Here is a 72,089-nt window from a genome sequence, read left to right on the forward strand (position 1 = left end):
ATAACAGTAGTAGCTTGACTAGCATGACACCAGGCTTGCATATATAAGAAAGAAATGTAACCACTTTTGCACAAACTAAGGCGATTACTACATCCGTTCTTGCCATGGTTTGCCATTATGGGGGCCCAGCAAATGCTTTTTGGCTTTAGCACAGCTCTGCAAGCTTTGCTGTGCCCCAGCCAGGTTGATTTGCAATGTGCATGCGTGTTAATTAACAGTCGGCTGCTGGCAGCGGTAGGCTGTATGTGGTATTGCAGTAGACACCGCTGGGCAGATATTACTGAATACTGGTGGCATGAGTAACAATGTGATATTAAACAAAATATACCACAGGTATTTGGTATAGTGTTAAACGGAGCCTTTAGTGAGCTGCTTGCAAACTCCAGTTACACCTATGTATACCAGTGTTGGCTTCTGTGAATGCAGTATTTACTTATAGGCTCCTATGGTATGTACAGCCAGTGAAGATTTTTAGGAGGTGAACCTGGTATTCATTGAAAAATCCCAGCAAGTAGTAGTTGCCGTAGAAGATCAGCCCTCCTACCACGCTGTTATTTTTATGTAGCCCACATGCTGCAATACAAACCTGGCAGAGCGCCTTCAAATGAGGATTCTACTCCTCTCATCCCCACATGTACCAATGGACTAGAACTCTGCTCCTCCTCGGGCATCACAGACGTGAAAACAGAAATGAAAACCATTATGACTGCATGGCAGGACCCCATCTGGGCGCCAGGGCTGCCTTGTGCCTTCCCAGTTCAAACACAAAAACGTAGGGCATAAAAATAGATTTTATTACATGCTCTGTTAGAGGGATTACATATTTTAATAATTAAAATTCATTCAGTCAGTCTGGTAGAACCTTAAATACAGCAATGTGCTGAAAGTCCATCCAACAGCTGCTCAACGTACAATGAAGAATAAACCTAATACTTTTCGCAGACCCTCATTCAAGGTCAGATGCCGACTGCACATCCTGACACCAGAGAAAGACACCCAGGAATGTACGTTTCTCCACCTGCATAAGCATAGCAACATTTCAAATCAGAATGGCTGAAACGGCATGGCTACTGCCATGCCGTACAATGGGCCATTTTTCTATGTATTGCCCCCTGAGGTCCGCTCAGAATTTTGTAACAGTCCTGCAGAATCCTGTAGATCGCAAACTTCATAAGAGGCAGGAAAAGACAGGCCAGGAGACGAGAGCTACAGGAAATGGAATTACCAGAGTAAAAAAACCAGCTCCCTAGCTATAGGTGTGACATTTCAGAGCTCTGGATTTTAATAGGTGTATTTTTAGCAGCCAAAAAGGCACTGCATGGTTTTCCTGTATTACCTGCTCAATGACCCAGTACTGGCATAAATAGGCTAAAACCAGCGTTCCAGCTGGCTAGCTGTGTTTACCACTGGACTTATGGAAGACAAACTAGAATGTTTGTATTCCCCTTGCTATAATAAGGCACAGCCTTTGTAGTGTATGTCATTAACAGGTATAATCTAGCTAATGCCATCTTAAAAAATACTATATTCAAACTGTCAATAGTGACCCAGAGTAAAGCTTTCATAGGAGCCAGTTAAATATTTTTTTTTTCCTCATCAACAATTAAAAAATAAAAATAACCGTGGAGTGGCTGAAGAACATTAAAAATTACTATAAATCCCTTTGGCTTTAATATTTTTGGATAAAAAGTTAATGGGGAGAAGTTTTGCTGCTAAAGGCACTGAGGCATTGAGTATATGGAGGTAACCAGTGATAGTAGTTCTATTATTCCCCATTGCCTATGATCAATAAAATGTTTAATATTTAATATGCATGTCCTAGTAATAACAGTAACCTATATATATCATTGGCTTTGACATTTGAAGTTGGTGTTTGCTGTCCTACTTACGACTCCCTGAACCATTTCTAAGCCTGACCGTGCTTCCATCTTGGATGATTCCAGTGTTATCAATCGTGCTACAATTAAAATATGGAATTGTACTGGCCGTAATAGGAACATGACTGTCACACGTATACATCTCTGTACAAGTGTGCTGGAATAATCTCAGGTCACGCAAATGGGATGACATAATAAAAACAAATCATGGCAAGGAAGCCTTTGCCCATAATAAAAGCTGGTCAGGAAAGGCACTAAACGCCAGTGTGTGCCACCACAAACATGAACAAGTCAAGTGCATTCAGCGAGGAATATGCATAGAACAGACAGCGTCATGTAGGGATTATCGGGATCAGAGGAAGTCAGATGAGAATGTGCACAGGTATCAGAGCGGTCCTGCTCTCTTTGTAATGATGTCTCCCCGCAATGTTTTCCCCCACATAAACCTCTGAGTAAGGTGCCTAATCCCACATGTGTATTAACATATTAAGCTAAAGTACCTGTATCTTTTCATTTATCAGTATCATGACCATACACCCTCCTGTACATGTTACAGCTTGACAAATGATTCAATGATATGCAGACTAAATAGCAGTGGAGAACTAGAAAAGACAGGTACATGGTACCATTATTGAAAAAGGACACTTTCTCCTACTAGTGCACCAACATTATGGCATATATAGATCCCTGCATTCGCCGCCAACACGCCACCAGGCGTGCAAGCCATAAGGAGTGTGAGCTGTAGCCAGTCTGCTTGGTAAAGGGCAGGTGAATTCCCCAAGAAATCCTCAATCTGCCCAATCGTGAATTTCCATTTTGTTCCTCTTCCTCTGAGGCCAAAGGCACTGCGAGTGTGAGAAATTTTTTAAGAGAAAAATAAAAAGAATATTTAAGATATAAAAAGTCCCCTGAAAAAAAATCAAGGCGTGAAAAGGAGCCTCAAGGTGCCCTCAGCTGCCCAAGACTTGTATAAATGTCCTCAGAGCAACTGAGCTCCTCGAAGATTGGGATGAGACTCAAAAGTTCTGTGTCTCCCATGTCATCAAACCACGACTGCACGGGTACCTGAAAGCAGAAGAAGCCTCGTCAAACCATTTAGTATTTAATCAGAACGGTTACAATGCCACAAGCAAGAAAGTATTACTTAAGACAAGCAGAAGTCAGGTCAACAGGTTGCGGACATTTCCGAAACAGGATTAATGCATGAAGCAGTGAAAGGAATGGTACAGTGGACCAGTTGAGAAGTAATCTGACCAATCAGCTTGATCAAGTACAGTATATAAAATGATAGGTGGAAATAGATTGGTCGTTAAGGCCGACTTCTCTACTGGTTCATTTCTTCACCACTTCATGCATGAACCCTCATTTAGTGGACAATAAGAACTTGCATGGACCACAATTTCCCTACCTGTCCCTTCCTCAGTGTCAATAATTGTGATTAATTTGTTTGTAGCTTGTTAGTAAAAACATAAAATTTGTGTAGCAGAAATAACTTTTCATCAATGTTCTGAGGCAGCTCCAGACATCTGGTATTGTTAACGGTTACCTAGCAACTGGCTCTTATTGCTTCTCAATACAATCTGTCAGTAATATTATTGTGCGCAATAATTAAAAAGGGAGCTGGGAAAATAGCAGAGAAAGATTTTGCTCTTATTAATGACCTGTGCTTTCACTGGAATAAAAAGCCTTTGCCTTTGCAATGATGCTGGCAGACAATGATGTTATACAGCATATGTTCAAGGTTTAAGAGGGTGGAAAAGACAGAAGACTTGATGTGCCAACAGCAATTTAGCAACAGGCATAATCTCCGCTCCCCCACCCCCCCTCTTGCAGGAACAAGCCTCAAGCACAACTACTCAAATTGTCTGGTGGTCACAGAGCTTAAAGATCAATGAAAGTTTATCCTGCAAAGGACAGGGATAGTCCTGCAATAATTAGGGTAACAGAGACCTAAAGACAGGCACAACAAGAACCACTTTTCCCTTGGAGTTCTAAAGGATTGTGTCATCAACTAAAAAGTACCCTCTTTACTGAGCATTGGTATGTTCTTTGGGTGATGGAAGTCAAAGTATTCTGTTGATATAGATGGGGGCCTATACACTGTAGCAGGAGCGCTATGTGGTTTGTTTATTACAGTGCGAATACTGGAGCACTCGCAACAAGATCTATGATCCCTTTGACTGTTCCATTCTCAAGTTTATGCCATCAGCTTAATCAACCTATACCACATACTTACCACACTGACATGTATACAAGGCCTAAAACTCTCATTTTGAAAATGCAAGTTTACAGTGATGACAAATATGTAGATAGGCATTGAAAGCAAATGATACCAATACAATTCAGTGGTTAAATGCAGGCAGCTAGAGGGGTATACTATAGCCACCATGATTTGAAGAATGGACAGCTACATGCATGTGTGTCATTTGAGACTGAGGAAGAAATGGCACCAGTATGATTATGGGAAGAACGGCAATCTAGAAGAGATTCTGCTGGGAAACCTTGGGTCCTGGCAGTCATGTGGATGTTACTTTGACATGTACCACCTAGCAAGGGTATTCCCTGGTGGCAGTGGCCTCTTTTAGCAGGGTATTGAGGACTGTCACACTGTGTATAAATTGTTACGCAATGGTTTGAGTAACATAAGAGTTCAAGGTGCTGACTTGGCCCCTAAATTTCCCAGATCTCATTCCGATTGAGCATCTGTGGGATGCGCTGGAAGAAGGCCTGTTGGCACGGCTGCAATTTTTACAGATAGACAAAACTATGATCACTGCAGATGGGGCAGATGTAACACGTGCAGAGAGAGAGAGAGTTAGATTTGGGTGGGGTGTGTTGAAACTGAAATCTAAATTGCAGTGTAAGAATAAAGAAGCCAGTATTTATTGCACAGAAACCAAATAACAGAAATCGAGCTCTCTCTGCACGTTACATCTGCCCCACCTGTAGCGCAACATGGTTTTGTCCATCTGCAAAAACTGCTGCCTTACAGGCCTGAATCAGGCCCAAAATCTGAGCCATGGAGGGACAACCTTCCAACTTTTAGTACTTAAAGGATCTGCTGCTACCATCGTGGTGCCAGATTCTATAGGACACCTTCAGAAGTCTTGTGGATTCCATGGTCAAAGCTATGTAGTTGGCACACGGGTGTCCTACACAACATTAGGCAGGTGTTTTTAATGGTAGTGCTGATTGGGTGTATTGCCTACTCTATTATATTACGATGGCAATACAAGCAAACATACTTACTGCATTTTCTGGATGGAAGATGTAGGATGCAGGAGAGTTATCTAAAATAATCGTTTTCTTCAGGTCTCTCCCTAAACGGCTCAAGTCTTTGACATAACAGCCTTGGTGGAAGACACAAGCTTCCCTGAAGAGGCGGGAGCGGAAGATCCCCTCCTTGTCTAGGAGATCTGTGACTGGATCAGCATACTGCAAAAAAACAAAAACTTATATTATAGCTTACACTTGAAGACATAACATTCTATGGTCACTAGAACTACTGACAAAAGAAACCTAGGGTGAGATTTAATAGGATGAGATTTTCAGAAAGTGAGAGATTTGGTGAGAAATCTCCAGTTTTTTTAAAGCGGCAATCATTTACACTTCAAAATCAAACTGGTTTTGCAGTGTGAATGATTGCCGCTTTAAAAAAAACTGGAGATTTCTTACTAAATCTCTCACTTTCTGAATCTCTCATCCTATTAAATCTCACCCCTAGTGTTTTTTTAAAGGGCAAAGGACAGCGACACCCCAGGCAGGGAAGAGGAACTGCATGGGTTTTCAAAGATGGCGGGTGCTAGAAGGAACACTACCTATATGTAGATGCATTTAATGCCAAGGTATGATGATAGTTCTTTTTTCCTTTTGGAATGTACTGCAATTGTACCATACAGAAAATGGTTTCCTGGTGGACCCTGCTGGATCTTCCACTATCCATCTCTCAGTCTGCAGCTTCTCTCTGATCTATCTTCCCCTTACAAATCCCAAGTACAGACATTTATGTAAACAGGTCACTTATTGGCTCCCACAAGTTCCACATACTCATCACCAGAAATATTTTATACTGCTCAGAGCATTCGGATTATCCAACTAGCTACAGGTTGTTGCCAAAATATGGTTAATGGAATGGTCCTCTAAGAATCTCTTCACCGGACGTGTCCATATTCATTACCTGGTCTCATTCAGAGTAACACGATGTGCTTCAGGCCGCATCCACTCTGTGGAATGCATTTCCCATACAACAAGACTTTCCTCTAGTCTCCAAACATTCCTCTTCAGGTAAGCTTGTCAAATTGCAGAACCTAATCCATCTAAGTGACCCCTTTCTAATTACATTCCCTCTATACTTTTCCAACAAAATTGATGTGTTCTATCTAACCCGCTGATTCCAAAGGGTTTCTAAAGGATCTTCAAATTAGTGGTGGTGTTGCCCGTAGCAACCAGAGTCTAGCTATCAGTTCTCTATTGCATTCTAGAAAATGACAGAAAAAAAAAAAATCAAAATGGTTGCTTTGGCCATCACTATCACTTGTCTATTTTAGAAGGTTTAGTAAATCTCCCCCCCCCCCCCCCCCCAGGACTCAATGCTGCCAACATTGCTGTATGACCAGATCATACAGACCCCTAAGAACAGCCAGCCTTTTAACACTGTAGACCTTTTATACCTGTTGACCGTAGAAACTGTCAACCTTTTGACCCGGTTGACCATCGACCTACTATTTTCTGTAGATCTATTGTAACACAACCGTTTTACCATGGTGGCTATTAAATAACACCAAGCAGCGTTTTACAACTTTGTTCCCAATGTAATGTGCAATTGAATATACTAATACTGTACAGAAATGTTAATAATAACAACGTGATATTGGAGCTTGCAGATCATAAATAGGATTTCTCCTTACCTTGGCAAGACTAGCGGTAAACAGTACACATTCGTAGAGCTCCCCCATTCTCTCCAGAAACTCATCCACATAAGGCCTCTTTAGAACGTATACCTGTGGAGGGTTCAAAAAGGTATAATAGAGAGGGCCTTCTTGGATATTTGTATATGGTGACAGCCGTCGGTATGTGTTCTTATCATCCAGATACCAAGCCTATGGTAATCACCTGCCACTCAGGCTGAGGTACATTTATTAATGGCTGTTGTGATGTGCATTACAAATTTACATTCATACATTATAATCCTTTAGTATAATAAAACATAATAAAAAAAGTCTACAAGCCAACAGGCCATTGGATAAGATGTCTTATTAAAAAGTTTGTGGGCATGGCCATAAAAATATGGAAGCTTAAAAACATAATCTGACTTCAAAGGACTCTTACAGTTGATCTTCAGGATATCTTCATCTCATACGACGGACACCTATATAATTTCAGTATTTCAATAAGCACATGATACCGGCCTTTGCTGCAAAGTAAACTGCTTCCTGAAACAAGTAATCAAGAGTAGGCCGCGCTGTGAGGAAACAGCCTATCCTGGATTACTTGAACCAGGCCGCAGTCCATGTTTTTCCCATCGTTGTAGATCAGCCAGATAAAAAGGATCAATAAGTAGTAACACATAAAAATATAAAACATTGTGCGCTCTCACCTGATGTGTAGTCCCCTCAATCTCCACCGGTACTATAAAATCCGCATTGCTGATTGGCTATGGAAATAAACAAGAATGAAAAGCATTAAGAACCATGAAACCATACAGGTTTAATTTTATGGCATACACTACATCCAGAATTATATACGGCAATTACTAACCAATCAGAAAATACTTATCATATGCTATTCAATGTGATTACTCTTGGTGAAATTTCATTACACAATTATAGGTTTCAAAGCTTGGAGAGAGATAAAGTGGCAAGAGATAAAGGGGCACATGTTCAACGTTTAGAGAACGATAAAGTGAAGAGAAATAAAGTATCAGCAAATCAGCTGGTGTCATGTTACAGGCTGAGAGGTAGATGTATAAAGCCTGGAGAAATGATAAAGTGGACAGGCGATAATGCACCAGCCAATCAGCTCCTACCTGTAAAGTTCCAAGCTTTGTTTGAAAAATGACAGCTAGGAGCTGATTGGCTTCTGCATTATCCCTGTCGATTTATGTATTCACCAGGCTTGATAGATTTACCCACGTGTTAGAAAAATGACTGTTGGGGGTCTTAGTACATATGTCCGAAAGTCAGCTCCTAACTGTCACGGTACAGGATGGGTTTGAAAAATGACAGCCAAGAGCTTATGTATTGGTATGTTATCTCTCTCCAAGATGTGATACATATCCTCTTCGACCCATTAGTCAGTGGACACAATTGTTTGACGTTCTCCCATTAATCACATATTTATCTTATCTTAAAAAATACATATTATGAAGTACTGATTTTGTCCCACGCAGATTTGGCTGAGCTGAATAATAATAATAATAATAATAATAATAATGTCTAATAATTGTCCTTTCTTTTTGTTGCACCACAAGGGATGTAAATATAGAATCTTTCTATAATAGGACTGTCAACCGGCACCAAGTGTGTGCTCCATGTACAGAGTGTGTGTGTGTGTGGTCAGCATAAGAATTAACCTCAAGAGCCATCATTTGACCTGATGTGGTCTGTAGCCTTTCATTTTGAGCCATCTCAGAGCTATACAGTTACTCAGCCTTACCTTAAAAGAGCTATGGACCAATGTTTCGTCCAAGTCTATCACCATGCATATCTTCCCATTATCTTTTGGTGTTACCTCAGGGAGCAAAGAGGTGCCTGGAATCTGAAAACACACAATAGATTACTTTTCCCATTGCATTTACAAATATTTCATGATGAAATGCACTCAAATATATGACAGAACTCAGGACAATCTAAAACCAATCAGTCTAAAATTAACAACTAAAAGGGAAGGGAAATACTAGGACCATCGATATTGAATGGGCCTTGAAAATAGCTATCCCCCTTGCACGAAACATGCAACAAAACAGGCTTGGAAACAGCGCCAGTATGTTTTTATGTGAACACAACATCATTTAGAGGGGTAACTATGGTGACAATCGGATCACGGCTTGTTTTTGAACTCTGTCAGCCAAAAATGAAATAATGAGTACTTGAAAAACCTTGTTTGGTAGCTAAACATGGTACGGAGGCAAAGCAAGACTACCAGCCTTATGTATAATAATAAAGATGCATGAACACAATACTCTAAGGGGGGTAATTCAATAGTAGTTTTATGAGCACGGTGGAGATATTCAGTTGTTTTGCTGACAGGCAGGAGTCTCGCAGATCCCATTTCTTCTTGTACTTAAATGCACCAAGTTTAGTCTCAAAGGGGGAAACTTTACTAAGATGGGAGTTATATTTCATATGGGATGTTGCTATGGGCAACGATTCAGAATCCACTTCTTATCTGGCACGTTCTTGAAGATAATAGATCATGGGCCAGATTCTCTAAGCTTCAAAAGTGATAAAAAGGGAGAGTGATAAACAGCCAGCCAATCAGCTCCTAACTGCCATGTCCCAGACTGTGTTTGAAAAATGTCATGCAGGAGCTGATTGGCTGACTGTTTATCACTCTCCATTTTATCACTTTTGAAGCTTAGAGAATCTGGCCCCGTATCTGATTGGTTGCTCACAGCAACATCATATGTGAAAGAACTCCCATTTTAGTAAATGTCCCCGAAAAAGCAGCAAAGCCCTTCTAACCTACTGGGTTCGGTGCCAAAGGTGCCCAAAAACATTTCTGCTTGCCACCTCAGGAGCATACGACCATATATAAAAGGACGATGTGGTTACCGATCTACAAAATGATAGAACAGCTGCGTCAGGTGCCCAAAAATTATTAAATTCCCACCCCAAAAGGCAATTATTGGCAGTCAACAGCTTTGCCTTTGATTTGGGTCACAAATGATTTTCCCATGCTCCCTATTTTTGTGCATGTTTCTTGAAAGAGGTAAACTCTACTAAATACACTAGCAGGGCTTTAGAAACTGTAAGGGTTAACAAATAGGAAGTGGCTCCTATAAAAAGAGCGTGCTCACTGTAACTTCCTGCCGCACAGTCCTATTCCATCCTTAGGGGATAAAAAAAAAAAAGGTTTTACAAATACAGGAGACAGCACTTCAATGATCATTGCTCTTCATGTTATCTACCTGGAAAGGATGAAAGAGTGAGCAGAGCTAGCCGGGGTTAGATCCTGCGACCTGCAGGTCACACAGATGCTTCCAGGCAGGAGTCTCAGCTGGCTGAGCCACCTCTTCGGTCCCACTGGCTGAAGCATTAAAAGTGCAGGTGGAAGAAGCTTATTGGTGAAGGTGCATTTCACAAATTAGTTTCTTGAGATTTATGAACTATGCACAGAACATGAAAACGAGAAGAAAGATCTCGGGACAGGATTGGAGGGTTACAGTAAATGGAATAGATCAAATAGAAGAAGCCTATAACACTTTGCGATCTTTAGCAATACCGTGTCATCATGCAATGCATACAGTAACAGACAGAGAAGTGTTTTGGGGTAATGTAACTGACAAGTTTATAATGGGACAACTTTCATTACCCTTGGAGATGTGTGAACATCCACTGTCCCAGTTGCTATAGAGCCTCTTTAAAATCACGTCCTGTTCTCAGTAATCGGTTTATAATCAGAAGTCTTAAGCTGGGTACACATTAGACCATAATATGAAAAACGGTCAGAGCGTGTCGTCAGGGACATCCTCCATCATCTGTACATGCAAGATGATGGAGGACATCACAAGTGAGGGACATGCAGCATGGTCCAGGACCCCAATCTTGTGTTCCTCCTGGTGTGATTTGTCTCTGGGTACTCACAACATGTATTGTGTACCCCATTCTATTGTGTAGACCAGACATGTCCAAATTGTGGTCCTCCAGCTGTTGTGAAACTACACATCCCAGCATGCCTTGCCATAGTTGTAGCATTCCTTAATAGCAAAACTGTGGCAAGGCATGATGGGAATTGTAGTTTCACAACTGCTGCAGCAGTGGCAAGGGGCAGGATTTTTTTTTTTTTTAAACCTGTCTAAAGACTGGCAGCACTCCCAGCCAAATCAGCAGCCTCCCAATACTGTGCAGCACTAGGATATGGGCGTTCCCATGGGTAGGCGGACGGGTCAATACCTGTCTGGGGTGAGGCGCCTGACATCACATGATCTCAGCCGCCTGCCCTGCCTTTGTCCCAGTGCCTGCAAATATAAAAGTCCGTTGAGACGGACTTATATTTGTGAAGGCAGGAGAAATCATTCGATAGTCAGCGACCATCGAATGATTTCTCTTGCGGCGGCGGCATGCGAGGGGATGTTTCTTTGTTACACATCCCCTCACACGGTTGCGAGGGGAAACGGTGGGGCAGCGTCACAAATGCTCGGTAAGCAGCGAGCTTCGCAGCTTATCGAGCAAATCAGAATCACAACCTATGTGAGAAGTGCGATTAGTTCAACGGAGATAATTATGAAGACCCAGGTTCCATGACTTAATTAAATTAAGTGTAGCTTCATTTACAGGTTGTAAGCCTATGTCTAACGCCTACATGATGAAACCCAATCTAACATCAACCAATCCTCAACCCTTAGACACATAAAGGAAATGCCATTTTTAAAGAGGCCGGTAGTACAAGACTCTTTCATGTCAGTAACTTTACCCCATGGTCATTAAATGATGTATGAAAAAGGAAACTATGACACAAACACAGGATAAATACCTGGTAAAACTGATACTGGAGACACTGGAGCAGATCCGACTGAAAGAAAGGGGGCGACATTTCACAAATCAACTTCTACGTCTGCACATAGTAGTAGCATAGAATGTGACCGCAAAGAAGAACCATTTGGCCCATCTAGTCTGCCCCTTGTTGTCTACCATGGAATAGATATGGGCTTCGAGATACTGAACAAATAGCTCAACTAAAATATTAGTAGAGGGATGGCGTGAGTCGCGTGACTGACCACACAATCACAGCAGAGGAATACAAAATTTGTGCGTTGTAGAGAGATGATTAAGTCACTAATTCTATTTATGCAGCCAAAATGAAATCTGGAAATCGGGAGGAAAATAGAAAGAATGACGCTGCTAGACAAACAATACATTGCTTCTATTTCATTATATATTTATGAATTACCTTTACACTTGTCATCTACAGTCTCAGTAGAGCACCATATAAACCTATCATTTTAAAATGAATGACATTTCCCACTAAGCTCGGTTAACCTGGGCCTGTCACATGTTCACTCTTACCCGACGGTTGGGGCAATTTCCCTTAGACTCGCACCATGCCAGATTGCCGAAACACGCTGCCAATGACTGAATGACATCATCTCATTCTAAAGCATTTTATTAGACCTCCCATATAGGACTATTATGTTTTGCCCACCTAAGATTTTGATGGAGAGCCTTGTTGTCACCATACCTTTGGAGTGGATTGTGCCTCCTCTTTTTGGGTGGGAGGCTCACCGGAGCCCCCTTGTCTGCTAACATTCTGTGCACTGAGGCAACAGAAGAGCGCCTTGAAGATGCTCCGACTCCTAGGCTTCTTTGGCGAGGGCCTGGACACCAGTCCTGAAAGAGAAGAACAGGCAGATTAATACTATGCCACATTTTACAAGGTGTGCCATTTTGCTACAGAAGCCCATTTACAACACACAAACAATATAAACCTTCCCTTCTTAGGCTGAGCTACGTTTCAAGAGATTCTTAACCAACGATTTTCATAACCTGGAAAGCAGATTGTGGTTTATTCCTGATTAATATTACTTCACTCCTCATAATGTCTTCCCACTTGGCCGATCAAGGCTCAACACCGTAATAGTTCACCTTGTTGTATATAAACTAACCCAAAACAATAGGGTGCATACAAAGCATTGATGGGAAGGTCACACTATTCACATAACTTGTCTTGTGGGTAATGAACGATTACTCGTAGGAAAACATGCATTTAAGTATATAGGAAATAACATGGAGGCTGCCATTTTGTAGCATGTGCTGATATTCTGCAACTAATACATTTGTAGTGTGCGGCTAAAAAGGATTTTTACACAGGTACAGTAAGTGGCAAGCATCACGGAATACAAGAGTAAACATGCCTGAAAAGAGCAGGTCTCACAAAAGTCATTTTCTAAAATATAATCATATTTCCACTAGGGGGAGCCTGAGCATAGATGTTATGTTCCTCCATTTTACAACCCAAAATCATAACAAGTACAGGACTAGCCTCACGTTGAATAAGAATATAAAAATGTTATAGCAGATCAGGAACTCAAATCTGTACGGAAAAGCATTACATTTATTTACTTTGCATATAGAGAAGGAATAACTATTATACTTAAAGATTAGGGGGGAACTGAAGATGTGTGAAAAGTACAATTGTAAGCGGCTAAGGGCTGCTCAGGAATAGATGCGTCTTATTTATCATTTACTTTTAATGAAACCTGAAGTGCACATGGAACCGTAGGAATGCAGTACCGTTGTGTGTGATTTTATACTTAAGCTAAGATTATTCAGTTTATCTGAGCACTTGTGAAATTATTATTATAATTTTATTTATAAGGCGCCACAAGTGTTTCGCAGCGCCGTACAAAGGAACAATACAGGGAGACAAAAACTTGGCATAACATTGAATAAATAACAAAAGTAGAGTACAAATAAAGAGCGCCACAGTTCAAAACACATTAAAGCTTAACTATAAGTAGTGAGGACTCAATCAACATACAACTAGAGGCTTGAGGCCAATGATGGAGAGGAGTATGCGGACGAAGATGGTCACAGAGTGTTTGAGTATAGGAGAGCTGTGAGTGAAATGTGAAGAGAAGTGGGCTTTGACAACAGGAGGGAAGAGGGCCCTGCTCGGAGGAGTTTACAATCTAGTAGGAAGGGGAGACAGACAGATTACAAGAGGTGCAAGCAAGTGAAATGTACAAAGCAACAAATCAAAGAGTCTACCCTTTTTTGGGCAATACATACCTATTATCTATATATAGGTCTAATGTCTGATTGTGTGTCTCTGAAACACTGCCATCTGTCAGCAGCAAGTGAAACTACATCTCTTTCTTTCTCACACATGCACAAATACAAGGTAGCAGACTAGATTTCGAAGCATTTGCTTTGAGCGTGCTTACTAGTAGGTAGATACTCTTACTAATACACCACAGTTTGATAGGCAGACCCCTTCCCACCCTCTGTACTTTAGCAGACACAGATTCCCAGTGGTAATAACACTATTTGCCAAGATAAGCGGTTTTAAACAAACCATGAAAATTGGGCGCACTTTCAAGTTAATAGCAGTTATACTGTATAAATGAAAATGGTCAGAGGACCAGTCACCATTTAACATTGTAGTCCGCATAGACCATCAGCTAAGGAAACCGATGTGCTGTACTGACCGCTTCCTGCTGTCCAGGAAGAAATGGAGGCAAATATTAGAAAAGCAGATCACACAAAATATAAACCATATCCGCTTTCAGTATATGCCTGAAGGTGATGGCAAAACCATCAGTGTGAAAATGGATCAAAGGATTCCATGCAACACATATCCATGATAGGACAGAAATGAAAAGCAACTAGTGGAATAGTCACTATTGTTAATTATCCTGGTTGCTGCTCCCAAATCTTTAAGGCATTTACACAAACACACAAAAAATGAGATTAATATATCTACACCTCCCAGCATGCCATTTTGACATTAGGGTAAGCTGAAAGTGTCGCAGAGTATGCTGGAATGTGTAGTTACACATTAGCAGGAGTGCCACAGATAGCCTAAACCTGTACTTGATGCCTGATCCTGGTTCACTTGCAAACCCATGTGCACTGCAGGTGGGGCAGATGTAACATGTGCAGAGAGAGTTAGATTTGGGTGGGGTTGGTACTTCAAACTGATATCTATACTGCAGTGTAAAAATAAAGCAGGCAGGATTTACTCTGCACAGAAACAAAAATAACTCACACGAATCGAACTCCCTCTGCACAGGTTACATCTGCCCCACCTGCAGTGCACATGGTTTTGTTCATTAGAGAGAGAGAATTTGCTATTGCGAGTAAACCAGAATCAGGCCCTAGATGCCGTGGTGTAGAGGCCTCACTGCAGCAATGATTTGGAAAGGCCAGCTCTAGCTTTGTAATATTATCCAACTCTGCAAATCTCCAATACCAAACTCATCCCTCTAACCAGGGGAATCCACGCACAAGCTAATGCCGTCTTTGCAGGGACTGTTATTAGATAGTGTCCAGTATGGTTAATGCAAATCCCATCAAGTATCAAACTATCAAAATAAGTTATGAAAGGTTAATAGACGTGATTAAAAACAAATTGATCAAGTTTTCTGCCACATATTCAAAGTAAAGAACATTCATGACAGTAAAAGCATAATTTTTTATAGCAAATAGGGGTCTTAGAGAATTGTGGCTTTTTTTGGGGGTGCTGCAAATAATGGGTTCACCACAGAGCTATTCAATTGTTGCTTTGATCAGGTGCACCTGCCATAGGCACTTATTGTACTTGTCGCTAGGGATGGCCATCGTTGCCACTGCCATCGATGGCAATTCTGCAACAGGCCATCGATAGTGCTAAAATATGCAATGGATGACCATCGATATTTTTACTTATCGATGGTCATCCATTGTGTTTGATTGATTGGCCTGTGGGCCAATCAAAACACGGGGGCGGGGCTATGCTCCGTGTCCCGGCACTTTGAAAAAAAAAAAAAAGCAAAACATTGTTTTGCTGTTCCATCGATGGAGGGAAACCATCTGGTTCTCCCCCATCGATGGCAAAAGTATTCAACATCGGCCATGAACCATCGATGATTTAGAATAGGAGACAATGCTATAACAAACTGGGTATTTATAGACAGTCAAAGGTATGAGGGCCCTGCTCACAAGCTTACAACTCAGGAGGGTTACAGCAGAAATAATGGGTGGCCATGGCACTCGTACCCTATCAAACCAAGGAATGAATAGCTTTGTTGGGTACCCATTACTTAGAGCGGCCACCCAAAAAACAATTAAAACTTCTCTCACTATGTTTCAATTGATATTTGAGTCTTTACACACATACACACACACAGCCCAAAAGTATGAGCACAGGCCATGCAGAACGTTTTCTGGAATAGCATCAAGCCAAGGTTTAAGGTGGCTCATTTACTAAACAGGACTTTCCAAAAATCAGTATATTCTGCAGTTTGGACCACTCAATTTAAAGGGGCAATAGTATTAGTGTGTCCTCCTATATCCACCACACCGCCCCCTGCTTGAGGCATTTAAAAAAAAAACACCACCCCCTGACGGAGGCATTTACAACCCTCCCCACTAAGGCATCCTCTGGCTCCCCCCCCCCCCCCCCCCACTTGGGCAGCGTAGGGAAGGGGTCGCACTGGCGGCATATGTCAGAGCAGCGGCGGGGTACTACTAGTTCAGCTAGTTCCCATCTCACATACGCCGCAGGGACCCCCTGACTGCCAGTGCGATCCCTCCCCTGTGCTACCCTGGTGGTGGGGGGGAGGGATGCCTCCATGGGGGGTGGGGGGAGAGGGAGGATGCCTTAGTGGGAGGGTTTGTAAATAACTCCGTCAGATGGTGGGGATGGGGTTTTGGAAATGCCTCCATCAGGGGGTGGGTTTTTTTTGGAAATGCCTCCATCAGGGGGTTGGAAATGCCTCCACCAGGGGGTGGGGTTTGGAAATGCCTCTGTCCGGTTGGGGGGGGGGGGGGGGGGCAGACCTCCGTGCATATCTAATGAGTGGGACCCAGTGCAGTGCATATTTAATCAGCGGGTCCCCGCCAGCTCATTAAATATTCACTGCACTGGGTCCTGCTCATTAGATATGCACAGAGCGGGACCAGCTTGTGCTCCCTATTGGCTGGGTCCTAAATACCATTTCAGAACCGTTCAGACTGCAAAAAAAAAAAAAAAACGGGTCTGAAATGGGTAGGACACTGCTTTTTTACTGTTTCCAAATACCGTTTTTTTGGAAATGGTAAAATCACTGTAGACCTTTCAGACCGCACATATTACCATTTTGAAACAGCAATATACCGGGTAATATGTGCGTTCTTAAAGGGGCATTACAGAGCAGGTGCAGGATCACAAAATGTTCTGATACAAATATCTAGGCCCTGAAATTAGATACAGCTCATTGTCAGAAATATTGATCAAAAAGGAGAAGGAAATCCCTTCAATAAAAGTTGTAACTTCCTTCAAATCAAAAAAGCTGCGGCAAAAAAAGTGATTTATAGGCAGCTGGTGGATATGTCCGAAAAACAGGAAGATTCCCTCCACTGGCTAGCAGACCTGGATTAGAAATAGCTGTATAAAATAGGAGGGCTGAAAACCTGTATATTCTTTATGTTGAGGATATGTAGAGGTAGGAAGTCCCTCTAAGCCTCTTTTGCAGGGTGCCGCACCCTGCTCGTTTTTAAAACCTCCAAATGCACCCTGCCCTTTTTGTGTGTGGCACTATGTGCCGCCCTTACGCTGAACCCCACCACTGACATGCCATAATGGGTATTACGGTGTATGCCAGCATGTGTAGGGGCAGCACGGATGGTGTAATAGTTAGCATTACTGCCTCACAGTGCTGAGGTCATGGGTTCGATTCCCACCATGGCTCTGTGTGGAGTTTCTATATTCTCCCCGTGCTTGCATGGGTTTACTCTGGTTTCCTCATACAATCCAAAAATATACTGGTTGGTTAATTGGCTTCCAGCTAAAAAAATAACCCTAGAATGTGTGTGTGTGTGTGTGTGTGTATGTGGTAGGGAACATAGATTGTAAGCTCCACTGGGGCAGGGACTGATGTGAATGTTCAAATATACTCTTAAATCGCTGCGTAATATGTATGCGCTATATAAGAAACTGTGGTACTTATGTATTATCTGGGCTCCCATGTTAAATGCACCCCATTTTTTCATACCCCTACTATCCAACTACGCATGGAGATGATTTTATATAGTGTGGCGAGTGCAGCTAACCACCGTGCCTGAAGCGTGGCGAGCGCAGCGAGCCATGCGAGGGGACGCGGTCTCATAAGAAAAATGGGAGCCCAGATATTACATAAGTACCGAAACTGTTATTAAATAAATGTGTAATGGGCATTATGGTGTGTGGTATAATGTGTAAGAGGCATTACAGTGTGTGCCATAATGTGTAAGTATCATTACGACAGACTATGTAATACCCCATTCACACCAGAAATGCAGGGTCAAACCTGGGAATTCAGTTCCCGGGACAAGCAGGGACATTCCCGGGTTTGGACCCATTCACACCAGAAATGTCCCTGCATTTTCTGGTGTGAGAAGGGGGCGGGAAGGAGGCCGGCAGGAGGTGGGGAGGAGGTGGGCAGTCGGCGGAGGTGGGGAGAATACTCACCCCGGTTGCTGGTCCTCCGTGCAGGCCAGGGATCCACACAGGCGGCGGCGCAAATGACGGGACAGGCTGCGGATGAAGATGACGCAGCTCTCCGGCGTCCTCACTGCCGCCGGAGAACTGCGTCATCATCATCCACCGGCTGTCCCGTCATTTGCGCCCGCCGCCTGCATTAATTCCCGTCGGACAGGACACGGCAACCCAGGTAAGTATACCCTGTACCTTTCACACCAGCCAGGTCCTCGGGTTGAACCCGGGAACAACCCTGGTACCTAGCTGGGTTGAAATGTGCCCGGGATTTTGTCCCGGGAACCTTTCACACCAGCGCTAGTACCGGGTTGTTCCCGGACTCAACCCGGGAATTTAGGCTGGTGTGAATGGGGTATGGGCAAAGCAGAGTAGGACAATGTTTACTGGGCGTAATCCTAGGACAATGTACAATTTTTTATATAGGTTTTGTTGTTTCTAATGTAAATTTCTGATATAAAATATGCCCTCCCGATGGGAAAAAAGTGCCCTGCCCGATGGTCAGGACCCTGCACTAAAGAAATACCAGAGTGAACACTATTCAACCGATGGCAAACTCATCTACTTTTCATTAAATATGGTCATGGTCTTCTTGTCTCCCAAAACCCGTGGGCCGGAACATACTGGCTTATATAGTGAAAAATCCGGTACACCGCTGCATGTCCGCATAGGCGCTATACAATTACATGTGCACCTAGTGCAACACTTCAAGAATCCTCTGTGATCAATGCCAGCACTCCCGTGTAAGAATAAATTAACCTTCCGCCACCTTTCTCAGCCCTCCTAACAATGGGCGCCTTTATTTTCTTTTTGGCTTAATTAACCAGAACACCCATAAAGCTCAATAGCCTTAGGGCTTCTAAACACAGACATTAATGTTATGCATTCACCAAGCATTGTTGAAGTGCAGTAAATATGCTTTAATGTAGACAGTCCCAAGAAGTGTGTTAGCGACTAGGCCTGTCACACATGCAGACACACACTGTGACCAGTGTGTTAGCGACTAGGCCGGTCACACATGCAGACACACACTGTGACCAGTGTGTTAGCGACTAGGCCGGTCACACATGCAGACACACACTGTGACCAGTGTGTTAGCGACTAGGCCGGTCACACATGCAGACACACACTGTGACCAGTGTAACCCTCACCACATCGGAAAGCATTAATGCTGGGTACAATATACTATGTTGTGAGATACTCAGAGAACAAGATCTGGCCTATGCTTTATAAAGGCTGTTTTTAGCATAAATGGGGAAGATTTACTAAAGCTTTTTAAAAGTGTGAAGTGGTGGTCAGTGGTCAGATTCTGGCTATTACTTCTCTATAGCGTCATAGAAAAGCATTGGCAACCCTGACTACTTTTCATTTTAAGAAGTGAGAGTAAAATCTGCCCAGTATATGATCATTAGTTTGACATGCATTGGGTTGACGCGTGAAATAGGTTGACATGGCTAAGGTCGACGCAAGCATTAGGACAACAGTCAACATGAGTTTTTCACATTTTCTGAGCCGACATGTGCCAACAGGGAGTGGAGGGAGAATAGAATAGTGGGTCGAGCTCTCCATGCGAGGGGGCGTGGTACACTTTGACGGTGACCATGTCAACTTTGTCGACATTCGTGGAAAATAAAAAAATTTGAAAAACCTCATGCGACCTTGCCATTGTTCACCTAATGCTTGTGTCGAGCACCCAACCCTGTCGACATTAGCCATGTCAACCTATTTCATGTGTTTCCTTCACACTGCAATACCTGCGGGATTACTGTAGTACTGCAGACGCACTGAACGCCCTGTATACAATAGGACTTTATTTCTACATACCTTATTCCTTACAGTTACAGTCTAAAATAATAGCGAGTTAGGAGAGTTGATGGTAAGCTGGACACAGCATAGACCTAAATGCGTATATCTTTGTTCTTGCCGTAATAGGCTGCATGTATTCACTATTAAATGACTAACAAAGACACAAGCGTATTGGGAGTATCAGCTTCAACCCTAATTACCTGCTGTACTATATATACCTCCATTGTAGTAAGCTCCTAATTATAGTACTGTAGCTTCCGTTCCTGGGAGTTCCTACACTATATTCTTCTGAACAATGTTTCTTTTTTTGACTAATAAATACTTCCTGCAATGCTTCATTTTCTTATAATATCTAGCATGCTGGATGAAGCAGAAAAAAAAAATCATTTTACTATATTGGATCGCTATGGTTAATTTCCTTAGAGGAGTATCTGCTGCTGACCAGTTTATAGTAAAACTGGTAATATTGGTATCTTCTGCACTAATACAGGTCAGGGGAAAAAAAATATACATCCCTGGGTAGCACTAGCGTCCGCAACCCTGGGTAGCCCTACCGACCGCATCCCCGTTATCGCTAGTCACAAGGTGATAAAGCACCAGCCAATCAACTCCTACCTGTCACTTTACAAACATAGCTGATTGGCTGGTGCCTTATCACCTTCTACTTTATCTCCACTCTCCCTCTTCACCAGGCTGAATACATCTGCCCCAGCGTCAGATGTCTATGATTTCAAGAGGCCCAGAATACTCGTGTGTGGTTTTGTTTTCTTCATCTTGTTATTCGTGTACTAGCATATTAAATTACTAGCTTCTAATAAAAGCATAACGTACCTTCACAAGGCAAAGTAAAGCTGAAATGTTCTTTAACTCGGGAAGAATCTGTGACTGCTAAGGACAACATGACAGCGCTCACATGATAACAAACATCCGTAGCAATTATTATAGAAAGCGAATGAACTCTGAGCCATTACCCTGAAGGGGGACAAGACTCTTCAGGTAGGTATGGAATGTTCTCTACACAAAATCATTATTGGCAGTACAACCAGGCACAGAGAGCAGCTGAAAAACGATCCATCATAGTAATTATTCCTCTACAGATGTGTATGGTCAGTCACACTGTGCCCATCTGCTAACACCTTGGCAGACAGGGCTGAACAGGAGCAGAATCTCTCCACATGGAGCTGAAACTCATCTGTCAGTTGCACTGAAAATAAAAGACAACATTTTTATATATTATATGACAAAATATATATTTTTTTAATATTCCGACCATTGGAACGTTCCGACAGTTGGAGTCCCGGGTCCTTTCTGGTTAGTCCGACAATAACTCGATAGGCGGAATTCAATGTTCTGTGGACTTGCAGGCACTCGACAGCCTGATCGACAAAATCTGCTGCGGACTGTTGAAAAACGGCCGTGAATTCGACAATCTGCGGTCGTTTCCGACAAATCAGATCAAACATTACTTAAAGTCGGATCTGTTTTGTCGGTAACGGCAGCATTGAATAGGCGAGTGACGCTATTTCTGCCGGTGGAAATAGGGGGAGAGATTGAATACTCCCATAAATATACCCCAGTGGCAAACCAGGGCCCTCAGATAGGGACTCATCATATCCCAAAAGTGTAACCTAGTACAATGTAAAACACCTATCAAATAACAACTGATAGCTAAACAAATAAGGCTTTGGACAATCTGATGGGGCCTGTGTACTAAACCTTGAACAACAGACAGACAACTGTCATCTGTCAGTCCTTGGTATGTTCACATATAGGGGCAATTTAATTAGATGCGAGTGGCCAGATCTCACCCCGGTTTTGTAGATTTTAGTATGCAGTCTGGAAGTTCCATAAGTGCAGCATATAGCCACAATAACTCGAAGGCAATGGAATTGACCTCACAATAACCCAGTATTGAGTATAGCTTGTTTGTTTTAGAGTTTTAGAATACGGATGGATCTTCCACCACATCTAAAACAGTAAGTACTGGAGTAGTGGGAGGTTTTGTTTTGGGGAGGGGTCATAACAGGGGGGGCTTCTATGTCATGTACACATCAGACACCATTGATCGGTATATGGGGCCCTTCCAGAATGCTATGGGGCCCACAGATGTCCAGTTGTAACTCCAGATCCTAGATGTCTTAACTCTGAGAAGTTGACGTCAAAAATCATATAGACAACTGAAATCAATGGTTTCTTTCTAACACCTGTTTCTTTCCAAAATGAAATCTCTAAAATCGGGGGTGGGCAATAAGCAGCCCTCCAGCTGTTGATGAACTACATATCCCAATATGCCTTGCATCAGTTTCAGCATGGCCACATAGCAAAACTAAGGCAAGGCATACTGGGATGTGTAGTTCATCAACAGCTGGAGGGTTGCTACTTGTCCAACCCTGTGCAAACAGATGGAAAACCCAAGTGAGCTTATGTGTCCAAGGTCTCACAGTTCATCTGAAATGCTGGAGTGCCACAAGTATCTAACTGTGGAAAGCAATGTAAAACCCCTCAATAATCCCAATACTGTAGCCGAAAACTGAAAAATAAAATTGAAAAAAAAAACAGCACAAAGCGACTTATTTTTTTTATTGGTCTAAATAAATTTTCCTGAAATGCAAAGTGAGAGAACAATGTGATCGGAATACAGTAAGAACGAGCAAGTACCAGTGTACCTGGACAAACCATGTTGCAATGCAAGGGTTACATACAATAGCTGCTTTTGTATGTAGCCCACCAATACGGGCCAGCGTTAGTTTTACATTTGAGTATGGACAGAGCCCAGTCACACCTAGCGCTCGCTGCACATTACTACTTCTCCTACTTGCAGTGCAGCATGGTATGATCAACTTGCTCTTATTTCAACTCAAAACCAGACCCAATGTCCCACTGACCATGTAGTAGATGTATGAAGAGACACTATGTGGAGTATCTGCCTTAGATGCAGCTTCTCTGTTATGGCTACAGTCTGTAATAAATGCCAAGGGAGCTATCTGCCCATCTTTATCAATGCTGCCACCTACAAGATAGCACTCCGATGCGCCTGTAAACGCATGAGCGGTCAGTTGCACTGACCACCCAACAATCGATTTCAACAGTTGCAGGCTAGATTTGAAAAAAATGACAGTTAGGGAATGGTTGGTTGGTAGTCCACTCTCCACTTTATCACTTTTCAAGACCCCTATGAAAGACACTTTGACTTTGACTGGTAGGCTAGCCAGGGACATTCAATTATTATTATTAAGATATAAAAACATTAATTTGCTATATAAATTTAGCAGCCTGTTGTCATGTCAGGGGTGCGGCTCTGCTGAAAGTTTTAGGTTTTGTTAGTTGAAAGAAAATATTCCAATCAGGTCCTGTATGTATAGTGTAAAAATACACCTGTGAGAACACACCAGAACATATAGCTCCCCGGGCACAGGTAAATGGTGCAGAGGTTAGTGTGACGTGGAAGAGAAGCATACGAGGAAAGTACTACTGTGTGTAATACTATACGGGTGAGCAGCTCGGAGTGTACAGATAAGGACGCTCACCTGCTGGAATGTTCAGTCTGTAATTTCCCCTGAGGTAAGCTGCCTTTTTACCGCCAACTCCATCCACAGGTGCAGAAAGGAGTACCGTACTTATTTTATGCTCTATGCGTTATTATGGGGTATTTCCAGAAGACTTACATCACCTACCTTTTATTTCTACCAATTTTATTTAGAAGTTACTCTATGTTCATGTAACCATTCTGTGGATGTCAATGTGAATATTTTGAAAATTAATCTTTTTATAAAATGTTATAACCAGATTTAATTTCATTATGTAAAGGCGCAAAAATAAATAACACTAAAAAACATGTATGTCTTCCCTTTATCTAGCAGCATTACACAGGGACTAAGGGGACACTAAATAGAACATTAATGCTCAATATTTGTGAGAAGAGATAAGGTAATATAAATAGTAATACTAATATAATATTTTACTAAAGTGGTGTACACACGGGGAGATATTAAGCAGAGCGACCATACTGCCATTGATATGTATGTGCTGTGGGTGATAAATCGCCGGGTTCGTGCTACCGTGTTCAGCCCCTAATGGTCACAGGAGCATGCTCCTGTGACCAGCTATTTCCCCCTGATGCTCCCCTGGCAGAGTCTCCTTTTCATCAGCGACCATCTCTGGTCACTGATGAAAAGGGGACACTGGGCAATATATTGCCGATTAATATATTGCACCGTGTACACACAGCTTAAGGTTTCCCACTTCCGTAGGGGCAACAAGGCGTGATTTAATCTCCAGTTTCTGTAATATATGCGCATGGACCACAATTGATGTGTACGAGGCCCAGCAAGCAGCTTCTGCAAATATTTTGATTTACAAGCCGAATGCATGGATATTAACAGGAAGTGGGCATGTGGGGGTGGATCCCAGCCGTTACATGGGAGTGCAAACAAAAGCGGTGGGCGCAGCGCACAAAACGCTGGGAGTGTCAGGGAAAACGCAGGCATGTTTTAGCCTGCTAGGGGAGGAAGTATGCCATCAGCAGTAGGCCGAATTTGCAGGTTATCAAGGCAGCCACGAGTAAGTCCTGCGAACAGCATGGACCAGAGAAAGAAAAAAAATTATTTTATGGTAAGCGAAATGCGAATTGTTTTTGCCACAACCGCTAGGGTGCTACTGGAACTGATAGAAACCATTCGCAAGGCAGGATCTTGCAGGTATGGGGCGGAGCCAAACAATCACACGGTGGCCAAATTTGGACCTGTGTGAACAGGTCTGAATTTGTTCCAATGTGGCAGTAAGCCAGTGAGATTCAGAATAGACAGCTACGGTTACATGATCGCAGTACAAATTTGTTCTCAAAATGGGCAAAACCATGTACACTGCAGGTGGGGCAGATGTAACATATAGAGAGTTAGATTTGTGTGGGTTATTTTGTTTCTGTGCAGGGTAAATACTGGCTGCATTATTTGTACACTGCAATTTAGATTTCAGTTTCAACACACCCCACCCAAATCTACCTCTCTCTATACATGTTACATCTGCCCCACCTGCAGTGCCCATGGTTTTGCCCATTTTGAGAACAAATTTGTACTGCGATCAGATCTAAATAAGGGCCGATGTTTCAGTAAGACAATGCTGTACAGGGCAGGATGCTAGACTTACACATTAAGAGCGGTATTTAATACCCTGACAGCGAGCTATCAGCACATAGCAGTGCCGTTCTCTCACCGTCAGGGTATTCAATGAATCTACTTCACTCTGGGTGAGTCTTGCACTGTGTATTAACATCCGTGATTCCTGGCATACAGCAACTTCCATCTGCAATGTTCACCGGAGACGGACGGCTCGCCCCCTGTGTAACATCACACCAGCGGGTCGTCAACAGGCGGCGACCGCTGACAGGGGAGCTGGAGCTGTCTGTTAATCATGCAGAGCACAGCATACTATCAGCAACTTCCCCATCGGCTACTAAAAATTCAAAGGAATTGAGGTCTGTTTGATCACTCTGAGTGAACTAAATATCTTATTTCCTGAGTGGATATGAGGAGAAATTATATGAACTTAATAATTAAAGGACAATTAGCTGTTCAATACAGCTTCTAAAAATCTCTAATAGGAGTGTGTGCGATTATATGGTTTTTTGCATTGTTTTTTTACATTTTTATGAGTCTATACTAATTGTACAATTTTATTGTGTGATATATATATTTTAAGAATAAATTTATATTGATTACATCCAATTGTGTGGCGCTCTCTAGATATACGCGAGTTATCGCATATATATTATTTCTCTAGATTTTGTCCTCTTACAAATTAACCTATTTGTATTTGGGAGCAGCCAACTCTATATATATTTTTATATTTACTATTATAACATAAGAAAAAAATTTCTTGTGTGTAATTTTCATTTGCATAACACTACCCCTCTTCCCCCCCTTTTTGTATAAAAGGGTGAGGTCACTAATTGCGCCCGATTGGTTTGTTCTTTCTAAACCATAGTTGTTAGCTCTAAAGGTGGCCATACACATGCAGATTTATCTTCAGATCTGGCTGGTTGGAACAAAAACCTGGTTATGGATGAGAGCAAATGACAGTTGACCATTTGCCTGGAAATACTGGAAAACTGACAAACTGTCCCTCATCCATAACCATGTTTTTGTTCCAACCAGCCAGATCTGAAGATAAATCTTACTAGTGTATGGGCACCTTAAATCTACTTCACTCGCCTGTTCCCCGAGGCAAGGTGGAAACAGCGAGTGCAGCCATTACAAGGGAGAGACTAGCCACAAAATGCGGTGGCCTCACTGCATTTGCGGCGATCCTCAACATTTATGGGGTTCCTCGCTGTCCTCTCACGCTGAAGCTTCGGCCCTTACATTGAATATGGCAAGGGGTTTGATAGCGAGGATAGCTTATTATCAGTATGGAAAAGCCATCCTCGCTATCCAAAGCCCTTGCCGGCGGCATTGAATACCTCTCCATGTATAATATTTACATTAGACCAATAAAAAAAAGGGAAAACTGGAAAATAAAATTGGGTTATAGTACCTTTAAGAAAAAAAAAAATATTAAGCCTTGTCAATGCTTGCACAAAGTATACATAATTTATTGACATAGATGGAAACAGAGCGGAGCTTTTATCCAGCATTTAGGAGGCAGATGGTGCTTCAATCTGTCTTGCAGATCCTATGTCACAGAGCAGAGAGGAAGCGGCCACTTCTCAAGCTGTACACTGGAGAGGCCACAGAAAGAGAAGACCCTCCCATTACATGTGTCAAAGATCAAACAGGGGTGACACAGAGTAGATTTCCTGTCACCAGCAAGATAGAACGCAGGGTTATAAAATGGTACCAGGAATAGTTTGGTAGTCATAACAATAAATCAGGATCATAATTAAACAATGCCATTAGCAGGTTTTTATAGCTCAAGCACAAGGACTGGAAAATCTTTGTACAAAATGTCTGCAGCCCTCTATTGCGCAGATGTCATAAGTGAAGAAGTTTGATTATCGTGGCCAAAGAAAAATTTAAAAAAATTTTATTAAAATAAGTCACATACTATATTACGCAATAAGATGTACTGATCTGCATGGTTACATGGAAAAATAAAGAAACTCGTTAGGTTAGTTAAATACAAAAACAAACAGAACCCTGAAATGAAAACAGCTCATTGGGGAATCTACGTACAGGCAGAAAACATGTGAAGGCCGACAGTCTCAATAGCTGACATAGCTCAGCACTACAATGGTGTGCTTGTATGCAGGGATCCCAACTTCCAGGTGTGTTTTGCCTCATGTGAATGTTGTGCGTTGCAGACTGAGCCACGTGACAACTGGGTGTGACGTCTTTCATAAGAAGGAATCGTTGTACACCTGTATCTACACAGTGTTCAAGACAGACATACATTTATACTTTCCGGGTGTCAGGCTGTTACTATAGAGCACAGGTTCTCAAAGTCGGTCACGCAGTGCATGTTTTGCAGGTTTCTTCACAGAATCCAATGAAATAATTAGCTCCACCTGTGCATCTTTTCAAATGTGTCAGTGAGTAATGAGTGCACCTGTCGGGTGACCTGGAAAACGTGAACTGTGTGGGGTCCTGAGGATGGAGTTTGAGAGCCACTGCTATAGAGCAAACCTTAAGCACACTGCAGGAACATTTCCCTATATGCCAGTTTCTAGTTCACTTGTCTATTTTAATCTTTAACAACCTAACACCACACAAACAGTGCAGTAGTTGTAATATACAGTGCATTTGGAAAGTATACACAGCGCTTCACTTTTTCCACATTTTGTTATGTTACAGCCTAATACCAAATTTATTGGAAAAAAAATCAAAAAACGAAGAAATCACACGTACGTACGAATAAACCATATATCCTATAAACGGGCCATTTACCAAACACAAAATGGGAGTGGGTGTAAGGCACTACATGGTCGCACCACATTGATTGGATGTCTTTTGTTCAGAAGCACTAGGCTACCCCTTAGCTCCTTGCCTCAAAACTACAAACACCCAATACTCTGCCAAGCAGCAATTCCACCAAGTTATAGACATACAATGGGATACATTTGCTTAGACGTAAGTTCTCTTGAATATAAGTTGTTGCCCATAACAACAAATCAGATTCAACTTCTTATTTATTTAGCACGATCTGAAAGACTATAGAATCAATTGTAAAGCGCAACGGGATCTGCTGTGCTATATAAGAAACTGTCAATAAATATAGCGCAACATATTCCATTGCGCTTTACAATTGGAAACATCCAATCTTCAATAGAACTCTCATCTAAGTAAATTTACCCCAACAACACTGAAAATAAAAAAGCCTCGTTCAATATCCAAACCCCTTGGTGTCACTGACTATCCCATATACAGGAGCACTTTCTCTTGTGCGCTGTTGACCTCAGGAGGAGTGCGAACAGAAATATGACAGAACTTGGTCTACAATGATATTTTGTACAATAGTGGGCACAAACAGCATCGCGGCGGGGGCACTAAAAGGCAGATAATATATTTCCTTGCGACTAAACATCCTGTTTAAAGTGGGAGTGCTGACACAAAAATGTGCTGAATTGAATAGCTCTGGGGACCTCCTTCACGGCATTATTCAATTCACATTGAATTGACTCCAGTGCGGGGTTAATGCATGGGTACATTTGGGAGAGACATGGGAGCACACAGCACTCAGGCCTTTCAGAAAAACTACTGAATCTTTGGAGCATCTTTATAGTAGCCCACAGATACTAAGGGACAGGAGCTGCCCCTTATAAGTTTTCTAATGGTCAGCACTGTGTTGTTGCTGCTGGTGATGGTGGTACAGTAGTGAAGGGACAGAAGAGGATGGGAGGGTGGAACTGGTAAAGCAGCCTTGGAGTATAGAGTATAGGATATATACTAGGGCAATGGGTACAGAGTACATTCCTGGCAGCCTTGGAGTATAGATTAGGAGCTATACTAGGACAATGGGTCCAGAGTATCATTCCTGGGAATGTGCAAGTGTTCCAATCTGGAGGTTGAGAGGGGAGAGGATAAGTAGAGCTACAGTTGCTATTCACTGGGATCCGTCACTGCATTTCCCCTTTCCTGTTCCGTCACTGTAGATTTAACATAGTATATACAGTTTATCAACTGGTATTCACCGGTGTACCACTGGTATACAGGACTTGTCATTTCTGTTTCAACGACAATGTGCATAATATAGTAACTATACCTATAGTTGGGTAGCACATATATTTGGGTGAGAGGTCATGTGGTTAATTGTAACATGGGAAAGATTTTGCACAGAGTATTCATGGCTCGTGAGCTACTTTTCTGCCCAATTAAAACCCTCCCCCAGCACATTTAATCAGGACACGGGAGCATATGTAATAGCGCCCAACTTCACAGAAGGTACAGGATTTTGCTTTGGATTATAGTCAGACATATATACATGCTGGTGTAATGTCTGTATATGATTTGCATGTTTTTGTAGGACATTGGACTGTGGGGCAAGATGTATGAACTAGTGAAAAAAGTAGACCAAGTGCAGAAATTGCCCATGGCAACCAATCTGCTTTTGAAGTAACATTTATCAAGTGAATATACGTAGCAGCCAGCTATTCGCTAAGGGAAACTTCTTCACTGGCACACTCCTCATCTACATATTTGGAATGTAATATGCAAGTCTAAAAATGTGCAGAAATTATTTACCTGTCTTTGAAGTGGTGCTGTATATGTTGTAAATAAAAATTATATTTTCAGACACGTATGTACATAGATACACATGCACTTTATTTGGAAGAAATACCCTATTAAACTATTAAGGAATCATTTTAGTCAACAACAACACAAAATGGCTGCCTCCACCCCGAGCAAGGCACTGCTACAGTATACAGCACAGATGGAACATTTAGATGCCAATTTAAAAAATGGGGCTTTTGTAAACACTTCAAATTATGTCAGCATGTTACTGAAATGTATTTTGTTTCATTAAAAAGGTTGGTAAATTCCAGTCGGTCAGTAAATATTTCACTATGCTACAGAAAGTAAACATTACACCAGGCTACAAAGAGCAGAGATCCTCAGCGCTATGCAGGCAATGCGGAGCTGCACTATTTATACAATCCAAGGCAAACCAAAAATAAAACCAGAGTCATCTTCAAAGGAAACCTTTGAGCTGGAATAAACAACGACTATTTATGTTGTCGTAAGAAGGCACCAAGGCAGATGATCACTGAAGTGACCGTATTGTTGACATAATGATGAGTAAATGACTCCACTGGGTTAGCCAGACACAAATATGTTTTATAGAAAGTATTTGGGCGCTTCTCCCTGGGATAATCCATGTTTGCGTACACAAAACATAGGGCGTTATGTTAGTCACATGACAATTTTCGATGGCAATTTGGCCATTTTAGACCAACTTACTGCAAAGCTTTCCCTATTGGGAGAAAGTGCTATATAAATAACATAATTATTCTTATTGGTCCAGAATAATTTTGGTTCCTACTCCAAACCAAGTTTATGCCTGAAATTTAATTTAAAAGGGCAGGTTTTAGAACCCCCAAATCCAATACAACAAGGACTAATCAAAGTGGTTTAAATCCATTTCAGTGTGTGTAAACTTTAGGCCATTCCCGGGCACTATGATCAGCCGAACCCAATGCCATCCAATATGGCCCCCCATGATGGTCCACTTGGGCACAGATGGTCATTTGGGGTGCTTTTGATGAATGAATTGTGTCACCAATCTTTACCACACAATATCCCATTTTCAACACTGATCAGTGGGATCACGACCGCGATGGAGAAATTTGCAGCATCACTAACCCTTCATACGGGTATCTGGGAAAAAAAACAGCTAGTTTTCTTATCATTTCCCAGGTGTTTTATGCATTGTTGAGGACACTAGCTCTCATGATAATTACAAAATGCATCTTGCACTGTGTATAGACAAAAAGGAAACCATGCCGTAGGCAGGAAAAAAACACATCATACAGTTAGAGAAAATCACCAAGGGTTTCCGCTGATACCACTTTCACATCGCAGACCCGTTTTAAAAACCGGTATTTTAAACCGGTAATTAAAACGGGTCAGAGCCTTAATAGTGGCCAGATTAACGTTTTAAATGCAGGTTCAGTGTCATTACACATTGCAGTTGAAACGTTTCATTCTGAACACGTTTCAAGGCAGAGTGTTATGCACTGATCAGCGCCATCCCCGGTGCTCGTCCGTGCGGCGCGGAGGTACCTGTTAAGGGAGAGCCTGGAGGTCCCTGCGCCTGCGGCGCTGAGTATGATGCTGCCGGGGTCCCTGCAGTGAAGTGGAAATAACGCGCTATCTCCGCTGGAGATAGCGCGTTATTTCCACTTCACTGCAGGGACCCCGGCAGCATCATACTAGGCGGCGCAGGGACCTCCAGGCTCTCCCTTAACAGGTACCTCCGCGCCGCACGGACCCCCCTGCCAGCTCCCGGGGAGGTCTTTTAACGGGAGACATCAGAAGCAGCAGCGGGAGTGAGTATGGCCTGAACACGGGGGAGACATAAGCTGCCAACAGGGGAATGTGACACAGCTCTCGGGGAGGTCTTTTAACGGGGGGGGGGGGGGGGGGCAGCTGCAAAATTGTCCGGGGGGGGGGGGGGGGCTATCAGTGCTTGTGTTGTTTGCCTGAAATACCGTTTCAGACAAACTGCACACATTCACATTGCACAAAAAACGGCAAGGAACCGTGTAGGACTCTGCTTTTTACACGGTTCGAAATGCCAGTTAACTTAAAACGGTAAATCGGCTGTGGTGCATTCACAGTGCACCCTTAAACGTTTTAAAAAGGGAAAAAAACGGCAATATACCGTTTTAAAAGTGCGATGTGAAAGGGGTATGAGAGACAAAGTGCAGTGTTGCCAGAATCATATTTGTGTGGTCTTATTTAAAGTTAAAAAAGACAGACTGTTCTGGATTCCGAAATTCCATTGAAATTTAAATAGCAAATAACAAGACAGAACTATACGTCTGCAGCCAAGAACTAGTCATGTGGCTTTATTAACTGTGGAAGCCATCTGCACAACATAGATCACCTTTCCTTTTATCTTCTGAAGGAATGACTTACAGCAGGAGAAACCGTGAGCAATTAGCTCATTTATTGTAGGCCATTGTAGATAACACAAAGAGTTATCACCTCATGTTTCAGGTTCTGTTCCTTGCCCTGGTGTTGTGTGCATGCCTTCTCCTGTGCACAAGAAAAGTAGTGGCTGGAAAAGGCCACTATTGTGATATTCTTATCACTCTTATTCACAACGCACTGACAGATTACCATATTGTATACAAATGTGGATAAACGCATAGCATAATTAGGAGATGGAGACAACATAACACATGAATCAAGCAGTAATTTGAACAGTACTGTATGACAGGTTGGTTGCTAGAAAAGGATTACAGACAAAATATTACTAAGCATTAGGGCCAGATGTAACAAGCTTCAAAAAGTGATAAAACGGAGAGTGATAAGCAGCCAATCAGCTCCTACCTGCCATGTTACAGGCTGGGTTTAAATAATGACAAGAGCTGATTGGCTTGTTCTTTATCACTCTTGATACATCTGGCCCCTGAAGAGAGATAAAGTGAAACTCTAAAGGAGCAGATTTATCAAAGATTACAAAAAATACCAATCAATTGGCTCCTAACTTGTATTTTACAGACTGTGGGACTGTGATCAAATGGACAGGGATAAACAGCCAGTCAATTAGCTCCTACCTGCAATGTCAAAAGCTTGGTATGAAAAATGTCAGGTAGGAGCTGATTGTAGAAAAAAAAAGCACAAAAGTAAAAATACCAGCTAATCTCTAAAGTGATATTTGTTTTACTTTTGTAAACAAATGTGTACTTGTGGAATAGATCTTAAATCAGTAAACTAAATAGCTGCATGGAAGGCTAATATAAAAGGGGGATAGACACACATTATGCAAATAATTATGGTCCAGATTCCAAAGTGGACGCAATGCCAATTTTTACAGTTGTCCAAAAGTTTTTAGTACCAGCATGCCTTGGAATTGCACTGTGCAATGTGACCTGATAGTTACCACAGAGAGACACGGGGGTAGATGTATGAAGCAGTGATAAAAGAGAAGTGCCTGGGACTTTATCACCGGCCAATCAGCTCCTAACTGTCCATTTTTTAAACCCAGCCTGTAACTTAACAGTCAAGAGCTAACTGGCCAGTGATACTGGGCATTTTATCACTTCTCCTCCCTTATCACTGCTTCATACATCTACCCCACAGTGAGAACATGGACACAGAGTAGTGGTACATAAAAAGAGCATATCCGAATGGCATGGAGATGGGTCACAGTGGCAGGGATTTCAGCGTCCATCCTCTGCAAAACTGTTAGTCCCTCCATCGGTTACCGATATTCTACTGAATTAAATATAAAAATACTTTTACTTACACTCAAGGACATAAACCAAACTACACCAACATACATCTCTTATCTCAAGATATCTACAAATTATATACTCCAATTCATGATTGCAGAACTTTCTTCAGGCTGTACCCACTCTGTGGAATGCCCTCCCATGCACATTAACCCCTTCAGTGGTGTTTTTTTTTTTTTTTGGGAGCGCTCCCCACTGGGTGAGTTTATTATGGGGAGCACTCCCTTAAAAAAAAAAACATCACTTGCTCCCTGGGTCTGGGCAGCGCTGCTGCACTGTCAATCAGCTGCTGCCCGGACCTGCGCCCTTGTGCCGTGTCCCCGTCCTCGGCAGCCGGCTTGTCATAGGCCGGCACCGGGGACTTCATACAAAACCCAGAGGGGAGGGGGGAGGAGGAGGGAGCCGGGCAGCGCTGAAGCTGCCTGAGTTCAGCGATTGAACTCAGCAGTGCTGCCCGGTTGTAAACAGTGGCAATCCTGAGAATTTTCCGGGCTTGCCAGACTGGGCACTGAGGCACAGCCCGGAAAATTCTCGGGATTGCCACTGAAGGGGTTAAGACTCCTCTAGTCTCCCAACCTTCAAGCATTCCCTGGAAACTCACCTCTTCAGGCAGCCAATCAGATTCCAGAACCAGCCACATAACCTTTATAAACCTATCATATCCAATTAAAGCCCCACTGTATAGTACAAACATAGCCTCACTCATTTTCTATCTCACCTTATCCATCCTCCTGACCCCAGGCCAACATTGCTAGGTCATCATATCATTTAGCCCACCAAGACCCATTGCACTCCGGTGGACCATTATGCCATAGAGAACACCTATCCTTCCAATTGTAAAACACAACAGAACTTGCTGCACTGTATAAGAAACCCAATGTATGAACGGTCAGTATCGCTGACCGTTCCGCCCCCTGCAGTTATCGACTTTGACAGCTGCAGGTGGCGATGCCCTATGCCCACAGCAAGGACAGCGTTGTCCCTGCTGCTGGCTCTGAGCTGCGCTGGGGATCTCGCATGAGTAGCGAGATCCTGCGCATGCCCATCGCCGAAGGGGGGAGTTAGCGCTCCCCCGCTTCGGCAGGCAAGATGTTAGTACATCATCTTGTCAGTCTCCCCTCCTGCTTCGCCTCGTTAATGAGGCGAAGCAGGAAGTGTTATAGCGGCGCGTTAAGTGTCTCTATAATAAATCTACCCCTGATTTCCGGGAGAAGGGTGAGAAGTGCCAGAAATTCATACAAAAGTGCTCACTACTCTGAGGCGGCGAACACTTTTGTGCGAGATCATGCTGACATAAAGCGCGGCCATTCCCCGCAATGGAATACCACCTCCAGATTTGAAATGGGCATGCCCAAACTAAATATAAAGCTCCCCAGCACCTATGGGCTAAATGCAGTAGAAGCCAGTATAAATACATGTATTTGCAACAGTGGTTTGGATCCAGGTACAAAGATACTTAATTTGTAGTTTTGCTCACATTTTAGAATCATAATCCCCAAACCCTCCTCTAGGCTGAGCTATGGAGAGCTGAATAGCACCAAATTCAGTGAATAAGAGGGAAGGGAGAATTGACAGACAGTTATAGTTCTACTGTAGACCTCGTTGGATGCGACTGATCGTCACAATGGAGATCCAATGCTGCGAATTCAGACGCAGCACTCAGAACATAGTAACGGCATCAATCTCTTACAGGTGCCCCGTTTTGCATTTGCATTTATTTACACAGAATTGCACAGCCACCTCCCCGTGGCTCCGCAATTCCTTCCAATCATGAATTAGGCCCTCAATGAGCCTTTTGAGCATAATCAAAAACAGAACGCAATGATATGTGGCCAAAAGCTATCTGTAATTAGCAAAGACATGTAAAGCTATTAACTTAATCATCAGCTTCTGAATAAGAAACTAAAGAATCTGCCAACAGGACTGAAGTATTATCACAGACATCATCTTCATTCGCACATCAATTTTCTTCAGAAGGACAAGATCTGTACTACAGCTTTGATTGGGTAAATCATTAAACACTCAAACTACCACAACCATAGTTTAATCAAGAGGAAACAACATCCAGTATCCTTCTCCAGTCTAATATATTTATAGCCAATATGGAATAGAGTGGCCATGTATTAAATATGGTCTACATCTCAAAGTCTCGATTCAACTAGTAAATGCACAACAGCGTAACAACCGTGTATAACAATCTGATTGATATTAAATTAGATCAATCGCCCACAGAATTGTTCTGTAACCTGGTGAGATGCCTACATGTACATTGTACAGAACACCCAACATAACATGTAAAAAAAAATTATATGAAGTTAAACAACTTCTGAGTAACATGAACAGCTGGGATTCACACTGACACTACAGAGGACCAGAAGACTAATAATTAAAGACAGACTCAAAGTTGCTTTCTAGAAACAGTTGCTTGGCTTCTCCAGAACATAGACGCCAATCAGCCTTGCGCAAAGCATCAGATATCTCCAGCTTGACGGTTAGGAAATTAACTCATTCAATAACAGCATAATACAAGTTCAAGAGAAAATCGAAGACCATACATGCCACACATATGATTGATCAGCTTTGCTTGTGGTCATAAGCAGATCATATGTGCTTTTAAAGCACATACAATTGCATATGAACAGGTCGTTCTAGTGTATGGCCAGCATTAGAAGTTGCACATCAGCCCTTGGTATAAACAACTGTCTTCTATACCTCACAGACAGCCCCCCGACATTTTGTTCCCCCACATACAAAAAAAAGGTGAGTTGTAGCCATTTAATGTGTACATCATGTGCTCAATGTGAAAGACATGATACAATGATAGATACCAGTAGTTAGTAAAGTAGTAGGTGGGGAGTCCGTCAAGCTAAATGTTTTATAAATGCTCATTTTGTTGGCAAAACACAAACCCTCTAGTTGTCAATTTAACCCCACAAGGATTAAAATGAAATAAATTCTGACTCAAAATATGCCAATGGGATAACTTCTCTAAATGGCACATCTGTTTCTCTAATAGCAATCATTCCACACCACCCAGGCTAATGACATAATTACAGCCAGTGATGTTCCTGTATACGTCACTATATCCCACAGACCAGGAAATGAACGAGCCAGTGGCAGTGGTGTATTTGATGTGTGAGAAAGAGCACAACCATCTACTTCCTTACGTGGGATAAGTGATGGTGGCACGTGATATCGGCCATACCTGTGGTATGAAGCAGCGGCTATATTTTCTGTTGTTGCTATATGCCTGTAGTAGGAGGTTGAAGAAACAAGTGACTGATAGAAAATAGTAACAAATATATGTATTTGTTCTAGCACTATATTTTTCATTGTAGCACTTCTGGAGTGTTGCTTCCTGCTCTGCTGCTTCTAGCACAGTCTGGTTTGCATCTCAGTGCTGACTTACAGACAAGATTCTGCTAGAAGTCCCAAAGTAGAGGATGACACCCCAGGCAGGAAAGAGAAACTGCATGGATTTTAAAAGTTGCAGGGAGATAGAATGAATACTACTTCTCCACTTGACCAATACTACTTCTCCACTTGACCAATGGCAGCGATTACATTCCTTTGGCACATCCTTACTAATATGAGAAAAAAACACAGCAAGCAAGTCCAAACTAGATGAGTTTTTTCACATTAGTAAGGATGTGCCAAAGGAATATCATCACTACCATTGGTCAAGTGGAGAAGTAGTATTCATTGTATCACCCTGCACCTTCATTCTATTACCCCGGACCCTCCCAATGCACAGTGACCCCATTTTAAGCCTATTTACCACGGATCTGTAATTTCAATGGATTCTCTGGAATTGATCTAGTGGATTATTTATTGAGACACTTGATTACCAGTGGGGCAATTTTTCAAAAGAAAAAAAGAAATCAGGCATTTTGATGAATATCAGATCATTAAATAGACCACACATTGTTTACTTTGGAAAAGAGCCTTATTGGAAGATGCCAGCAAGGATGGAGTAATGGTTAGCATCAGCTTCCAGCTAGTATTTTCCGTGTACATTCTATAGAATGGTATGTAGAATCTGTCTGGTTGCGAAGGGCATCTGCTCCCTTCAGTTTTACCTTGCAGATAAGATAGAAAACAAGGGAGGGCGGGTTAAAGGATGATTTACAACTCTGAAGCCTGGTGCCAGCAGATACAGTTTATAACTCACAGCGGTGTCAATTATCCTGGGCGTCACTGTCAATCATCAAACATATTGTAATTCCCCCCCCCCCCCATTTCTCACCAAAGGGGGTGTACATGAAAAGCCATAGAGCTTGTAAACAAAAGCAGTCTAGAAATAGCCAGCTGAAAGGTGTAGTATTCCAAGTTGTACGATAATAGAGTGCCTAGAACTGAATTTTATTAATTATGATTTTGTTGATTCCAAGTCAAAACCAATCACCTGGCCCTACAATTGGAAGAGGTTTGTTGAAGGATGCCATGAAAGCTAGCATGAGAAAGGACTTTCCAGCACAACTCCAGTACTACTCTGGTGCTTTGTGACTGCTGGGTCACCTGTCAAATCACTTGTGACCAGGGTAACATTTGCAAATACATTTAGAGATCTAAAACAACAACAGTAAACATCAATGGAAACCAAAATGCACATGGTAGAGAATGAAAAGGAAAGCGTTGGAAGACAGCACAGATGGCTATTGTTGCTACACAAAGTAATCTGAACAAACAGCAGCACCTGATAACTGCAAAACAAAGATACTATTTGAACATCAATCTGTAAACAACACGGACTCTAGCTGGGTACACACTGTACAATGATCTATCAGAGGACTGTATAATGTGCATGCATCATCTCTCAGTCTGATCTAATGATTGCATCTTCCAGAAAGCTCATAAGAGGTGATAAATCTGGTGACAGTATAGTAAAGATTTAGCCATGTGTATGCACAGACGACCAATCTGCATTCTTCAGATAGTTCTGGGTATGAAAATATAAATCTGTGCAGTATGTACCGGGACACAAGCATTCCTTCAGACTCATGGGAAAGATAAATAATTAGCCATATTGCAAGATTCATCAGAAATCAGGTTACGGTAGATGCAGATGTTTTTCTGCGCTATGGCTGTTAAAAGTATGATAGAGAACTGAGGTCTTGTCACGGTTACATTTGTAATTTGCTTTATGTCATGAACTTGCCTATTGGAATGTTTTATTGTTGTCTATTACTGTTTTGTTTCTTTGCGGTTTCTTTTGTGAAAAAATGATTAAAAAAAAACCCACAAAAACACTTGCCCCGAAAAAGTTCAATAGAGACCACTTCTGCTTTCTAGAAGAAATCCACACAACAGTGTACTCTCATTACCTTCCGAAAGTAAGAGCTGATGGTATAGGTACAGTACTGCTCATATATGGTATAATGACCTCCCTACAGTAAAAGAACACGGATATCAGAAGTGACGGAGAAGTTGTGACCATATTAAAGCAGAAGCTGTAGGCCAAGCACTTTTATACTGGACACAGAAATCCAGGGGGACTTTAATAATTCATAATGAAAATTGGAAAGATAACTGTTTATACTAATAGTTTATGTATAAATGCACGCCACTACTAACAGCGCCTGTTTTATATGAGGATTATATGACGCCTCGTATATCCTTCAGATAAATGTTCCTACTCTATACCTTGCATATAACATAATTATGCTTGATTTCTATAAAATCAATATAGAAACACAGCCTGGCTGAAATTCCCAATAAATATTAAACCATCCCCTTACTGTCAGAACAGTGATCACCAACATCCAAAATGCACAACAAAACCATTTCCAAGATGTATAACACTAAATCACTGAAGGAAACACAATATCGGTTTTGTTTTGTTTTTTCTATTAAATCTCATAAGACTTATTACCCAAAAGGTGCCAACTAACCCAGTGTTCTAAATTTCCTTTACAAAAAGCACCTAAAATTTCGAGAAACAGCAGCTCAACCCATAATACTCGAAGGTGGAGATTAATTTGCAAGAAGTTGACGCTAGGCAATTAAAATGCAGCATTTCAGTGATTAAAGGAGATAATCATAACACAAAGCTATTAAAGATTGGTTGTGTAAGTACACAGGAAACAATGAGTTCTGAAGCGAGCAATCTCTGTTCCAAGATTAATCTCATGAGATCATGCGACTAATCGCTTGTGTGTCCATCATCTAGCAATGTGCGAAGACATTCAAACATTACTGTATATAAACAATATCTGAATGTCCAATACACAAAGGGGGCCAAAATACCCACAAATAAAGTATCTCTCTCTCTATATATATATTCCCGTTGTCATGAATCTGGTAAAGCTCTGACCTGCACACTGTAAATACAAACAAGATGCCCTAGTACAGGATATACCACCATAAAAGCAGTGACAGAAAGGCAATAAAACACAGGTCTGCTCCTTCCATGCAGCCTCATTAGGAAGCAGCTTCAGTTGAGAGCATTATTTAAAATGTGTACAGAACACACCCCTGCCTCACAGGGAGGGGACTAGATGGAGTTGTTTTCCTTTTCTATATATTCATAACTAAGGGGGAATCGGATTTCTACCAGGAATGCATTGTTACAAAAATACAATAAAAAATATATATATGCCACTATTCATAAATGGATGGTCAAGAAGGGGGCACATAATACACATTGTAATTTTGTATCACTTTGTAGGAAAGTGAAAATAGATGACAGTGTGGGGAATGCAGTGATCTTGAAATGATGGTGTATGTGTGTGTATATATATATATATATATATATATATATATATATATATATATATATATATATATATATATATATATAGTGTATGTGTGTGTGTGTGATTGCTGATGTTGTGCAAAGATGGGGCATGTCAGTGACAGCAGCAGCTGATGACAGGCAGCAGGGCTGAGACATTATTATTATTATTACTGCGATCACCCACCTTGTTTCGGATGCACCAGCGCCTCTTCTCTCTGCACTTGAGCGATGATGCAGCTGCTTTCCATCTAACACTTGCACGGATCCAGTGCTGATCTCTCGTTTCTCCCAGATCGGATATGCAGCTCTCCGCCCCGCCGGTGGCAGATCCCCGCTTCTCCCCCTCTCACCGCCGCCGCCGCTGCTGCTGCAATAATCCTCTCCCCTGCGATCGGCTACGGAGACGCGGCGTGCAGGCGAGAGTAGCGCTGGGATAGGTGGGTATACATACAGGCATGTGCATAGGCAGCTCCCAGCCCAAATCTCAGAATTGGTTCAACATGGAGAATCCAGACTGAGAGAAGCAAAACAACAGAGGAAATGGGACATCGGCGGTTTCAAGGCCCCCCCAATACTATAGATAAACAACCTCCCCGGATCGGCCTCTCCTGCACGGACACCGTCTCCGGAGCTGCACCCGGGGGCCTCGGCTTGGCTGGCAATTAAAGTCTATGATCTTCAGAGGCGGGAAAATAAAAGATTTCGTGGAAATGGAGCTTTGTTTTCCTAGAGCAGGGCAGTGTGATCGGGGAGCCTGGAAACCGCGGCGGGCTGTGATTGGCTGGCAGGGCTGGGGGCAGTATAAAAAGGGAGGTATTCTACTATGCAGTGTTTATCCAGCTACATTCCAGTGCATGGGCTGCTGCTCCTCTGTGTGTGCAGCCTCGTCATCATCATCATCAGGGGCTGCTGGGTGCATGGCGGCTAGTGCAGCATGAATACACTAACAAAGTGTTAGGCTAGTGTAACTGAGGGTTGCAGGGTTATGGCTGTAATATTAATAACCGTAAGCAGCACTGTTAGTGCAATGGTTAGCATTGATGTTCAGTTCACCTCACTGGAGTTTGTATATTCTGTCCATGACAAAGATATGTCCTGTACACACTGGGAGATTCCAGCCACTGCTGATATTGTTAACTATATTGGTTCTGCGCACCGTGCGTTTTGGACTAGATCGCATCACATGTAGTTCAAAACGCATGCTATATGCTAAAGCAGCCTGCGTTTTGAACGAGATGCGATGCGATTTAGTCCAAAAAGTACGTGCTGCACCTACTTTTTGTACCCTGCAATCTGATGGGCACGGGAGCGTGCATCGCAAGTTAAAATAGCACTGTGCGTCGGTACCTATACACACTGAACAATATTATTTAAAGATAGCATTCAGTGACTTGACTAGGTGGGTTGTTAACGACCAGCAGGAGCGCACATCATTCAGCGCATACAAACTGGGTGATAATATGAATGATATTGTTCCGAAGGGCCAAAATTAGCGGTATCGTTTATTATGTTGCTCGGTGTGTACACAGCGTAAGGGTAATAAATACATGTGGTAGGGAACATAGATTGGAAGCTGAACTGGAACTAGGGACGGCCATCGTTGCAGATGCCATCTATGGCGATTCTGCACCCAGACAATAGTGGTAAACTATTTTATGGATAACCATCGATAGTTTCAGCTATCGATGGTCATCCATTATATTTGACTGAATGGCACGTGGGTCAATCAGAACTCAGGGGCGGGACTTCTGGGTGTCGGGCGGGGCTATGCTCCGTGTCCCGGCACTTTGAAGAAGAAAATAGGAAACATCGGTTCTTCTTTGCCATCGATGTAGGGAAACCATCTGGTTCTCCCACATCAATGGCAAAAGTATTCAACATCGGCCATAAGACATCGATTATTTCAAATCGTCGATGGTCATCCCTACAAGTGACCAATGTGAATGTCCGAGTATTCTCTGTAAAGCGCTACAGGATATGTACGTGTATATACACATGTTATATTCTGCCTGATTATTACACTATTATTCAGCATAGCAGAAATACTGTTATTCGTCTAGTTGGTGTTTTACAGTTGTTGAGTTACCAATACTGGCAATGGCAATATTATACAGTATGTTCTATTGTGCAGGTTACGGTTTGGCTTAAAAATTCCTCAAATTGTCTGTAAAGTTTGTTATATTATTGTTCAGTGCTCGATACTGAGAACAGAATAGTTTGTTGGTTTGATTTTCAAACCTGTCTGGTTACCGCCAAGCATGCGACTAGAGATTGCCTCCATACAGTGTGTAGTGTATCTGATTCTGCTCTTTTCCCTGAATAAATGTATAAAACAAACAAGCTCTCAGCATATTTTGCGTGGATTTCCAAGTGTGCAAACAATCAGCCAATAAGTGTCACCCAATACTCGCACTTACACACGTAAAACATCACCAACAGTCAAGTAGGAACTATAACTTATGCTGTGACGTCCCTATGTAGAAAGAAATTACCAGCACGTTTTTCAGTTGGAACTGTTGTTTCATAGAAGGAACAATGCTCTAAACGCCAAAATCCTAAAAACAGCATAATTACAATATAACTGGGTTCTAAGTAACACAGATCTTCCTACAAGTAAGAGAGGAGTGGGCCTGTGTGGAATCTCTGAGTCCCCTCCTGTCTAGCCGGCAGCTCAGTGCGACTCTGAGTCCGATGTGCATAAATGAGCAGGTCTCTGGAGAAATGCTCCCTTGCCATGTTCCCGGTGATTTGTGCAGTGCTACTGCTGATTCGGGACTCCCCATGTTTAAGTTATCAAGAAATGGGTGCAGGGTATGTGGTCTGGATGCAGTGGCCCATAGGAACTGCACACCTTTCACCAGGGATGTAACTAGCACCTTCTGGGCCCCATAGCAAAATATTAAACCCCCCCCCCCCCCAATTGTCACTACATTTCCCCTCATGGTGGCATAAAAAAAAATAGATACGTAAGTGACAGTCAGAGAGGGTGCAGGAGAGAGGAGAGACATGGGGGGGGGGGGGGGGAGGTGGAGGGAGGGGGTCTGGGGAGGAAGATAGAGCAGGAAAGGGGAGGTGGGGTGGCAACGGAGTGCAGGGGTTTAAAAGGGTTAAGACCTGCATTGCTTTATATGCCCTAATCCCATCCTCTCCATCACCTCAGTATACGTACGTGCCCTTTCTCTCCCCCACACCCTTATGTGTATATATAAAGTAGCTCTATATACCTACAGCATTGGGGGGAGGGTTTCCTCATCAGCACCGCGTCTTCCTCTTGCCAGTGCCAGGTCTCAGCCACTGCAACCATCTCCAGCTCTGCCTTCCGGAGGCATCTGGGTCTCCCACACAGCGCCGGCAGCTGTAGCGCAGGTCACCAGTTTGATTTTGCAGTGTAAATGATTGGCACTTACCAAATCTCTCACTTTCTGAATCTTTCATCCTACTAAAACTTACCCTATGGCAGTAGCAGCAAAGGGAGACAGGTTTTCCCAGGCCTCAGTCTACAACAGCCAAGTAGCCTTCAAGTATAACAAAGTCGACATGGACACCGGAATGTTGCGCTCGCCATGCTTATGGCACACTATTTTATTCTCCCTCCCCCCCCCCATGCCCTAGTGGATGGTAGAGCATGAAATACCTCCTGTCTGCACATGTCGGCTCAAAAAACAGTGATATACCCCATGTCGACCTTGCCCATGTCGACCTAAGGAGTGTATGATCGCCTGCCATTTCTGCCAACCTCTCTGGGCATGGAGTGCACTGTCATCGTGGAGGAGCTTGGAGAGGGGTGACTAACAGGCAGATTGGAGATAATGTGTTGGTGTTCAGTCGGTTTAGTTTATGGCAATAATTAGTCACTGTACAATCCAGCCACATCTACATAATACCGGAATTAATGAGCTTCTGCGAAGGTGTGACCTTGTTGGTAAACTACATAACTGCCTACATGATACTATTCCACTTTGGCAACCTTAGACCCAAACAGTGTCCTCATCCATATGGCAGCAGGTGGTGTTGGCCCTCCCGCAGTCCTTCTTCCCCCTCCCCCACAGCGCGATTCCCTCTGTCCGTAAGCAAAACCACCTCTGCCCCCACCCCACAGCACGACTCCCACAGCAGGGACACTTCTTCCACTCCTTCCCTATTGCTACCCCTGTTAATGCTCCCGAATCCTAACTGCACCTGTTAATGGCAGTTATAAAAAACACACCCAGAAGACCCAGGATTGTGTTTTAGAAAAGAAACATCATACGAGATAAGAGCAGCAGTTTCCGCTCCTTTGCTATTTCATGTCGTGCTAAACTGCATTATTTATTGTCCTTTATGGTCTGTCCCTATAGATTGTAAGCTTGCAGCAGGGCCCTCTTACCTCTAAGTCTGTCTGTTGTTACCCAGTTTGTTTTATCAGTGTCTACAATTGTAAAGCGCAACGGAATCTGCTGCGCTATATAAAAACTATAAATAAAAAATAAACAATGATCGCATTTTTCTGAGCATACATACATTAATCTCAGGATTACAGTTACAAAACAAACAGGTCGTCATGAGTAAAGCTAGTACTGGTTGAAAATCTAGCTTTATTCGTTTAGGGAAAAAAAAGTTTCCTTGCAAGCATGTTAGACATTTTAAATTCAATTATAAAATCTTTATCTGGGCACATATATAGTATATGCTATGAGGTTCCTATTGTAGCCTAGACTAACCATACACCTAAAGATTTATTGTCCAATCTGGCTGATTGGAACAAAGATATGGTATTATATGGCTGCAAATAACGATTGATAATTTGCTCTCAATCACTGACAAACAAACAAAAACGGTAAATCAGGGAAATTAGTTAAATCCATTTTCCAGCATTTCACTGCAAATGGTCAAGTGTCATTTCCTCGCATACATTACCAGATTTTAATTCCAACGAGCCAGATTAGACAATAAATCTTTAGTTGTATGGCCAGCTTCAGTAAAAAGAAGCAATGATGTGAAACAAGCAATATTAACTCATGCCTAATCTGCCGAATCCCTTCATAATTGTTTTAAATAATAATTAAAAAAAAACATTTGTATCCAACACCTGTAGTTATTGAGTGTACTTAATGTAATCTATTCCTCAAAACATTTAAACACACAGAATCGAGACATTTTATTATACATATTACATAGAGTGCCTTATAGAGAATATTAAGTCATTCACATCAGTGCCTGCATCAGTGGAGATTACAGTCTTAATTCCCTACCTTATGGATACACACTAGGGTGGGGCAGAAGCCAAATAAACTACCATAACATTTCTGAATCATGGGAAGAAACAAGAGTACCCAGAGGGAGCACAAACTCCACACAGATACGGTGCTGGTTCAAATCGGACAAATGACCTCAGTGCTGTGAAGTAGCAATGCTAATCACTGTACCAAATGCTGCTCATTTTTCAACCAGGCCACCCAAAATTTCACCATAATTCTTTTAAAGTCGTTGGTGGGGAACTGTCACCAATATAACTCCAATATACTGGCCGATGTAACCTATGGACTGCAGGACTGAACCCTCCAACCAATAAAATTTGCCTCTGCGGTGAGCCAGTTGCAGTCCGTTACTGGCAGTGACTTCCTGTTTCCTGTTTTGCCCTACCCCCACTGTCTGACCCCCACCCTAGCTCTGACTGCTGCTCTTCCTGTCCCTGCACTTATGCTTGGCTTCATCCCAACCTACCCGACAGCTCCATCCTGGTGTTGAAGAGATTAATACAAATTTGCTGGCTACCCTCTTCAAAGATGCCCCATATTCCCCCTGAAGTGTCATCCATAGTCATGTACAGTATGTGCCTCGCCCTCATGTGCCTTGTGGGAAATCCACCTCTGACACAACGTAAAGTAAAGTGATCGCTAATGAGATCACTTTAATTAACATATCAAAGGGCCACTGGACCTGGGTGGGCTAAAAAGCCTGCTGAACATAATTTATTATTGTCACAATAACCCAATAAATAATAAATGGTCACCTCAAACCATTAAGAAAAAGTGATAGAAGTGTGCACACTTTAACAATCATGCTGCAAATCCTCAATATGCACCTTGTTTGTATATGCAGCCATGAATATAGTGACTATGGGTCTTATTTTGGTTCATTCTTTCTGACAAAATCCTTCTTAGATGGGCAAAACCATGTGCACTGCAGGTGGGGCAGATGTAACATGTGCAGAGAGAATTAGATATGGGTGGGGTTTTACTTCAAAGTGAGATCTATATTGCAGTGTAAAAATAAAGCAGTCAGTATTTTCCCTGCACAGAAACAAAATTACTCACCCAAATCTAATTCTCTCTGCACATGTTACATCTGCCCCACCTGCAGTGCACATGGTTTTGTCCATCTAAGAAGGATTTTGTCAGAAAGAATGAACCAAAATAAGGCCCTATGTTTGCCTTGTATAAGTAATATGTAAGAAATAGGGTTGAAGTTACTATAAGGTTAAAAAGGGTCAGAATAGATGGGAGAAGTAGGTTTGGCTTGGTTTGGGGGATTGCCCATGTATTTCCAAATATACAGTATGTAACTAAGATCTCTGAATTCTGTCTTTAAATCTGGTTACTGGTATCATTCAGTGTGCTGGGGAAAACTCTGTGTTTTTCTTACTAATTTGTATAGGACAAGTGTTTGCTAAATTGTGCGCCAGACTTTGGGCCTTATTCAGACCTGATCGCTGATCTGCAAAATTGCAGATAATTGCAAGTAGATAGCCACAGCCCAGACAGAAAGAAAATCCACCGCATGCAAATCTGCAAATTTAGTGCAAAAATATCGCGGATTGCTATCCACTCGCAAAACCTATACGCAATTCACAAACCATGGAATGATCTATCCAGTCTATTCAAATGTAAGTTTGACCCTATCGGTCATCTGCGGTAAAAAGTGGTTTGTTCACCAAACAGCGCTACTTTGAGATGTTCCCATAAAATACACCATTGAGTGATAAATCAATAATACATAACTTCATGCAGACACGTTGAGTTTCCAATTTGTCACAGAGAGTTTTCGATCTGTAATGAAAATACCCTTTTTGTCCCCCAATAGTTGGGACTCACAGTAAGGGTATAGAACAGGAAAACATCATAGTGTAGTATTTTAAAATACTTTGATTTTTAATGTGTATAAAAAACTCACAAGAGTTGACGGTATATAAGGCATAAACACATGGAATCCCAGACAAAAACCGCTAACACACTCCCAAAGCTCCTTGTCCCAGGCAGTGCAGAGTCCAACTCCGGAAATCCGTCCACCACAGAGTCCTGGGAGTGGAGGGTGCCAGTCAGCCAACACAGGGTTCCAGAAGAGACACCAGCACTTAATGCATTTCGGACCCAATGGTCCTTCCTCAGAAGTGTCGCACACTGACAAAAACACTGTTCACTGACTGCTGCATTCTTTGTTGGTGCGCTATATTTTAAACTACCCTGTTTCTATTGCACCTACTGGTCATCTGCGAAAGAGACAGGAAGTTCGAGGCTGGTACTGATCCAAACAGACCCTACCTTAAAACGCCTGGGCACTCCTACGTTTTCTCATATACTTCCTGAAGACGGTAGTTGACCATCCCCAAACTCCAGCTTTCTGTCAGTCAATCTCTGGCCACATTAGGTTTACTATCCATACGCAAATTCTTTCACTCTTCATCCTAACACATGATTGCTGCAATCCGAATGCATAATTATCATTTGATAATTGATCCGTGAATTCGCAAATCAGCGATCAACTCTCTATCAGGCCACTAAGTGCCTTCCCCAGATTTAAACAACGCCTCCTGCTGCCTCCAGAATGTAAGCCCCCAACCGTGACATCAGCTGTCAATCAACGGGAGGGCAGATAGTAGATCAGCAGCATATGCCAGACACAATGTAGACTCCCAGGTAAGGAGCTGCTCTTCTCAATGTAAGACTCAGGGTGCTGATATACAGTACTCTGCCCATAACAGTGGAATAGAATGGCACTTGTCCTTTAACTGTTTAAGAGAAGAACTAACAGCCTCCATATTTCAGTCAGGAAAATACCAGAAAATCTAATGGTGACAGTCCGTGTTCAAATGGTTTCACAATATCAGAGAATAAATAAAGGCATTTCAAGTTTTGGTTGTGAACCGCTTCGAGCCTAACAATAATTGCATTCTACAATTGCACAGTCACCCTGTGGCATTCACAAGTGCATTCAACTCCAAATAATATAGCCATGGATTTAACACGGATTAATCTATCAAACATAAGGAGATTCTTCTAATTTACAGTATTTGTTTCTGGGGGGATGTACCCAAAATAAAATTAACATTTATATGTTAATATTACCAGATCATTTATTTATATCAGCGGTTCTCAATCTATTTTGCTCTGGGACCCGTCAGACAATAAAAATTATTATAGGACCCCAGCAAGTTACCACAGAACGGTCACCACACTTGTGTGGTCTGCAGCCCGGACATGCTTGGCAGCATTGTGCAGGCACAAAATGATGCAAGAAGTCCGAAGTAACAGACAATTCAACTGATTTTGAGAATAATCAGCCTGATGGTCAGCAACATGGAGTCGCGACCCGATGCAGAGGTGGTCACAACCCCCTTTGGGATCAGGACCCAAAGTTTGAAAACCACTGATTTACTGTATATATGCCACTAGTTATGCATTTTGTACAGTGAATACTTTTTGTTCACCACTCGAACTGATAGTATAAAAGGTACTTATGTATTAGCAGGGCGCCCAATTAGCATACGTACGGCACTGTAGGGAAATCGCATTGCATGCGATGCGATTTTCCTATGTAATTTATTCACTACTCTCTTAGGCGGTGCGATGCCATTTAATGTACTATACACTTGTATGACATACAATGGGATTTCGGCACCCCCCCACTATCCACGCCACCTTGAAGCATAGCGAGCGCAGCGAGCCCTTCGAGGGGCGGCGGAATGCGTCCTCCCAACCTTTTCATACCCCCACTATCCACGTCGGTGTGGAGTTTTATATAGTGTGGCGAGCTCAAAGCGTGGCGAGCGGACACGGAATACATGTAACGTAATCCGTGTGCACTCGCCACGCTTCAGGCTCGGTGGCTCACTGCGCTCGCCACACTATTTAGAATCAACTCCACACCGACGTGGATAGTGGGGGTATGAAAAGGTCGAGAGGATGAGTTCCGCCGCCCCTCGGGGGCTCACTGCACTCGCCACGATTCGGGGTGGCGTGAATAGTGGGGGGGGGGGGTGCCCATTGTATGTCATACAAGTGTATACTAAATTAAATGGCATCGCACGCTATAAAATCGCATGTCAAAATGACATAGTAAAAATTGTACATAGCCAAAATCACACCATGTGTATGCACCTAAGCTTTGCCAGTGACTAATGTTCAGTTTCCCTGTAGAACATTTAGACATTTGTCTATAGGGGTATGGTGTAACCCTCCCAACAGTTGGGCTTCCGATGGTTGTTTCTCCGACATCAGCATCCCGACTGTCAGAAGCCCGACAGGGTGGCGAGTACATTCAAGCCCCTTGCTGGCTCGGTGGCTCGCTGCGATCTCCACCTCACCTATTCTCACTCTATGGGGGTCATGGATCCCCAGAAGGGAAAATAGCCCTGTCGGGCTCCTGACAGCCAGGATTCTGATATCAGAGAAACAACCATTGGAATTCCGATTGTTGGTGAGTCATCTGGCACCCGTCTGTAGTACTGTATGTTCTCAGAGGGATCACTCAGCAGCACAGTGCCTAATCACGTTATCTGTACAGTACAGCAGAGGCAGGTTACCTGTGGCTCTACAGCTGTTGAAGTTACACAACAGCTGTAGAATCACAGGTTGTCTACATCTGCCTTATGGGATGCAAGCTTGCCTTAGACTGTAATTCTTGCATGATGATCTGTTTTTCAAAATGCTATGATTTATGCATTTTATTCCACATGTATTTAAGTGCAATAAGAAATCCACTGATGTAAATAAATCTATTGTCTGTACAACGCTACATAATATATTGAAGTAATATAAAAAAAAGCTTGTTAATAAATTACTCATAACAAAAAAAACAGTGTTGTTTTATTCAAGTCTATACATCTATATCATTATGCAAACAGTTGCTTTCGGGACACATTTACAAACAAAGTCAGTAATGATTGACATGTTGACCAAATATTTTAAAGACCATAAGTAATTATAAGCTTTATCAGGCTTACATTCATATAATGCTATATTACGCTAATCAATAATTAAGTATGACAATAGACATAACTGATGAACCCTCTTCTGATTTAATTGTTAATATAAATTCTTGATGTATTATGCTAGATATTAGTTCCAAAATGCCTTAAGCTGGCCATACATCTACAGATTTATTGTCCTATCTGGCTGGTTGGAACAAAAACCTGGTAATGGATGAGAGCAAATGACAGTTGACCATTTGTTTCGAAATGTGGAAAACAGACAAACTGTCATTCAGATATTAGTAGGAACCAGCCAGATCAGACAATAAATCTGTAGATGTATGACCAGCTTTACTTTATGAATCAATAACCTTTTATATTTCCTTTCCTTCTGTAGTTGGCTTCTTTACATGTATTTTTTTCTATTTTAAATGAAGAGGAGGAGACAGATTTATCAGGCTACTTGTAGCTTTAAAATAAAGATGGCCTCTTTTAACTTGCTCATTTAACTTAACATTGATTCTCAAAAACATTTCTGTAAAATAATTAAAAGAAACCTTTTCTCCCCACGTAACCATAATGTTATTTAAATAAATGATTGCTGTTTTAAAAGTACCTTACACATTAAGCAATCACCTTAACACTAAGACACACTTTATAGTATGCATTTGCCATACATGCCAGATCTACAACATGGAAAAACCTGTGAATCTGGTCACGTCAATAAAGAGTATTGAATGAAAAGACATACCTAGTGTCTATCAAACACAAGCATACCACTGATTTAAAAAAAAAAAAATATTTTTCCTCATGATCCATATATTCCTTTGGGATTTCTGCAGTTTCAAGACAAGCTTGTTTTTCATGGTTGTTCTGTAGGAAAGTCTAGAACATAAAACAAGGTACAGTATGTTTTCAGATTTATTGAAGAGGAGACTTCTGTCTACAGAAAGTTCTATACCAAGTACCAGGTCAGGCTTCACTGTCTAATTTAGGTGCCTCCGAACCCATACAAGAACGATACCCCCAAAAAGATTTGTTTTTACACTTTAAACTCACCGGGGATACGAAAAGTGTGTTAAATAATGTTGCACTCTTTCTTTAAACTTGCTCCAGATTTGAGTGTAACACCCATATTCTGTTTTCCTTCTTTAAACTTTATAATGATTGTTATACAGACATTTTTTCTGGCAAAATTGTGTAAATGTTTACATAAAAAAGGAATATTTCATGTCTAATTACAATTTCTTTGACAAAACAAGTATAAACCTTAAGCAGTGCTCATTTTTATTCTGTGCAGTTTGTTTTGTATTAGCTTTTAGAGAGATATTTTCCCACCCACCCATAAGAAGGAATCTGCCTATAACACTTGGCAGCTGTTTCAAACAGATCCACATTTTCTTTAAGTCAAGATACCATAGACAGAAAGTGCTTTAATTTGACATTCTCTATAGAAATTGATTTGATTATACAAATGTCATTTATTTTTAAATAAAATAAATTGATTTTATTTCTTTAATACAATACTAAATCTGTGATCAAATTAATCTGTAAGGTCATTGTAAAACTGATTCTGAATCATGCAATCATTTTAATATGTTCATACAAGGTAAGATACTTTTGACAGGGGAATAAAAAAATAATTATTTGTTGTTTTTAAGCATTTTATTTTCATGTCAAAGAAAATTTATGATAAATTTATCAGTGCAATTAAAAATATATATTTTAATTACATCTGTTCTACTGCTAACAATTGATAGAATTGGACAACTATTCCATCAGTGGGAAATAACTATGCCCAGTCAACAAAATGTGTAATTTGGAAGAATATTTAATTTAAATCGTCTAACTTTAAAAATACCAAAAAGGTGTATAGTTCAACGCTGTTGATATTCTTTTATTTTTGTTTAAGCTGTTGTTTGAACAGTTTTAATACAGAATGAAGCTGACAAATACAGAACTTTATTATGTTTAACAAACATATTTTCATACAGTATCTTTCAAAGTAATGAAGTGGCATTTCATACTGGCTTGCACTTGTACTGTCTGAGTTTTTGTTGATTCCAAGACGCCATCACAACGTAATCATTTATGTACAGTGAAAGTTAAGTATTTGAGAATGAAACTGCTTTTCTTTGATTGTTTAATTTTTAACTATGCCAAGAAAATTGATAACATTTTCTATAACATGTATTGTGGCTTTAAAGGCAGTTTATTTATTGGTCTTATCAGTGAAATAGGGTGTGACATCGGACTGTACCGGAATATAGCACTGTGATCTTTTTTCCCTATTAAGAAAATAATGAAACAGTCTAATTAACACCAATCTAAACATTCCCAAATTGTTATTAGAGTTTAATTCAACTTAATGTGTGTAATTTGTGTTTGGTTGCAATTATAATAATTTCAACTGTCAAGTACAAGCAAAGTAAATAGTATACATACAATACGACACAGTAATCAGTACAGGAGTACAAAGAATGAATACAAACATTGTCATAAAACCACAGACAAGGCGTAACAAAAAGGGTACAGGTACACGTACTGTAGTCCAAAATCAATTGTCCTACCTGAAGTTAAACATTTTCATGTTTATTTATTTCTGTTTACTATTTTCAGTTTCACTACTAATTTGATTCATTCCAATTCTTTATTAAAATTGTAAAGGTGCCAAAGTTAGTTTTAAATACAAAAAACTAAGGATAATTATGGGGTTTATTCTAGTTCATTCTTTCTGACAAAATCCTTCTTAGATGGACAAAACCATGTGCACTGCGGGTGGGGCAGATGTAACTTGTGCAGAGAGAATTTGGGTGGGGTTTTTCTTCAAAGTGAGATCTATATTGAAGTGTAAAATCATGCAGTCAGTATTTTCCCTGCACAGAAACAAAATAACTCACCCAAATCTAATTCTCTCTGCACATGTTACATCTGCCCCCCTGCAGTGCACATGGTTTTGTCCATCTAAGAAGGATTTTGTCAGAAAGAATGAACTAGAATAAACCCCAATGTAATCAGCCGCGTGTACTTCTGGTACTACTTTGTTACCATAGATACACTAAACAATACCTTTTTTAAATATATATTTTTTGGATGACAAAAGTTCCAGCCAACCAACTTAAACACATTTAAAAATTATGGTGAAATAATAATACTGTATCTATCTATATATACTGTATATTGTGGTTATCTAGAAAACTGATTTATTAATAAACCTAATTAGAAATAGCAAATCAGTATGTATTGGCTTTTAAAGTCTCCCTGCCAACCCAAGCCACATTATCTTCATTTCTGCTTTTCACAGTTACATCTGCTGTAGTAAATAATAGAGATTGGTTATGATCCTTCTAAGCTAAGTACTGTAACAAATACAAGAAATAGAATTACCAAGAAAATATGTTGGTGTTAAAATAAAATTGACTAATCAAGTGTATTACTCATATCAATGTGTGGTAAAGACATTAGAAAGTGTTGTATATAAACTATTGCAATATGCTGTAACCATTAGAGAAACCTCGTTAACTTCATATTTTGGGGCAGTACGGATGGTGTTATGGTTAGCATTACTGCCTCACAGCGCTGAGGTCATGGGTTCGATTCCCACCATGGCTCTAACTGTGCAGAGTTTGTATATTCTCCCCGTACTTGCGTGGTCTTACTCCAGGTACTCCGGTTTCCTCCCACAATCCCAAAAATAATTATACAGGTAGGTTAATTGGCTTCCAACAAAAAATTAACCCTAGAATGTCTGTGTGCGCGTGTACATGTGGTAGGGAATATAGATTGTAAGCCCCACTGGGGCAGGGACTGATGTGAATGTTCAAATATTCTCTGTAAAGCGCTGCGGAATATGTATGCGCTATATAAGAAACTGTTAATAAATAAATAATAAATAAAAACACATTTCTCGAAAAAGTAAAAGTAACATAAGTAATTTACTTAATAAGATACTCAGGAACCCTTTTTTATGACTGTTTGGTCAAAAACTGCAGCATTTTTGGTACCCAACAGATCACTATTCCAGATCAATTTCTGATAGGGATCTACAAAGGATCAGCCAGGATGGATGGTAAATGTAGTCAATAACTATATAAACCATATATGTTAATATTTTTGGACAATGCCAATATCAAATCTAGCAAACATTCAGCCACTTGGCGTTCTGGTCCACAAAATGAACATCTTTAGAAAAAAAGTGTTGGAATTATATTTTCCTTGGAACTCAAACAAGTCTCCGTGAACAGCTTTATAAAGAAAAAAAATATATATATTTTATTTAATTAGTTGCTCCCAATAATGTTGGTGTGAAGTTTTGTCACTATTGTTATCTTCAGAGATCTCCTTAAAATATCCTTCTCTTTATCCAAACAAGTGATTGGTCATATATTTATCCGGGCTAGGAGAAATTATAGTGGGGAACTAAATTTTATAACCTCCCCATCAAAGACCGAGATGGAGTCCCCTGTCCCCACTTGAAGCTGAATAAGACCACATCATTGTCCCAGTATAGCCCAGGAGCAGTTGTGGGTGTAAATAGGGGCTGACTATATAAAAGAAGGAAAGTTGTTTAGACTATGTCATGTAGTTTTGAAAAGTTTCTTACAGTTATAGTAAAGCATAGTTCCTAACATTTTACTTTAAAATCCTGAAGAAGACTACAGTGTAAAAGGTGCAAATTTTATTACTTATTGCTCAGTTCTGCAATTTGTACCATTGGGCAGTATACGGCATGGCCACATGGATACCATTTGCTGTAAATTGTGTTAGACCCCTGGCAGGATGTACTGTAGTTGCCCATCTCTCTGACGGCTTAACTACATATTAATACACACAGGGCTCAGTACCGTGTGTACACGCTTAAGCCTTGGAGAGAAATTAAGTGTCGAGAGATAAAGCACCATCCAATTAGCTCCTGGCATTTTTCAAATACAGCCTGTAACATGGCAGTTAGGAGCTGATTGGCTGATTGTTGTTCTTAGCATTGCCACAACCTCTATTAACTTTACCTACAGAAACCTGTTTCTCTCTACTATATAACAAATGCAATTTACGTGTTTATTGCTAACATGTCCAAACTTAATTTACAATGCTAAATCACATGCTGTAATAGGGATATTACAAGTAAGGATTAACAGTCTGTAGAAAAATATGTAAAATTCACATACAGTTGTTAATAAGTAACAGTTTTTAAATTATGCATCTGCATATTCTTGCTAACAATAATTATAAACCCCATATTTAAATTAAAATTGGAACATATTTAATGTTAATAGTTACAGTCACCTGCAATTCTCCCACAATACAGTAGGTGACTGTTAAATTGTAATGCAATGCAAAGCAGCAGTGAGATGACGTAGCTTTGGAGGTACCCAGTGGTGGAACAATGCAGTCCCGGTCATGAAGGTGGTATGAGAATAACAGAATGGTCCCCTATGAAAAGTCCTATAATATGCATAATAATACACATTTATCTCTGTCAGATACAAATATAAATGGTAAAATTAGAGTTACAGTGCTTAATCTCATGGCCGCACTTAGGTGAAACCAGTTGAGCCTCCAAGTCAAAAGGAAACGCTCATAAATAATATTCAGATCATATTTGGGTATAGAACTTGTCAGTTATTAAAAGCTAAAACAAGCATACACTCATGTCCAAGCTATGGAAATACCAATCATTATAAGACAAAAATGATTTGACATACTGTAGATATAGACATTATAAAATGGAATGAAACAAACAAGTAAAGTATTGATGTACAAAGAAGGCAAAATGAGACTTATATATCACCTAACATCAGACAAAAACCATGGACATAAAAGGCAAATTAATAAGTAGATGTATATTGAAAGGAGAACACATTTGTCTGCCTGGTGAATGAGAAATGTCTCCTGTAAGGGATATGTCTATTTGCAGGTAGTCATTAAAAACGAGCCCATACATCTCCCTAGCCCTTATCCTTTGTAATTTAGCTGAATAGCACCTTAACACTAAGCAGAAATATAGCAGCTTACAGTGGTGATAGGCAACCTTATGCACCCCAGGGTATAACCTTCAGGGGCATTGGGGCACAGGTGTTAAGCCTGGTAAAGTTAAAAAATGTAAGGTGATAATGTACCAGCCAATCAGCTGTGTTTGAAAAATGACAGTTAGAAGTTGATTCTCACTGCTTTATCACCACTTTATCACTTTACTAGGCATAATACATCTGACCCTGTATCCTTAATTTCAGCAATAAGATAAAATATTGCAAAGAATGCGACATTGGAAGCTGACCACCTCCATCTCCCTACCTGGGAGGTCTCTTAGAAAAGGTAATAATAATTATTGACCATCTTTAGCGGCAGAGCCATACACCACCACTAAGTTCTTCAATTAGAATCCTGTATTATATTGTTTCTGTTTTACAATCTTTAAAAGTCAATATTTAAACGACATGCACACCTATAAATAAAGTCTGCTGGCAGTGATTTTTCTTAAATGCTATTAAATATGTTTACAGACAAGCCAACATGATCCAGTTCATGTGGTAAACATTGTTTTGATTTTTAAGGGAAAAGGGAAGGGGGATAGACCAGTGCACAGGTATAGTGTAGAATAGTAAAGAAAGTATGTATGGATCCACAATGAATTTAATTATAAATACAAGTAAGAAAGACTTGTTTGGAATTATAGGTGTGGAGGTGCTCCCTAGAGAGTAAATATAAGTTATTTGGAAAAAAGAAGAAAAGACTCTCTTTTTGTCGGGGCACTCTTCGTAAAATAGTTTATTTCAAAACGTATATCAAGTTTTAAATCAGGTCTGTTGAGGGGGGACTTGATGGGTTTCTCAAATATGCATCATATAAAACAGTTTTAGTAGAACATATTATGAAAAGTCCAGGGAGTAACCCCTGGTATGAGTAATGATATCACTAAAATTAACCTTTATTATAATATCTTAAAATTAGTACTAGACATGGACACACAAAACAAATAACATACAAAGAAAGATACGTATACCCTTCAGAACTAGTAGGGTAGTTCACTTATAATAAGTGTAAGGGGAGTGCGTTCCTCCTGATGCCTGTATTGCTAAGAAAAAAGGGTTGTGATAACAACAAAGGCTACAGGCTGTACTAGTTTGTACCCAGGGGCTACAGTGTATACCATATGCATGAAACAAAATATTATCCTGTTTTAATAGTTGCGATTTACCTCTCAATGAATAATTTTGTTACACTGTATAGTATTCCTTTAGGATAGTAGCACATTGCCTATAGGTCTAGGTTGAACAGGCTAATAGCAGTCATAAATACAAATACACCACCAGAGAAAATATACGCACTATTAGTATCTTAAAGTTAATACATTTTCACAGTGAATATCTCATATGTAGCTTAAGCGAAAATATAAATAGTAGGTATAAAAATAGATATTACACAACAAGGAATTTTTGGTTTAGTGAGGGGTCCCCTCCCTTGGTTTACAGGAGTGAGAAAAGGAACAAGAGAGAAAGAGAATAGGCCCCACAAGTTTCCTTGGTGTTAGTGCGCCAACTTTATATACCTATAGTGTGGCAGTGAGTACAGCTGTTCGCAGCTAGGTCCCCCTAGTTGTTACTAGTCATACTCCGCCACACCGGCTTCCACTGAGTGTGGTCAGTGGGCTTTTAAAGGTATTGTGGGACGTCGACCTTAATCCCTGTTATCCTTGAGGTGGCTGCTGCCCAGCTTTGTATACCTATGACAAGGTTAGGGGTTCAAAGGTTTCCTTCAGTGGGGTCACCCCCTCTGTGTACTAAGAAGGCCCCGGTTTTGTCAGCTTCCGTCAGCATAAAGGTATGCTGAGGGGCTTTTTTAGGTATTGCGGGTGAGCGGACCTCAGATTGCCTAGGATTTGGATAGGGATGGAAAGGGTGGTGGTTGCTGTCCAATTGATTTATACCTATGACAGGGTTGTGGGTACCATGGGTTTCCTACCAGAGGGGTCACCCCCACTGTGTACTAAGATGGCCCAAATTTCTGTCGGCTTCCGTCAGTGTCTTCTAACACTGAGGGGCTTTAGAGGTATAATGGGCAAGCACACCCCCTAACTTGTGGGTATGAGGTTAGAGATAGCACATTGATGAGGTTTAAATGCAAAATCAAATATCAAAGTTCTAAGCTGGAAAGCGATACTGAAATATAATTAGAGCATATGATGGGTAAAAAGAGTTTATGCTTGTATATCTGTATGGAGCTCCGCTGTTGTGAAACAGTGGGGGAGAAAGGCGACAAGGGGAGAGAAAGAAAAGATAAGAAAAGAAAAGAGAGAAAGGAGAGGAAAAGAGAAAGAAGGGAGAGAAGAAAGAAGGAAGAAAGAAGAGAAAGTGACAGGAGGGAGGAGACCGTGGATACCTCCTTGTTCACCCCGGGGGTCAGATCCAGGACCTCGCCCGAGTATGCGCCGCTATCAGGCTGGAAGGTAAGCGTGTAATGCGCCGGCTGCTCACGGAGAGGTGCATCAGCTGGGACCTGTAGTGCCGCTGCGTGTCTCTGCTCCTTTGCTGCGTGCGCTCCCAAAGCTGTCAGCCTGTTTCCACGAGCGCGTACTCCCGCCCGCTGTCAGATGCTGGGAGGGGAGTGTGAGCCCGGGACCTGGGGTGTCCTGGCGCAGCGGCGCTGCTAAGTAGCGTGTGAGACCTGTGGTCCGCAGCGTGTATCACTGCCTGCTTCCAGCCGTATGGAGATGTCAGCGGTATGAGGTCTGACCGGGGGATGTCAGTGGGGACGTCCTTGGCAGTCCAAGTGTCCCAAGGCGCTGCTGTCAGCGTATAGGGTGACCACAAACGATCGTTTCGCCGTTAGGCTTTCTCAATGTGTGTAGGGGGTGGTTCTATCAGGTGCTCTTAAATAGCATGTAGATTGAAAAATCTAGTACTGATTGGTTAATGGGTGAGGGGGGAGTGTAATACTCTCACCTCCACCTGATTCATGGGAGAAAGAAATTGGGACAAAAATCCCCAGGTGTGTACGCTCTCAAGGGAAGATCATTATCATTCTCTCTAAATAAAATAAATTGGCTTGTAAATGATAGGTAAAGTCAAAATGGGAATAAACTTAATGCATAAGATGCAATGTATCATTAAATCAGAATTAACAAGAGTATGTTTCTCTATATATATATGCATTTTTTGTGTTGTATATTCAGATGGGCAAATTAATGCGCTGCGAATATTTGCAGGAAAATAGACCCCAAGTATGTAAGGGGGAAGAAAACATATATAATATTATATACACAATAATATAGTATTATATTCTGAAAGATATCGAATGTATGTTCAAATGGCTTGTACATAGAGACTCCATTTAGCAATGACTTATATTGACAAGATAATGAATGAAAAAATGAGAAGATTTATGTTAAATCGCCCTGGTCAAATTATCAATGGGCTGTAGGAGTGCTAGTAAAATTGAAGATGTTTTTTTGGGAATGAAACCAATTAGAGTGTGGGAATACCAGCTGATGAAAAAATATATATGAAATAAGTATCTATAGGTATTGAGACAGAAAACAGGGACATTGAATGATTTCTCACTAGGGGGAGTTTTTTATTATTATTGTTATTGTTTTAGGTTTTGAGATTGTATGACAGGTTGTATGGAGAAAAATAGTTTTGAGATTGCTGAAAAGAATATAATTGGATTGTTCTTCATTAATAAACAGAGCGAACTGTGCTGAAAATTGGGTGTATAACAGGTATATATATATGAAGATATGTACATATATCTTTATTGAAAAAGGGGAAAGGAAAAAGAGCAAGATTAATTAAAATTGAGAATTTGATGTAACAGATGGAGATACCATCCCAGGTGTCCTTGGTTGTTATGCCATCCTGGAATGAGGGTTTGTAAATGGTATGTCTTCAGAGGAAGGATCCGAAGGTATTGTTTTCATTCAGTCCCCAAGGATTAGTAGTGTTAAGTTCAAAGATCCATCTACATTCTTTCCTGAGGAGTTCCTTTGTGATGTCCCCTCCTCTGATACCGAGTCTTACACTCTCCAAGCCGAATATTTTCAAACCTTGGGGAGACCCTCCATGATTGGTCAGGAAGTGTCTGGCTACCGATGTCAGTTTCTTCATTTTATGTGTATCTGACTCGGCATTACGAATGTTGCCCACATGTTCTAGGAGTCTTAGTTTCAGTTTTCTGCTTGTCATGCCGACATATTTCATTCCGCATGGACAGACCAGGCAATACACTACTCCCAGTGTTTCACAGCTCATGAAACTCTCAATTCTCAAAGTTTTTCCAAAGCGATTAATTATTGTATTTTTCTTGGTAATATAACTGCATCCCTTGCATTTGCCGCATGGGAAAGTTCCAGTTATTTTGGGTTTGAATTTTGGGATTCTTTGAAAGTGGCTTTGTACAAGTCTATCCCTCAAATTTTTTGCCCTCCTCCAACTGAATTGAGGGCCTTTGGTGGTAATGGTGTCCAGGTCTGGGTCCATTTGTAGGATTGGCCAGTGTTGTTTGATAATGTTTTGTAGCTCCTTCCATTCATCACAAAAATTTGTGATGATTCTGGTTGCTGATTCCTTGTTCTCTTTTTTGTTTGTTGGGAAAATAAGGCCTTCCCTTTCTTGTTTGGAGGCCAGATGTTTTGCCCATTTGACCGATCTCTTACTATAACCTCGTTCGACCAATCTGTTGGACAGTTCTATGCTTTGGTCCAAAAAGATCTCCTTGGTTGAACAATTTCTCCTTAGCCGTAGGAATTCTCCCTTGGGTATGTTCTTGATTGTAGGTGGGAAGTGGGCACTGTCCTTAAAAAGAAGGCTATTGGTAGCTGTTTCCTTTCTATACAGTTTTGTCAGGAGTTGATGGTTATCTGAACGGTAAATGGTGAGATCCAAGTAAGTAATCTGGTTTCTACTGATGCAGTGGGTGAGTTTGAGGTTGAGGGTATTATTATTGAGTCTGTCAATGAATTGGAGAAGGCTTGTCTGATCTCCTTGCCATATCAACATAATGTCGTCGATATATCTTACCCAAGTGACAATCTTGCTAGTGTAGGGCTCATTATCTTCTGCAAAGACGTGTTCCCTCTCCCACCATCCGAGGAACAGATTAGCGTAAGTGGGCGCACACGCCGCGCCCATTGCTGTCCCTCGGATTTGCAGAAAATATTTATCATTAAAGGTAAAACAATTCCTCTCGAGGACAAATTGCAGTAGTGTTAGTAGAAATTCTCCAAAGTCATCGATACCTTCCATGGTGAGGAAGAATCTGATTGCTGTGAGTCCTAGGTTGTGGGCTATGCTGGTGTACAGGGACTCAACGTCCAGGGTCACCAGCAGTTGGTCCTCCTCAAGGTAGATGTCATGAATTCTGGCCAAAATGTCCCTAGTGTCTTGTACATACGATGGTAAGGTTAAGACATGGTGTCTGAGATGTTTATCAAGAAATATACTAGCTTGTTCCGATAAGCCATCTATCCCAGAGACTATTGGCCTTCCAGGTGGATTTGATAGATTCTTGTGCACTTTGGGTAACATGTAAAAGGTTGCAGTTTTGGGGTGTTCCACAGATAGAAAGGAGTGTTCACTTTTGAGAATTGTACCTTTTTTGTAAGCCTCATTAATCATGCGGTCATATAGGATCTTGTAATTATTGGTGGGGTTAAACATCATCTGTTTATAACAGTTGGTATCCAGAAGTTGTCGGTGGGCTTCTTGTATATAGAGGTCTTTGGGCCATAAGACAATATTGCCTCCTTTATCTGAAGGCTTGACAATAACATCCTCCCAAGATGATATTTCCTTCAGAATATGTTGTTCTTCCGGAGTTACATTGGAGTTTTTGTTCGGCCTTCTTTGTGTTGTCAGTTGGTTCATGTCTCTGGAGACAAGGTCAAGGAAGATTTTGATCTCAGGACTGAGGTTCTCCTGGGGCATGAATGTACTTTTCTTTTTGTATATGGTTCGACTTGTTCTCCCTTCTTCATATGTGGGTGGATCTTGTAAGTCCTCCAGAATTTCGATCATTTCTAGATCTTGCTGTGTGAGATCTTGTTCTGACGGTGTGTTTGGGGGTCCATTGCTGTTTGGACTGGCTTGTTCCTTACTTGCAAAGTATTTTTTAAGCAGTAGTTTCCGGCCATATAAACGTAGATCTTTTTCCCACGTGAAACGGTTCATTGATGTGTTGGGGGAGAAGGATAGTCCCTTGCTAAGAATTTTGGTGTGTTCTGATGTGAGGCACCGATCTGTCAGGTTGATTACTGTTAGTTTGCCTTCCATGCTTACTGTACTTTCCTGATCCTCTGGGACTGTCGCTCGGGTTGTTGAAAGTCCCAAGTTCTCCAGTCCCTTCTTTTTCTTCTGCCCTCTCCGGATCTTCCTCTTCCTTGGTTCCGTTGATGTCCTCTGCCCGATGGGCCTACCTCTAAAAAAGGGGCATTTGTTTTGTTTTGTCTGGTATTTCCCACCTAAGATATGAGAGTATGGTCTCAATAAATTAGTTGATAAAGATCTTTTATAGAACCTGGGCTCAGGTAAAAAGAGCAGAAACATAGGAAATTGGTTGGCAAACTATAGCCATAGAGAAACGCTCATCCCAGCGGTTCCCTATGCACTACCAGAACGAGGGTGTCCAAGTCACAGAGGGGCATGCTTAATGCTGCTCAAACCCCGCTCCTAGCCATGATACCTGGAATTGCATTGCGTACCAGTTTTGGAAGCATATAATGCAACACATAGTAAAGCAGTATTAGGGATGGCCATCGTTGCCTTTGCCATTGATGGTTGCCATTGATGAAAAAAAGTGCAACTGGCCATCGATAGTGTATATTCAATGGATGACCATCAATGTTTTTGTATATCGATGGTCATCCATTTTCTGTGATTGAGTGGCCTGTGGGCCAATCAAAATGCGGGGGCAGGGCTTCACGGGTGTCGGGGGCGGGGCTATGCTCAGTGTCCCAGCACTTTAGGGAAAACACAAAAACGAAACTATTCGTTTAAGCTTTACATCGATGGTGGGAAACCATCTGGTTCTCCCCCATCGATGGCAAAACTATTCGACATCGGCCATAAACCATCGATGATTTCTAATCATCGATGGCCATCCCTAAGCAGGATGCATGTACCAACTATCCCTGCCACATATATGCTATATTATATACAATTAAATCCTCAGTATCCCCAGCAAGGGGATTCTGTCTGTGGAAATAGGTGGGCTAGCTACTGGCACAATGCAACAACACCTGTGTATGTTGAAAAAATTCTAGAAAACATGACCTGTTGGGTTTGCTGAGGACTGGAGTCCATACTAACTGGTATAAGCAGATTCGTCCATGAATGCTTACATCTGCAGCCTGGTGGTGGAGCTGCTTTTGTCCACATATTGCAAGATATATACACAGTCATTTTTATGCTCTTATAAAAACCTAGAAAAATATATATATATATCTCTATGGTTTGGTAAGCACACAAATGATGGACTTGCTTGGGGTAACTCGCAGGATGGGCTTGCTTTTCTGTACTGTTACTGTTGTGTCATTATCCATTTTCACAAACAACTGGAAATAAGGACACATCCCATTCCCATCAGGCATAATTCAGAATAGGACATACAGTATATAATAGCTTAACTTGCCGATAAGAAGCTGATTGCATGTTGTCACACACTGAACATATTGCATGCTGGGAAACCATTTTTAAAATGGGAAGGAGGCTGATAGCAAGTTATCAGATAGAGGTGCAGGGAGCAGAGCTGTTTTGTCAAGCTGCAGTGCAAAAATAAGGGGATGTCACTCCCCAACAAAAGATACAGGTAGGAAGGTAAATGACTGCGGTGAAGGTGAGTAACTGCTGTGAAAATGGGACCACACTGGCACAGCTGTTTACAGTGTATACTATAGGTATCATAGGCAGTAAATCAAGCATATGACCAGACCATGTGGAAACTACAAAGAAACCAGTCCTAGGGCTGTATTAGTTTAGGAAAGCCATCTGTGTTATGGTGGGGAAAGGTGTTCTAGCATGCTAAGCAATGATGCCGACTTGTGCTCATTCCTCCTCTACACATACACAATGTTCTGCAGTTCCCGATGGCTATAAATGACACTAATAAGACACAGAAATGCAGACAATCCCATTGCTGATGATAGCCAGATTAGGTTTCTACATTAAAGATTGTTTTCCTAATGACATTTGAGTTCATGAAAAATATTTGTTGGACTCTGTGCTGGTTCTGCAGCCTCCAACCTTGTCTGGATCTCGCAGTTGTCTCTTCTGTCTGTTCCTGTCATGAGTTCTGTACCTATACTGTATTTGTGTTGTATGAACAAATGGGAATGTTTCCAAAATAATAATCAAGTCTATTAATTACTGAAGTTTTAGAAACAGTCCCAAGAAGGAGGGCTGCTCTGAAAGGGGGAAGGCTAATTGCTCCGAAACCCCCCCCCCCCCCCCCCCCCCCCCCATATTTGTGTGTGAGAGAAGTGGATGTCCTGTTTAGTTGTTGAACTGCAGTAGTGATCCAACTCAAAGTATACCATAAAAATAATAATATTTACTGAAAATACATACAATAATCATATAGCATTTAATACTACAGTCATCACAATGCATGGATCCTGCAATCAGGGCTCCCCATGCAGACAGTATAGGGCAGTGATTTTCAACCTTTTCCAACTTGCAGCACACTGACAAGCTGTTAATACTGGACCCCACAGGGAAAAAAACACAGATACAGTAATTAAAACAAAACAGTCCCCCCCCCATATACACTGCAAGTAATGAATCGTACACTAAAAATTTCAGTATTTTCGGTGCATAAAAATCCCTGCTTTGATGCTGCACTGTAATCCACAAAAAATTCCTAGTGTGCGCAAGCACACATGGCCAATAAAGTTTATTCTGAGTAAATGATTCGGACTAGCATCCAGTAGATTTGGTTTGTGTTTTGCTCTGTCCCTATGTATTTGGTCTGTGTGCCCAGACCAAAATGTCTATGTATCTTATACTATACATTATATATATATATTAGTATAAGATACATAAACATTTTAGTCTGGGTACACAGACCAGTCACATAAGGACAGAATGCAACACAAACCAAGTCTACTGAATTCTAAACAATAATATTTATCTGTACAATATCCAATCAATGGGGATAACAAAAGGTATCTATTCAAAAGGGTATTACCGGTACAGGTATGTTTGAACTGGCCATGGTTTTATATTATATGCATAAAATGATTAGATATACAGTATGAAAAGAACAATGTCACCCTTATAATGGGGGCCTTAAAACTGCTATAGGTTCTTCAACTACAGATTGTAGAACTCAGCTGGGACAGTATGGAATCAGAAACTGCTTCAGGTACCTTGGGCCTAGGCCATGTAGGGTTTTGAAACTCAGTAAGTTGATCTTTAAAATGATTTGCCATTTTATGGGCAGCCAGTGAAGGGAGCAGAGAATGAGAGTTATGTGACTAGAACTGGGCTGGTTGGTTAACAACCTGGCAGCTGTGTTTTGTACCAGCTAAGGTAGGTATTGTATAGAGAAGTGGTTTTATTCAGGACAGAAGGGAGAGAGAAGAGGAGACAGAAGTGTGTCGATATGGAAGCTGTGTCAATGGCCTTAATCTTACTCTTAGTGATGCTAGTCTTAGGAGGGAGAGATAGACACATGGTGAGGGATAAGAGTGGTCAGAGTGGAAGAAGGGGAAGTTGGAGTTGGAGAAGTCAGAAATAGCACAGTGTGGAGAGAAGACTAGATCATGGGATGGTGAGAAGCTCCACTGGGAGAGAACAAGTGATTATGTGAGGTTAAGGTATAGAGGATTCTGTGGAGTTAATATTTGGGATGTTGAAATCACCTACAATAATGGAGGGAATGTCTGAACAGAGGAAGAGAGTGAGCTAGGAAGCAAAGTGATCAAGGAATTTGATAGAATGAAATCTGCACAGTCCATCCCATATCACCCAGGAGCTGGGTACATCTTGTACAGTATATGAACAGGCCATAAATACCTCACTAGTTCAATCACTAATGGTTATAAAGTTGGAGATGGGAGAAGATCCCAGTACAGAATAACGAGCTAGGTTTATGGAGTTGTAGTAAGGACACTGCAAAGACCCTGAGATGGGGGGAAAGCTCATTACACCAGTGCCGATGAACCTTAATAACCATGAGGCTGGCAATAAAGAAACTGTAAGCCGTAAACTCTTTACAACAAATAACTTCTCTGGTGCTTTGTAATAATCCATAATGACATGCAGAAATGGTATTATGTTTTTTTATTACAATTGCCAAATTCTAAGCCATTCGGCAGTTGATAAGTTGATAGAATGTTTTGTTTTCATAGTGTTAACCCTAATGCTAACTATTGCTAGTCCAAAGGCAAATGTTGACATTATAATGTCATCATTTACGATGATGACATTCTCTCTTAGGGGCGCATTTATCATTATATTGTGATGCCGGCGTGATGACATCGCCGGGCATCGCATTGCGGTATCATCTGATACCGCCGAGATGTATCAATATAGGGACGCAGGGACAGGGCTCCGAAAGGAGCCCGTCCCTGTGAAGCCCTGACCCAGAAGCCGGGGGGGTCTGCGCATGCGCGGTTATGCGCTGACCCCCGCCGACCTCTCTGACCGCACTGCCCTGCTCGGCAGTGCGATGTGCAGCCATAGGCTACAATGGGCTATCGCCATATCAGAATAGCCCAGGGGTGCGATGCCGGGCTGCCCGATGTAGGAATCACCACCAAACCAGACTACGAAAATTATATGAGAAAGTAGTCTTATATATTGGTTTATCCGATGAGCTAACAAAATGTACTCTACATGAAGTGTCTGTGCGGATCCATACACCGCTACTTATATGACATTTTGTCAGTGTCAACATTTTGCAGATGTCAACATTAATTATGTCAAAATTGTAACCATGACAATATAATCAATGTTGATATTCTGTTGTCATGGGGACATAAAGGGGTTCAATGCTATATGGTGAGCTATGACTGGGAGCAGTGCCGATAGCTCACCGTCATAGCTCGCGGTCAGTATTTGACTGACCACCCTTCACTCGCCGTTTCCACTTCGCTGGGTCTTTTCAGCGAGGTGGAAACGGCGAGTGAGGCCATCAAAACGGTGAGGTTCACCACTATATGCAGTGAGCTCGCTGCGGTGAACTTCGCCATTCTGAGGAAGCCTCGTTGTCCTCTGATGGCGAGGATTTCCCCAGAACGTTGAATATGGCGAGCAGCCAATGAGGAGGCTGGACGGCGAGGATGGCTTTTCCTCCCCAAAAAAATCAATCCTCGCTGTCCACACCCCCCTTGCCGCCGCTCACCGAGCGGCATTGAATACACCCAAATGACGGCATACCTCTGTAGTTCCCATTTCTCATTTTATTGGCAAACTCAGCTTAAGTGGCATGCAGTAGGTGTATTCCTTACTGTAAAACATGATCAACTGCAATGATGTAAGAAAGCAGGATCATTAGTGTTTCTGTTGGATCATTAGTGTTTCTGTTGTCTGTTCTAGCTATTTAAGGCAGCTTATTTTGGTGGGATTGCTGTTTAGCAACCCTCATGTGAGTGAGAACAGAAACTATCATTTTGCTGGCACTGTCTTATTTGCAGGTAAATCACTGAAGACTTGGGGCCTAGTCTATATATGCAAAACCCGATGGTCTCCGTAAAAATATGAAATTCTAGGTCTGCTCAGGTGCAAGACCCATGTTGCTCACACCTTGCACAGTTCTTTAAAATGGGACAGCGTCGACCACATTTTGGAATCGTGACAGGTCCGACCGTCCGAGGATCATGATTGCGATCCAATTGTGATCAGATCCTTGCTAATGCTAACAGATACCTTCTGCTGTATTATTATGTTAGTTAGTTTCCTTGCGGCTGTGCAATTTCATATAAACATAAATTGGGCCCACAGTGCAGTATTGTGCAAATTTATGTTCCCGGGACAGAAACAACATGGGCCATATTGATTGCTGTGTCTTCTGATGACTGTATATATGCTTACGGAACAGTGGTTCTGTGGACCACACAGCTGGGATTTCATATGCAGAGGACATGAAGAAATATGCTAATGACATTTTTTTTTTTTATTAAATATATATTCATGCAAGCACATGAATAAAAATAGGATGGCCCTTCACAGAAAAAAAATTCTTGACATCAAAAAACCTTTAATTTAAAAGATCACTTTCCAGTTCACCTTAAAAAGATGTTGAATGCAAAACGGTGAATCATGGCGAAAATCATGCTGAAAGCAGTTCTCCATCCTAGCATTGAATACACTCTTGGCGAATCCCAGTGAAAACCCCATTGAAATACACCAGTGAATTGCAGCGAGCATGAAACGGAGAACTGGCCGGCATTCAGTGAACAGTGAATAGGGTGAATCAGATTTTCAGTAAAAAACATTCATCACAAGGAGTGAAAACAGCCCGATTCGCCGAAAAATAACGGTGAATCGGGAGCATTGAATACTGCCCTTTAATTGAATTTTGAATGTTCATCTACCACAACCAAGTAACTTTATATCTGTGGAGCACCTATGCAAAAAACATTTTTTAAAGCAGTTTATATATAGTATTAGACTGTATCTGGAAGTTATAGCTACTTAATGGGGGGATCTTCCTAAAAGTTACACTAATTAAAAAAAATCTATGAAAAATGGGTGAGATACACATCATGTACACACACAATATGTACACACATAGCATACATACACACATGTATACAAGCATACAGTACATACATCAGGAAAACACACACATACCATACACACACACACATCATGTACACATACATACATCATGTACACACACATACCATACATACACATGCACAATATGTAAACATAGCATACACCCTCCACCCTCAAACATCCGGACAACTCCTGAGCCCCCCAGCATAAGCCATCCTCACGTCAGCTGCTTCTCCCCTCTCCTGGCTTGCTTGCTCTCTCACAGAGCACAGCCACGGAGCACTGCCTGGGAGGAACTATAGGCTGCCTCTTTAAACAGCGCCCCCTACCTTCAGCCAGCCCAGCAGCACCCTGTCACTCAATCTAACATGACGCAGCTCCCAACAGCCAAACAGACTGCACAGGGCTGTGAATGGCGTCAGGCAGCGCTGCCGCTGCACTCATAAGTGAGGGGGGAGGAGTGGGGTCGGGCAGTGCAGGGAGGGAGCGGGGGAGCAGGCTGCACAGTTCCGGCGCCATTTGATGTCTCTGCGCCCGGAGCTGGTGCTCCACCAGCTCCACCCTCCCTACGCTTCTGCCGCCAGGTCCCTAAGGGACAATCCCCCATCTGCTGGGCCACCCCAAGCTGCTCCCCAATCTTCCACCTCTGCTGACCCTCCTGTGTCCACAAGGGGAAGAGGCCGCAAGCCTTCAGTGCCAAAGGCCCCTGTCCCCAAGGCCCCATCCAAAAAGGGGAAAAAAGGGCAAAAAGAATGACACCTGGTTCACTTCCTTTGGGTTTGGACCCCAAATTTTTAAATTGCACTGGACATCCACTTCCTGAGTTGGCCATCTATCCATTTTCGTGCTATGGGCATTAAAGTCCTTATTTTGACCTCTAGAAATGCAGGTTTTATTTTTGGTGGTGTGTATCATGCTTAGTATTCTCCCTGGTTGTTGCAGGTCATATTCTGGTGACCACATTTCTATCACTATTGCATTTGCAGGGTAACACATGTTTGGAGATATGAAACCTGTTGTTGTTGTTGATTGTTATTTTTGACAATATGTTATATTTAATTTTTCGTTCTGATTTTAAATTGTGAACTAAGCTGTGATGCTGAACAGCAAATAAATTTATTTTAAGAATGAAAACACAATTGTTGTATGTGTAATTTCTTGTGTGAAACAAATAATACATTTCTGTGTACTTACTGACCAGGGTATTTTTGGGCATTTATTGAAGTGTTGTAGAAGTTTCCCATGTGTAACCCTCTCCATGGCCATTCGCATGTTCATATCCAAATTTTCCCAGCTAATTAGTTTGTGTCAGCACATGTGCAGAGCAACTTAATAGGTGAGAAAGCAGTTTGTGTGCAGGTGAGGTAGCTCCTACATTAGTAGGTAAAAGTAGGTCCAGAACAATGATCTCGTCATGGAGTGGGTGAGGTAGGCAGAGGGATCAAAATGTACATTTGTGTAGGAATGCATATGTGTCCTCCCTAAAAAACCAGTAATGTCTTGGTACAGGTATGTTAAAGATGTGTGAGGTGAACAAACATGTTAACACATTTTCATAAAAATGATTTCTCAGTGTCATTAGCAGATGTAGGAATCCTTTGTTAAAGAGATGTGATTGCAATAATGTGATTGGTGACATTTTACATCCAGAGTGTAGTAAAATTAAATTCATAGCAGATCAGATAGTGGTACAGTTCGGTATTTTGGGTACTATACAAAGATTGTGTGCAAAATAGTGGGCATGGGCTGAAAACATTGCAGAAACATACTTTGTAGGTGTTAGATGTGGTTTATGTATTTGTATCATAAATACAAAACATATGTTTGTATTAGAGTGAAAAGGTTGACACATGTCGACTTGTGTAGATTGAATGTGCTGCTGTTTAAAGTATATGAAAACACTTTCTGAATGTGTGTAAATGGCAGTGGCAAACGCAGGATTTTCAGAAGGGGGTTTCCAGAGGGGCGGAGCAAAGCACGGAGATGGACACTTAGGTGACCCAGTATATGCCGGGTCAGTTAAAGTATTAAAGATAGACCAAATGTATATAAATAATAATAATAAATAATACACACACACACATATACATACATAACAGCAGTGTAGACCCCTGGGCATAGCAATGTATTGGGGCCCCTACCGATCCTCCAGCGGTAGGGGTAGGGCTGGGGGAAGCTTTGATGTCCCCCGGGTGGTAGGGGGTATTATATCAACCGCTCAGCATGTAGGGCCTGGATCAGTAATTTCCACTAATTACCCCTTTACTGCACAGATGGTGGGAGATGGGGTGGGAGAAGGGAGCATTGGGCTGAATGAAGGGGCCCTGATACATAACTTCCAGGGTGGTAGAGGATGTTTAATATGCAGAGGAGGGGTGTATAGTGGAGTGGGCTTATTATTCATAATTTTCTGGTGGGAGGATAGCTTGCTTGACTGCAGATATATTCAGTTCCCAGAAATAGATTTCTTAGATGTTAATGGAATTAAAAACTAGAGAATCCTACCTACCAAATGGTATTGGGGACTAGGGGATCAGAGTTCAGGAGGCAGAGCAATCTGCCAACGAGGATATAAAACTACATACCAGGTGTGTGGAGCTGGAGCAGTAACCAGCTGCTGAAAGGCTGATATCTCTGGTTCTGGGCAGAGTAGAGACAAGCTACTAGTGTCCATCAAAGGGGGAGAGTCCCAGCTTTTGGAATATACCCTCAGAAAAACTCTAAGTCAGACAGAACCTGAAATATCTGACTGGGAAGAGCAATTAATAGGCTTGGATGGGGACCACTGCTTTGAAGTCAGATATCTCCGGTTCCCAAGGGCCGATTTTTAAAATTCTTGTACCCATGGAAAGAGGGGACCCTCAGCTTTGAGACTAGGGTCCTTAGACTCCTGGGGGGGTTTCTGGGTACTCAGAAACCCCCCCTGCGTGCGCTACTGAATGGTTTCCAAATAACTACCTTGGCATATATAAGCAGGTCTTAAAAAGAATCTTAACTAAAATGAAACCAACCTTTACATGTA

At 41.6% G+C, this 72,089-nt stretch overlaps 1 protein-coding gene across 1 annotated transcript; it reads right to left on the reverse strand.

Moving 5' to 3' along the window:
* Positions 1 to 773: 773 nt before the first annotated feature.
* On the reverse strand, positions 774 to 40,931 carry CTDSP2 (CTD small phosphatase 2). Its single transcript, XM_083169437.1, has 8 exons — positions 40,368 to 40,931; positions 12,276 to 12,424; positions 11,571 to 11,609; positions 8,532 to 8,633; positions 7,474 to 7,530; positions 6,785 to 6,877; positions 5,127 to 5,312; positions 774 to 2,942 (listed from the first exon to the last, which is right to left on the reverse strand). The coding sequence occupies exons 1-8, from the start codon at positions 40,429 to 40,431 to the stop codon at positions 2,817 to 2,819; spliced, it is 816 nt and encodes a 271-aa protein (XP_083025563.1). The 5' UTR covers positions 40,432 to 40,931; the 3' UTR covers positions 774 to 2,816.
* Positions 40,932 to 72,089: the final 31,158 nt, after the last annotated feature.

This window comes from Crinia signifera, chromosome 2 (genome assembly GCF_055691185.1).
Source record: "Crinia signifera chromosome 2, ASM5569118v1, whole genome shotgun sequence".
In the NCBI taxonomy this organism is placed as follows: Eukaryota; Metazoa; Chordata; class Amphibia; order Anura; family Myobatrachidae; genus Crinia; species Crinia signifera.

Bases quoted from the DNA above. Each gene is read 5' to 3' on its own strand.
- CTDSP2 (XM_083169437.1), bottom strand. From the start codon at position 40,431: ATGGAAAGCAGCTGCATCATCGCTCAAGTGCAGAGAGAAGAGGCGCTG. The intron at 12,425-40,367 runs GTGGGTGATCGC...CTTCTCTTTCAG, and splicing joins GCTGGTGCATCCGAAACAAG to GACTGGTGTCCAGGCCCTCG. The intron at 2,943-5,126 runs GTAAGTATGTTT...TTCTGCTTTCAG, and splicing joins TCTTCCATCCAGAAAATGCA to GTACCCGTGCAGTCGTGGTT.